Here is a 72,089-nt window from a genome sequence, read left to right as displayed (position 1 = left end):
TCAGACTCACCTCACCACTACTCACCAGTTAAGAGTGGGGTGGCTCAGAGTAGATGACAGAGTACAGCAACTTGCAATAGGCCTGGTGTACATGATACACTACACCCATCTACCTGGCAAAATACTTTAAAAACGTTAAGGATGTCCACAATTACAACACCGGAGGCAGCACCACAGATCATGTTCACCTCAAAGAAAGGGTCAAACTCGTTCTTCTGCTATACCACAAAAATGTCACCCTGGGCAAGATATAACTTCCGCTTGGTTCCAAGATTTCTAGCGGAAGCGCTGCATTTAACGGACGTTACGTCATGCAGTGCGGTCTTTTTACATTGCCCAGTTAAAAAAAAAATACAACTTCCGGGAAAATTCAGCCCCACCTCCTAGAACGGTCTCTGCCTCATATCTTGACCAGGCTTTTCTCTTCGCAGATGAGTAAGCCTGGCTACGCGAGGCTACAAAAATGTGGAATGCCTTACCGAAGGTCTTAAAGGAGTGTGGATCACTAGCATCCTTCAAAATTGCCCTGAAAAAAACACTTAAGGGCCGTTTATAGTTACGTATGCGTGATTTTGTGTACGTTTTTGGGTGAGAGAGTACGTACGGTAGATCCGCCGACATGCATAGTTCCTCTCTACGTTATTTACGTGCCAACCCGCTCTCCGCTCCAATTCTGCTCCCGTTTGGGCCACGCACCACATGGAGGTGTTTTTTTAGCCAAAATATGTAGAACCTCTTTCTTGACCCGACGACCGACGTGATGTTTGCTGTTATCGCGGTAAATGCAACTCCACGAGGGACCGAGGTACAGATTAACCACCCGGACTGAGTTATTATAACAAAACACAGTGCACTGCACCCATCTCGCTGTTGGAGGACAGGCGGTGTGAGTGTGTGCGTGCGCGCGTTTGTGTTATATGTTTTCTCATGCCAATAAAGCTGTTTGAGTCTGTGAGGAGTCCAGACGTCCTCTTCAGTGATCGCAATGACGTTCCTTTTTTCCCGTTTCTTGCTAAATTATATTTCTTGTTGGGACACAGTTTAAGAACCGCTGTCATAAGTAATTGTCCTCACTACTGCCACGGTTGACAAAAGTTCGCCACGGGTAGTTCAAGCATACGTACGTCTTTATCGGTTTTAATCCGTCAGGTTGAGTGTTGTCCGTAAGGTTACAGACAGAGACAATTACATACGGACCTACGGAGCAACCGGAATAAATTACTCTCCCCCTCCGTTTCTTGTGTATTCCTGCGGTCCTTATGTACTACTATGCACGGTACTTTACAGGCAGCAGCCGTTCACAACTGGTAAAAACAAACATAGCCCATAGCCCAGACCTACCCTCCCCTGCCTCTTCTTTGTATTTGGCTGCTGTATGTTTTTATACTTTTCTTTTTTTTCTTTTCTTTTTTTCCCCGACTATATCTACTGCATAGTACTGTGTTCTATCCGTCTGTCTTTCAATGTTATATGAGATACTTCAATGGTTTCCTATGGAAATAAGCTTAGTCTTTTCGAGGATCTCCTTTTAGTAGACCTTGTACCAGTGAACTGTACCGTCATGAAACTTTACCTTTTCCTATGTAAACTTCTAATAAAGTCTTCAATCAATCAATCAATCAATCAATCAATCAATCAATCAATATTTTTTACTACTAGGCAATGGTTAAGTTGTATTATTATTAGTGGCCAAGGCCACGAAGTGGCAAATGGCCACTTATTAGTGGCCAAGGCCACGAAGTGGCAATGCCTTGGCCACTCATTGTTATTGGACTTCATCACTATTATTATTATTATTCCGCCACTTTTTCTCTAGCGGCTAGACCGTGCAGTCGCTTTTTACGAAACTCGGCAGTATGGCAGAGGACTATGCCAAACGGCTAAAACGCGAAGCTCGCAACAATCGGCCAAAGGGTGGCGCTGTAGGAAGCCTTCGAAAGTGCAAACTTTGAACTGGTGTAGCTCATGCCCTGTTTCAGGTACAGCAATGAAACCTGTATACACTTATGCGTCTCCTCATGCCGAACAACTTTTACGCTCTGACTTTTGACCTCTGACCTTTACCTCTCCCACAATTTTGAATTATATGAAAAACAGTCAAAATCTATCTCCTCCTGGGATTTTCGCGTAACGTGCGCGAAACTTTTTTTACATGAACTTTGGACCAACACGGTCATCGCACAGCGGCCGGATTTTCTTTAAAGCGAAACATTATTTTTTAATAATTAACCGTATAATGCAGTTACATGCAAATTATTCTTCTGCCTCTAAATCATACATGCAAAGTGACACGTTCATGGCAGTATGGCAGAGGACTATGCCAAACGGCTAAAACGCGAAGCTCGCAACAATCGGCCAAAGGGTGGCGCTGTAGGAAGCCTTCGAAAGTGCAAACTTTGAACTGGTGTAGCTCATGCCCTGTTTCAGGTACAGCAATGAAACCTGTATACACGTATGCGTCTCCTCATGCCGAACAACTTTTACGCTCTGACTTTTGACCTCTGACCTTTACCTCTCCCACAATTTTGAATTATATGAAAAACAGTAAAAATGTATCTCCTCCTGGGATTTTCGCGTAACGTGCGCGAAACTTTTTTTACATGAACTTTGGACCAATACGGTCTGAGAACTTAGGCGGATTTTCTTTAAAGCGAAACATTATTTTTTAATAATTCACTCAATGTTGCAGTTTTATGCAAATTATTCTTCTGCCTCTAAATCATACATGCAAAGTGACACGTTCATGGCATTTGGCAAATATGTAGAGAGTTAGTCCAAATATCACTGAAAGCAATCTTACTCCAATTGGCCAAAGGGGGGCGCTATACGAAGCGTTTGAAAACTCAAACTTTAAAGGGGCATAAGTCATGCCTCGTTTCGTTTAAAGACATGCAACTTGGTTACACACGTGCCTTGACTCAAGCGGAAGCCATCCTTGTCTTTGTTAAGTAAGCTTCGTCCATAGATTTTCCGCCATTTTGAGCAGTTTGTAAAACACTTAAACCCGCTTTTATTCCGGAACTTTCGCGTCACGTGCACAGAACTTTTTTTACATGAACTTTGGACCAACATCTAAAGATCTGTCAGATCGGATTTTTTAAAAATTGAAACATGCATTTTTAATAATTTAATCAATATTGCAAGTTGTATGCAAATTATTCTTCTGCCTCTAAAACAAACATTTAAAGTAATATTTTCTCACTGTGCAGAGCTGTGCATAGCTCACCTGGTAAGGCCTTTGTCTATCATTCCAGAAGTCCCCTGTTCAAGCCTTACCTCATGCATTTAAAATACATTTTACAACATTTTGCCGTGAAAACCCTGGTACTGCAACTGAACATGGCAACCCGACCAAACATGGCAACCTTCTTAAGCAAGGGTATAAATAGTGGTTGAGTTGAGGCCACTCCCCCCCTCTCAGATTGTTGGAAGCCGCATGGTGCTGGTGGTTGCTGCTACTCACTGCTACATTATGCAGCAGCTGCAGGTCTGTACACTGTTCATTATTCCAACAACTATTCCAATTTCTAACAGTTTCATTCATTATACTTACCCATACTATAATTTGGCTTTTAGATTTACCTCACCTGACCATACCTACCTGATCCACTCGATACACTGGCTGTGTGTGATGGAGGAACAATGTGACTTGGTAAGCTAACCATGTGCTCTGAAATGTTATGTTGTTTTTGGTTTTGGGATCTAAATGTTAAACGATTTCTTTTGGAATGTAATGCTTGTATGTTAGCTGCAACGTTGATTATTGAATTGATGTATTTTGAGTTTAATGCCAATGCCTAGTTGGGCAGATTAATGGAATTATTTTGTTTCAAGCCTGTAGTGCAGCAGATTATTTGAATTTGTTGTTTTTCTATTCATTTGGCCTTTTTCTTTGATCCAGGCCAGGTTTATTGCCTAGAACTGAATCTGAAAGATGGCGAGCCTGCAGAAAGACTGACACAATCCTGTCTGACCTATAATATGGGTAGGAAAAAGCAGCCGCAGTGACACTCATTCCTAGTTTGATTTGATTTTGAAGTAATGACTTTGAGTTTCTTTATAAAGTAATGATGTTTGAGTGCATTCATTTATTCATTTATTGTTTCAAACCATGCAGGGGAAGCTCAGCCTCACACCTGAAGCCCATCTGACAATCAGCTGACAATCAGTACCAGCTCCCAGATTGCTTCATTGAAGCCAAAGAAAGGCAGTGTAAGTGGGTTCATTATTCTGAACTGTGTGGAACGGGCAGATTGAACACCTCTTCTCTACCTTGTGGCTCAACTGTAATTATTCTGAAGCTCACCTCATTTCTCTCTCCCTCCCCCACCTAGGCTGGCTGGGTTCCAACACCCCCCAATTGGAATCCATAGTCTGCTCTGCCCACAGGACAGCAGCCCCATGTGAGCCCCTAAAGTTCCAAGTTTTGACCCCCAGCCGCCTTCCCCTCAACGTTTTTCAATAAAAACAATTTAACTTTAGTTAAGTCTGACTCTGCTAGCCACTTACAGAAAATAATGCTGCTACAATATTTTGCAATTGCAAATCCTTTGTGTAAATAAACTCAAATTCATACTATTGCATGACTATTTCTTTATCATGTTTCACAAGCATCTGGGTCTACAATGCCAGTGGTGTAAAAGTAACTGAGTACATTTACTCAAATACTATCCTTAGTATAATTTTGAGGTATTTTATACTTCACTTGTATACTCTTACTTCTAGGCTACTCCAGTAAATGCTCATGCGTTGCATTGCATTGTGAGCTTGTAGATCTGCTATTTTAAAAAAATGTCAAGTTGATGCCAATACCTTTGTACTTTCATTCAGTATTATCTCTATATATTCATGTTATTCCTGGCACCGCCCCTGTTATCCTGTTCATATCCTGAAAGAGGCGGAGGCTGAAAAAGACGTACTGAAAAACATAATTTGGTTTCCTGTTGTCCTTGCATTAAAGTGTCAGTAGTTGGCGTTCTAGGCTCTGGGCTCTGAATGTACCTGGGTTGCCATGTATGCTTATAAGCAATTTGTGTCTATAAAAATACTATAGTTGCTTATTGGGCATTCTAATATTTTTAAACCAGTGTGTGAAGTTGGCTGATGGCCTAGGCTCTAAAGAACGGCTTAAGATTTTTTTAAGATTTTCATTTATCCAGCCGCCTCCATGCAATTTTGTAGCCTACAATGAAACCCAAAATTCAAAAATAGCAAAAATAAACTTTGACAAAAATAGAACTCAGGAACAAAAGGCAAAACTCAAGATAAAGGAAAAATAATAAACGCAGCCCATGGATAGGGCCTTGCAGCTCTCTCGCTGTGTGGCGTGCGTGCATGCGTGTGCGTGCAATATCTTTAAGCAGGGTGCATATGTCTATAGGGCACAGGCGGCTAGACCGAGCCTCCAATATGGCCTCCAATATGGGGTCACGTGCACAAGAAAATATGATCACTCGAAAATTTCAGAAATGCTCAGATTACATTTACTCAGATTGATTTCACCCCAAGCCTCCAAAATATGAAGAAAAAGAAAATCAATAAAATCAAGGCACTCAGCCTACATAGAACTTTTTTTTATATATTTTTTTAAAACAAACATGGTTAACAGATGCTGTGGCTGTCTAGTGTAGTGGTCAGGGCATGTGCCTTTCATGCAGAAGGACGTTGGATAGAATCCCGCTTGGGGTTGATATAAGCTTAAAATCATGACATTTGGTAGACTTTACAGTTATGGTCTTCATGGCTTGGCAAGGCTTACTATGTACATTAGCAAACTGGGTGAATAGTATCACAGTATTTTATGTCTGTTGCATATAGTATTTTGCATACATGTTGTGTAAAGGTCAATTTGTGCTTTTATCTATAACTCCCCCGATTAGTGTAAAACTTTGTATGCACACTTCCCAGAGGCCAAGGAAAAACCTGTGCCCTGCATTTTTCACATCTGCCACCAGAAGGCCGAAAACACATTCTTCGATATTACTCCTTCAGATTTTATCAGAAAATCCCACAAATCAGTACACACAGTATCTCTACAGTGATGTAATCATGACGGATTTGTCCGATATCATCTAATTGGCTAACATTGAATTCCAAGGTTTGCAGGATTGCTCCTTTTTGAACAAAATGTCTCAAATCATGAACGTAGCCTGCTATGCGTGTGAGATTTTGCACACACATTCCCACTAGGCCAAGGAACAGATGCCACCCTTCTCACATTGGCCTGTTATAGCGCCACCAGCGGGTCAACTTTAGCAAAACACATTTTTGGAACAAAATGCCTCCTGCATGCAACGTACGATTGCCGTGAAAGGCCCAAGAACGCATGGCACCCTTTTCACTTTGGCCTATTATAGAGTCACCACTAGGCCAAAAGAACCTACCTGACCTGCCGAAGTCCTGTTCGGAAGAACACTGCTTCTAGTTTTTCTTTGATGTCTTCTTTGCTTTCCCTTGATGCCTTTTTGCCTTCCTGCTATTTATGCCTTGGCCACTTTATCGCTGCTTGCAGCTATATTTGATATTGGACTTCAGCACTATTATTATTATTATTCCGCCACTTTTGCTCTAGCGGCTAGACCGTGCAGTCGCTTTTTACGAAACTCGGCAGTATGGCAGAGGACTATGCCAAACGGCTAAAACGCGAAGCTCGCAACAATCGGCCAAAGGGTGGCGCTGTAGGAAGCCTTTGAAAAATGCCAACTTTTAACTGGTGTAGCTCATGCCCTGTTTCAGGTACAGCAATGAAACCTGTATACACTTATGCGTCTCCTCATGCCGAACAACTTTTACGCTCTGACTTTTGACCTCTGACCTTTACTTCTCCCACAATTTTGAATTATATGAAAAACAGTCAAAATCTATCTCCTCCTGGGATTTTCGCGTAACGTGCGCGAAACTTTTTTTACATGAACTTTGGACCAATGCGGTCATCGCACAGCGGCCAGATTTCTTTTAAAGCGAAACATTATTTTTTTATAATTCACTGTATAATGCAGTTTTATGCAAATTATTCTTCTGCCTCTAAATCATACATGCAAAGTGACACGTTCATGGCATTTGGCAAATATGTAGAGGGTTAGTCCAAATATCACTGAAAGCAATCTTACTCCAATTGGCCAAAGGGGGGCGCTATACGAAGCGTTTGAAAACTCAAACTTTAAAGGGGCATAAGTCATGCCTCGTTTCGTTTGAAGACATGCAACTTGCTTACACGCGTGCCTTGACTCAAGCGGAAGACATCTGTGTCTTTGTTAAGTAAGCTCCGCCCTTAGATTTTCCGCCAATTTGAGCAGTTTGTAAAACACTTAAACCCGCTTTTATTCCGGAACTTTCGCGTCACGTGCACGGAACTTTTTTTACATGAACTTTGGACCAATATCTAAAGATCTGTCAGATCTGATTTTTTAAAAATTGAAACATGCTTTTTTAATAATTCAATCAACATTGCAAGTTTTATGCAAATTATTCTTCTGCCTCTAAAACATACATGCAAAGTAAAATTTTCATGATGAACTACTGTAGAGGGTGAGTCCAAATATCACTGAAACCAAAAAGAATCATATTTGAACTGGGGACCCCCCACCCTGACGTGAGTAGGGTTTTCCCATGATCTGGGCCTTAGGCTAGATGCAGAATAGAGCTGGGACGTTCGCGAACGAATCAAATCTTTTGAACGGCTCTTTGAAGTGAATGTTGGGATCCGGTTTGCGCAGTAGAGAGCCCAATTCAACATCTCCTTGCTACTCCACTGAGTACTGACTGAGTACAGTGAGTGAGTGAGAGAGAGAGAACAAGTGGAGGAGCGAGTTCATTGTTGCCTGCTTGTTTTTTTTGGTGTTTTATGAATAACAAAAGTCAAGGTAGCTTAATTTACACACACATTTTATGAAAAGGGTAAATACTAAATTGTGATCTCAACTGTCAGCAGAGGAATGTGGTGCCACCTTGTGGATTCATGTTTAAACAAATTCTTCTTAAAAATATATGAATATACAAGGAGCCAAATGAGCCAGTCTTTTGAACGGCTCTTTTTAGTGAGCCAGATCGATGGTACTGTCTCACTTCAAAGAGCCATAAATCCCACCTCTAATGCAGAATAGACCCAAACACAGCTGCCCAGCAATTTGCAATCAAACCACACCCAGTATAAAGTCAGTCTTTCTGCAGTAACTTGCTCAGTGTGGTCCACAACACTGGAGGTGTTACAGGCAGCAGGTATGTACTCTTTATTTATTTCAACAACTATTCCAAGTTCTGACAGTTTAATTCATTCATTATTTATACTTACCCATGCAATAATTTGACTTTTAGATACCATACCTACCTGATCCACTCGCTACACTGGCTGTGTGAATGAGGAACATTGTGACTTGGTGAGTGACCATGTGCTCTGTAATGTAATGTTTTTTGGGATTTAAATGTAAAAAATATTTATTTTTGAATGTAATGCTTGTATGTAAGCTGCTAAGTTGATTATTGAATTGATGTATTTTGAGTTTAAAGACGGCTTGTAGATCAGCAGATTAGCAGAATATTTTTTTTTAAGCTGGTAGATCGGCAGATTAACTGAATTTGTTATTTTGTATTCATTTTATTTTATATTCATTTTGCCTTTTTCTCTGTATCCAGTCCAGGTTTTTTGGCTAGGAACTGAACTGAATGATGGCAAGCCAGCCCTGTACAATCCCTGTATGATCCCAGTCCTGTTTCACCTATGGTCATGGGTAGGAAACTCAGCGGCAGCAACTCATACACAAACATTCCCCCCAGTTCTCTCAATCCCAATCTACACTTTGCCCTATGAACATTGAACACTCTGACTGACTTGACTACCAAGAACTTTGACCGGACTGATATTTGGGAATCAAATGTGAATATCAACTGTATGCATTCATGCTTTATTTTCCTTTTCCTTTTTCAATATAATCTCTCGCAATACAGTTTGGTCTCTTGAGTTTTATTTAATGTTTTCATCAATGTAATTCCTCCAACCAACACCTTCTGCAACAACAGGTGTAGCATATGCTTTGTAGAGGGAAAGTATAAATTGCTAGTGGACCAAACTACAAGCCAATGCATTTTAATGTTTATGCCTGCCAGTTTATTGAATGATTGGGGTGGTGGTTATAATGGGTGTGGCCACTTCTCCTGGGTCTCTCCTGGACTGCTGTGGGCTGTTTCTCAAGTAATAGGAACATGCCAAGTGCTGTGAAGGAGAAGGGGTTTCAGAGTAATTTGTTTATTTAAATTGTTAATGAGTTTCCACCCAAATTATATTTGTTTAATAGTAACGCATCTTTTTTGTGACATGTATGTGTCTAGCTGTAAAATTTAAAAAACAATAAAAACAATGTAATAATAATGCATCTTTAGTGTATAGGTTAATTTTAGGCAATGGGTTATTTTGGAAGTATTTAAGTATTGTTGCTAATTGGGGCTGTGTCCTGTGGTACAGTCCACTTCTATTTAAAGGAGGCCACAGGGACAGACAAGGTAGTTAGTTGGACCTGCACTGAAGTGAGTTATGGAAGAAAAAAAAGGTATTTGGCTGCAGACCCCATCTCAAAATATTTTGTTCCAGGGATCCCAAAAGTAAATAGGCCTATTTGTGTTAAAATATTCACTCTAGATGCCGAATAGATACACAAAGCTCAGATCCATTGACAAATGAAAACTTCAACTTTTTTCAATAAAAACAATTTAAGTTTAGTTTAATTTAAGTCTGACTCTGCTAGCCACTTACAGAAAAATAATGCTGCTATAATATTTTGCAATTGCAAATCTTTGTGTAAATAAACTGAAATTCATACTATTGCATGACCATTTCTTTTTCATGTTTCACAAGCATCTGGGTCTACAATGCCAGTGGTGTAAAAGTAACTGAGTACATTTACTCAAATACTATCCTTAGTATAATTTTGAGGTATTTTATACTTCACTTGTATACTCTTACTTCTAGGCTACTACAGTAAATGCGTTGCATTGCATTGTGAGCTTGTAGATCTGCTATTTTCAAAACATTTCAAGTTGATGCCAATACCTTTGTACTTTTATTCAGTATTTATCTCTATATATTCATGTTATTCCTGGCACCGCCCCCGTTATCCTGTTCATATCCTGAAAGAGGCGGAGGCTGATAAAGCTGTCCTGAAAAACATCATTTGGTTTCCTGTTGTCCTTGCATTAAAGTGTCAGTAGTTGGCGTTCTAGGCTCTGAATGTACCTGGGTTGCCATGTCTGCTTATAATAAGCAATTTGTGTCTCTAAAAATACTATAGTTGCTTATTGGGCATTCTAATATTTTTAAACCAGTGTGTGAAGTTGGCTGATGGCCTAGGCTCTAAAGAACGGCTTAAGAGGGGTGTTTTAAGATTTTCATTTATCCAGCCTCCTCCATGCAATTTTGTAGCCTACAATGAAACCCAAAATTCAAAAATAGCAAAAATAAACTTTGACAAAAATAGAACTCAGGAACAAAAGGCAAAACTCAAGATAAAGGAAAAATAATAAACACAGCCCATGGATAGGGCCTTGCAGCTCTCTCGCTGTGTGGCGTGCGTGCATGCGTGTGCGTGCAATATCTTTAAGCAGAGTGCATATGTCTATAGGGCACAGGCGGCTAGACCGAGCCTCCAATATGGGGTCACGTGCACAAGAAAATATGATCACTCGAAAATTTCAGAAATACTCAGATTACATTTACTCAGATTGATTTCACCCCAAGCCTCCAAAATATGAAGAAAAAGAAAATCAATAAAATCAAGGCACTCAGCCTACATAGAACTTTTTTTTTCTTTTTTTTTAAAACAAACATGTAAACAGATCCTGTGGCTGTCTAGTGTAGTGGTCAGGGCATGTTCCTTTCATGCAGAAGGACGTTGGATCGAATCCCGCTTGGGGTTGATATAAGCTTAAAATCATGACATTTGGTAGACTTTACAGTTTGGATCCTTGAACAATGTCTGATATGGAGCCTTCCCAATAATAATAATATCCGCCATTACTAAATAATGTAGTTTGCATCATAACTCCTGAACCAAGCATTATAATACAAACTGTGATGTCTACACCTATGTTGTGATGACCAAGGATTGCAATGATATCATGTACCAGCTCAGTGGTCTAGTGGTTTCAGTGTCTGCCCTGAGACTGGGAGATCCGGGTTCAAACCCGGGTCGTGTCATACCAAAGACTATACAAAATGGGACCCAGTGCCTCCTGCTTGGCACTCAGCATCAAGGGTTGGATTGGGGGTAAGTCCCTGCGACATACTAGTGTCATGTCCAGCGGGTGTACTTGTACATCAAGCTGCCTCATGCTACATAAACAGGAGATAGGCTCCTGCCCTGTGAGACTCATGGCTCGGCCGAGTCATATGGTCTTCATGGCTTGGCAAGGCTTACTATGTACAGTATCAAACTGGGTGAATAGTATCACAGTATTTTATGTCTGTTGCATATAGTATTTTGCATACATTTTGTGTAAAGGTCAATTTGTGCTTTTACCTATAACTCCCCCGATTAGTGTAAAACTTTGTATGCACACTTCCCAGAGGCCAAGGAAAAACCTGTGCCCTGCATTTTTCACATCTGCCACCAGAAGGCCGAAAACACATTCTTCGATATTACTCCTTCAGATTTTATCAGAAAATCACACAAATCAGTACACACAGTATCTCTACAGTGATGTAATCATGACGGATTTGTCCGATATCATATTCTATCTAATTGGCTAACATTGAATTCCAAGGTTTGCAGGATTGCTCCTTTTTGAACAAAATGTCTCAAATCATGAACGTAGCCTGCTATGCGTGTGAGATTTTGCACACACATTCACACTAGGCCAAGGAACAGATGCCACCCTTCTCACATTGGTCTGTTATAGCGCCACCAGCGGGTCAACTTTAGCAAAACACATTTTTGGAACAAAATGACTCAAATCCTGCATGCAGCGTACGATTGCCGTGAAAGGCCCAAGAACGCGTGGCACCCTTTTCACTTTGGCCTATTATAGAGTCACCACTAGGCCAAAAAAACCTACCTGACCTGCCGGAGTCCTGTTCGGAAGAACACTGCTTCTAGTTTTTCTTTGATGTCTTCTTTGCTTTCCCTTGATGCCTTTTTGCTTTCCTGCTTTTTATGCCTTGGCCACTTTATCGCTGCTTGCAGCTATATTTATTATTATTATTACCCTTATTATTATCTTACCTTATCTTAGTTTTTCTTATTATTATTGTCACCTCGACAACATTGCATTCTTGTCCCTGTAGAGTAGTGATAATAAAACCTTGCATTCTCTTTATTCTTAAATCTCACGTCAACAATTCATGACTCCCGGGTGCTCCACCCCCACCTCTCCGCCCTCGTTACTGTTGCTATGTATGACAAGCTTTGAAGCTGACTTCTGTCAGAGCCCGTCACTCAGTCATTCACTGTCAGCATGCAGGATGTATGTCAACACACTGCCCTTCGAAATCTCTTCCAAATCTGTCAACAAGGCCTGGCATGCATTGGGAAAAAAATATTAAACTATTTGACTATTTGACTATTAAAAGTAACAGCAGATAAGGAAATCGCTCTCTGGCTGCTGGACCTATAGAGCCGTTTTAACTGTCTCAGATCGATTTAAATATGAATACATGTTGGCTAAAATGCCCCAAGACTATAACACCCAACGTACCTTATATTTGTTATGTTAATCTGGCAAGCCATCGTCAAGGAAAAGTTTGTCGCTTATACTAGGCCCCTACTCTGTCTCGAGAGAATGAACAGCTACTGATTAAGCCTAACATCAGCCATAAGCATGCACTGCCAACATTATCACCATGGACTTCGATTCATGCCATTATAATGATTAGTGTTATTGACCTGGGCAGCATGTGAGTTTCATCAAGTCTTGTCATATGAACTGAGAAAATAAGTGTATGAACCATTTTATACCAACACATTCTACAGTATGTGTTTATCAAGAAGCACCAAGGAATAGGCTATTTTATCTAATATAAGCCAACTTTTATCACTGGACTGGACAGTTATGTCCTACCACAACACAAGGTAAGAAAGACAACAAATAGCAGCACTTAATGAATATAGGCCTACCTACGTGAAGTGAATTTAACGCCCAAACGGTGTGTTAATGTATTTATTTGATCTGTGATGATGGCGTGTTTAAACAGCCTATAGCAACAATACTCTCCATTAAACAACAACCAGAATAAACTGCTTCAAATGTAGGCTAGGCCTACATGTTTCTGATCATGCCGATTGCTTATAAATCTATAACATTTGATATCTCTGGCGTGAAATGGTCGTGATTCCAGAACAGTTTTAGCTACCGCGTAGCAGATGCAGCCAAGCGTGTCGTCGCACCAAATTCTGGGCCCTGGGTACAAGGATTCACTGCGGGCCCACATGAATGTTCTTCATCTGGAGATTTCAAAAATAGCAGATCTACAAGCTCGCAGCGCGGCACCTAGTGAGCTTATATATCTGCTATTTTTCAATAGCTAAAGTATAAAATAATTAAGGCCCTTCCACCTTGGGCCCTAATAACTCAGTCCCACTCCCCCCTCTTGTGACGCACCTGCACACAGCCTGCTATAAGGCAGAAATACAACACTTAGCGTTGTTCATTCATTAGGCTACTTTATCAGTAGCTATATTTAACATAACAAATAAGGTGTTTGTAGTCATGGGTCATGGCCAACAGAGATCAGAATCAACGGATCATCCACAGGGGGATGCACAGCTCATCAGCACGTTCCAGCTAGTAGTGGCTTTAGGGCACAGGCTAGCCCGCAGCAGGCCGTGGAACAGCAATGAGCCAAGCAAGAAAACGTTCAACCTACTGTATTTTTTTAATTTATTATTATTTAATTTTTAAATTGTTTTCCCCTTTTTTTTTCCTGATTATATCTACTGCATAGTACTGTGTTCTATCCGTCTGTCATTCAATGTTATATGAGATACTTCAATGGTTTCCTATGGAAATAAGCTTAGTCTTTTCTAGGATCTCCTTTTAGTAGACCTTGTACCAGTGAACTGTACCGTCATGAAACTGTACCTTTTCCTATGCAAACTTCTAATAAAGTCAATCAATCAATCAAAAGTATCGAAACGAGGTATAGTTAGTTTTTACGTGAACCGATACTCGATAGTATCGACGTCATGCGTTCGATACCATTAAAATGATCGATTTCGGTACCCAACCCTAGACGTCAGTCATCTCCATATTTGGGAAGATGTGGCCACTTCTTTCACATTTTGTCCAACTTGAAAAAAAAGAAAAAACGAACAAGGTCTGTACATTTTTGGGTCAAAATTAAATGATCCCATGACAAAGCACCAGCGCTTGCCCAGCAGTCTGCCGTCACCCAGGCGGATGTGTGCACACGCCCATGTGAACAACCTTGCCTTTTAGGTTGAGGTCGCTTCTTGCCCTTATAGGGTGTCTAAGGCCTGGAATTTCGTCATTTTAGGGGCAATGCCACTTGGCCTTTAGTGTTATCAAATTCTTGAGGGCACAAAGGCCAAGTGCCAGGGCAGGAAGGCCATCAATTAAAACAGTGATTTTAAGTCCACGCCTCGACGGTCATAATTCATTTTGCTTAAAGATTAAGTACAAACAAAAACTGTTGACATTTTAGACTAGTTTTAGTCATCATGACAATTATTTTACCCCTTTATTGGACAAAGATTGCCATGTAATCATAATTATTTCACACAACATTTCCTCATCCTTTTGATGAAAAAAACTATTTTAGGAATACAGTATAAGACAACACGGAACTAGACAGTCAGTCTAGTTCAACCAACTGATCTCAGTACATTACAGTAGTACACTACATACAGTACAGTAGACAACACCAGGCAGTAGACAATGTCCAGTTCATCCAACTGAACCCACAACCCAGTAGCCACATCCTATTACTAAACAACACCTGCAGAAGTTGCAGAACCACCAGTCCAGTATAGGTAAATAAGCATGTATCCCCCTGTGCCCCCCCCCCCCCCGCCCCCCCCCCCCCCCCCCCACACACACACACACAGAAACGCGAGCGTTGCGCGCAAACGAGTGGGCGAGCCTTTTGAGTTTGTGTGTTTGTTGTTGCTACTTACAACAGTAGACCTACATGGATTTAAATGTTTTTTATGGATTCTTTTTTTTTGGGCTAATGCTAGAGTTCAGGTACGTGTACACAGCCGTTCACACACATTCTCTCTCAGTCTCCACTCTCCACACATCTGGGCGGGGGGATTATTTCCATCACATCATCATCAGCTGGTTCCCTGTTCTAGCCTTAATATTCCTTTATTTTGTCGCGTGTTGGACGTATGGCTTGATAACGTTGGAGGAACATGTTGCAAACATGCTCCATGCCTCCATGCAGGCGAGTAGGGAGCGGTAGGCGAACGAGGCGCCCGCCTACTAACTGAGATCTGATCTCGCCCAAAAAAGAAAAGAAAAAAAGGCTCTATTTCCATTGTGTAAAGGCCTGACTTGGCAGTATAATGTGGAGAGGACCTGCAGGCTTGAAACCCATGTTTCCTATAAAATGTCGCTCAGCCAGTTCCATTCATTGACTGGTAGGCGGCCTATAGACCATATTCACACCGCGGCCATCTTGGATCACATGACTTCCTGGAGTAGCAGCCTGCATTACAAACCATTGTGAACAATGGAGCGATGGTCCCAAAATATGAGTTCTATTCAACCAATTTCTTTTTACCAAATTGACAAATGGGCAGATGACAACATCAACATCACCAAAAGGATTAAATAGAAGGGTATATTCACAATAGTCATGGTAGTTATGTTGCAGTGTTACTCTGTACAAAGACTTGCTACAGTATGCAGACTAGTGCTTGCTCTGCCATCATATAGTTAATAATACTGTATCGTGATTTTTGCATATTAATCAGAAACAAAGCACTGCACAGATTCTTTTTTTTTTTTTTTTTTTTTGCACATAAAAAAACACATTTGAAACAAAATATTGACTTGGGTTGTGCAGGTGAGATTTAAACAATCTAGTTGGGTTTATAAAGTAATCTCACCTCATTTAACAGTATAGTACAAAATAATCATAGAAATAAAATAGCAAAGTCTTTGTACACAGTAAGGTTGCAACCTAACTACCATGAATATTGTGGATGTACCCTTTAATTCTTTTGAGGATGTTGATGTTGTCATCTGCCCATTTGTCAATTTGGTAAAAAGAAATTGGTTGAATAGAACTCATATTTTGGGACCATCGCTCCATTGTTCACAATGGTTTGTAATGCAGGCTGCTACTCCAGGAAGTCATGTGATCCAAGATGGCCGCGGTGTGAATATGGTCTATACAGATGTACATTTTGGCGGCCGGGCCATTACTTTTGCTATTGTTTTCAAGCAGGGGGGTTTGGGCAATTACCTTTCTTTACCTGCCTTTTACTGTATAAAAGGGGGTCTACACAGCATGATGCTCTGGTCCTGTGAACATTAGTAGGCCTAAGTAGCAGCCAGTCTACTTTAAGTGGCAGCCTATGAATACAGATGGTGCTGATTACCTTTGCAATGTAAGGATATATTCCATAATCCTGTGTCAATGTCGTCTCAAAAAAGAAGGAAAAAGAAAAGCATGTCACATGCTTTCCTCCTGCCTCCTATAAATGTCCCTTTATTTTAGCCAGTTTCAAAGGAAAATCACCTCACGTGTATCTGTTGTTGAAACTAGACCAGGTCACCTGGTTGTGCCAGACCCGCAATGAAAACTAGTATGGCACTGAACTAACACATGAACACACAGGATTTTATAGTCTCAGCAACAAAGCGTAGTGAGCTTGTAGATCGGCTGTTTTCACTAGTATGGCACTGAACTAACACATGAACACACAGGATTTTATAGTCTCAGCAACAAAGCGTAGTGAGCTTGTAGATCGGCTGTTTTGACTAGTATGGCACTGAACTAACACATGAACACACAGGATTTTATAGGCTGAGCAGCTGGAAATGTTTGTGAGCTTGTAGATGGGCTGTTTTCACTAGTATGGCTGTGGGGCAAATGTTTTGCAGCACTGAACTAACACATGAACACACAGGAATTTATAGTCTCAGCAGCTCGTCAGCCAACTCAACTCAGCTGGTCCCGTACAGGTGACGGCACTCAAGGCAATCAGCCGAGCAAGGGAAGGGAGGGGCAGATGAGCAGTCAGAGGCAAACACAGGCACACTGAGGAAAAGAGGGACACTGAGGAAAAGAGGGACCGACCGACCGACCGACAGACCGACAGACCGACAAAGCCTTATGTAGGCCGACCCCCTGGGTCTGGCAAAAATCAGTTCACTTTGCGTGGTGTTGCACGCTTAATGCATATCAGGTGAAGCCTGTTAAAGGTTGTTAGTCTCCTCCGATAGTTTCACTAAGTAGCCTACATTAAGCAACAGAAATGTATTATGTAACATTTTCCCTTACAGAGGTTTTACAAGCCAAAACAACAGGAGCATGAGATAATATTTTGCCCTTAAATATTTGAAAGGAATAGAGTAGAGTCAGACTACTGTGACACAAGGTACATTTCTCACCTTGAAAACAATGAAATGCAACCTTATTTATTTTAGCTTTAAAGACAATTGTTTTGCAAGATAAGATTTTGCTTGTTAAAAAATATGTATTCAATAATAATATTATTAATACTATTTGAAATAAATGATCTCAATATGTACTCATAATTTTAAAATAAAGGTTTTGCCATAATCATGCAGCTCTAATAGTGACACAGACATGACAGCAATGGCACAACAATTAAAACATATATAGCCTACAGTAAAATGTATTTTTAACTTTAGGCCTTTCAGTGAATGATCAGCTGGCTTCAATATTATATCATATTAGACTGGATATTGTCTGCAGAGATGGGCGAACATACATTGAAAAGTATTTTGATACAAAATACAAATACTGGGTCAAAAGATGTATCAACATACAAAATTTAAATACAGGCCTGAGAACGTATTTTGTATTTTGAATATAAATTTGTATTTATAAAAATTGATGCAATGATAGTAATTTTATAGATTGATGGCCAAGTAATAAATTAAATGCCTTCTATGGTGTTTGTCTTTGGAGCAGGCAGCCTAAATGTACAGTTTAAACCTTTGTGAATGTTTAAAATATGTCCATTTGAGAATAAAATGACATTGAAAAAGGATTTTGTATTCATACTAGACCTGGAAGTATTTTGATTTTGATTACATCCAATTTTTTCCATCCCAGCCAAATACAAATTACAAAATACAAAAAAGTATTTCAAATACGTATTTCAAATACATGTATTTCAAATACTGCCCATCTCTGATTGTCTGTGATTTTGGATATTGTACTATTGTGTGATTGATTTGGCATTAGTGTTCTTCTAGCTTATTGGTACTCAAATTGAAGTATATCTTGTAGGTCTACTTGGCGATTTGGCTGGCATTCAGCTGGCATTTCACCTACCAAAATGTCATTCTACGCCACTGCCTCCATGCCTCTGTGACAGATAAACATTGTCGCTTAGTAGTTTTCTAACTTTGACTGCTGTGAGTGTGACTGTGTGAGAGCAGCAACATGTCCATTCAACTCTCTCTCTCTCTCTGCGTGTGTGTGCGCGCGCGCGCTGCTGGCTGCTGCTCTGCCACTGCAGGTCAGAAATCAGCAGGTGTTTGACCGTAATGTACATCACAGCCCAGTCTTTATTTTGTAGTTCTACTTTTTCGTCTCCTCTTTATTCCTCAATAAAATTGTGAACTGCTGTGGGCGCTAGTTGGGGCACTGGGGCACCACGGCCACTGTGGCCGTTTGAGCATGTCATTTTTCGAGGGGCACACGGCCAAAGAGAGGGGCAACGACGTCGTGGCCGCCGTGAAATTCCTGCCCTATACTGGTATTGTGATAAAATAGTATTTCAGAGTCAAGTGATGCAGTTTCCTAAATCATAATTGAATCTGATCTCTTTCAAAGTCCACTTGCAAAAGCATAATGATACTCACTCACCTCTCATATGATGTCCCTTCTGACATTGTCTGGCCACAGCAAAAACAAATCATATATTGTTTTATTTTCTTGATCGTGTCCGAGGTCTATGTACCACTTCAGGCTGTCAAATTGAGAAGTGATTCTTTCACATGCCTCTAGTCTGATCTGTAAGACTCCTCCCTGTTACTGCCTGCCTGCCACGATAGAACCCACTGAGCATGCCGTCTAAAAGTGGTCTAATAGGGTAATTCGTCTAATAGTGGTATAGATTTGTCTAAACTTAGACTAGTCAAAAAATCCTATAGGATTCTGATCCTATATTCTGAAAACCCTTTAGAAAATCCCATTAAGAATCCTATAAGAATCCTTTACAGTTTTGGAACAGATCCTATTGGATATTTTCTTATAGGATAATAATCCTTTAGAACATCCCATTAAGAATCCTATAATCCTTTACAGTTTTGGAACAGATCCTATTGGATATTTTCTTATAGGATAATAATCCTTTAGAAAATCCCATTAAGAATCCTATAAGAATCCTTTACAGTTTTGGAACAGATCCTATAGGATTCTCGATCAGAATCCTAAAGGATATTTTGGCCAAGGATCATACATTTGTATGGTACTGTAATGCCTCAGGTGCCTGAGTCCTGTTCTGATGCTCTTCGCCATGGGTGTTTAGACATACAGTATCAGATTGTTACATTATCATTGACGTTGTGAGTGAGATTTGAACTCACTACCTCCGGTGCTTGAATCCTGCCCTGATCCTCTGCACCAGGGTTTTTGGTCCTATTTGACATTTTATAGGATCCAATGGGATTTCCCCTACACAAATCCTATTGGATTTTTTCTTATAGGATTATTATCCTATAAGAAAAAATCCAATAGGATCTGTTCCAAAACTGTAAAGATTCTTATCGGATTCTTAATGGGATTTTCGAAAGGATTCTTTCTATCAGAATCCTAAAGGATATTATCCAATAGGATCTGTTCCAAAACTGTAAAGGATTCTTATAGGATTCTTAATGGGATTTTCTAAAGGATTTTTCTATCAGAATCCTAAAGGATATTTTATATCCAATAGGATCTGTTCCAAAACTGTAAAGGATTCTTATAGGATTCTTAATGGGATTTTCTAAAGGATTTTTCTATCAGAATCAGACAGACATACATAAACCTATTTTCTAGGGTTATTACTTGAATGGGCTACCTAATATCTATTTATTACCTTATTATGTTAATCCTACAGGACCTTATACAGGACCAAAAATTATCTGATAGAGGTGAACATTATATGAACTTTAGAATCCTATTAAAAAGATTCTATTGGTACACTCGTAAATTATATCAGATTCTTAAAGGAATTAGTTGAATCTTCAAAGTTCCAATATAATCCTATAAGGTTCTGTTGGAATCTTTGACATTTCTACAGGGTATATTGGAACTTTTAAAAAATCCTACAGTTCCAATACAATCCTATTGGAACTTTGAAAAATCCTATTGGATTTCCAAAGTTAGATATAACCCTATAGGATCCTATTGGAACTTTGCAAAATCCTATCGGATTTTCGAAAGTGCCGATAGAATCCTATAGGACTGTATTGGAAATTTGTAAAAACCAATATGATCCTATAGGATTTTCAAAATCCAATAGAATCCTATTGGAAATTTCAAAGATCCTATAGGATTTTTGACTAGGGCTAGACGACTAATAGACGTCTAATAGTCGTCTAAATATAGACGGTCTACATTTAGACGACTATTAGACGTCTATTAGTCGTCTAGTCTAAGTTTAGACGACTAAAAAACTTTGAAATCTATACCACTATTAGACCACTTTTAGACAGCATGCTCAGTGGGAACAGTTTGGGCAGTTTGGATTTTGGAAAATGACTGGGCCAAAAGTAAAGCATAAAAACAAATGCAAGCAATGACAATATATGAAAATAATACCATTTTGAAAACCCCTCAATATATTTCCTTAATAACTGGTTACTTGTTAATGCAATACTTGTACTGTACTGTATTGCTTTGTAATGTCCTGTGGTTTTGTATATTCATATGATTTTACTCCCAAGGGAAAACAAATGATCTAATAAAATGTGTGGTCTATACAGTGGCAAAATGGCAAACTATAAAATCAAACAACAAAACTTATGACTTAGTTCATCTATTCTCACCCACTGCAAGTCACTGCAAAGTAATAACAGTACAGTATCACTGTCATAAATTAGCATTTAGTGACACCTAGTGGTCACTTTTAGCTTAAGTCTTAAGTGTATTTCAAAGAAGCACTTTAGAAAATACACTGATAGATTAGACAGGCCGGTAGACTGAGCATGTGGGGCAAATGAAGATTCATTCAATCTAAAGATTAGACCACTGTAAGGCTATAGGGGTCCCCAGCTATAACTCTATGGTCCCCAGGTGTATAGAAAATGGACTCTCTCCTTCCCAGTCTCCATAAGCACGTCCAGCCAACACCAGTTTAAAAGCCACAAAACTTGGATTTATTATTAGATTGAAAGTATTGACATTAAATGGACACCATCAAATTAAACACCACTCTCCCACTCGCCAGTTTGCGGGTCGGTTTATTGGCTGGGGCTACAACAGCATTGGTGTGGTTGGTGGCTGGCAAGGAGGAAGACACCTTAGAGCTGGTGCCAGCCAGGTTCATAGCAGAGCCCTATGAGCCTCCCGTTCACTTCATGGGGCCAGGTCTTCTACGCACACATCTATTGGCGTATAGTGACAAACGGCGAACCGGAATTTTACAAAATGCATTGAAGTCTATGAGGTGTAAAGTGACAATGAACCACGTGACCAGCGCTGTTTCTGACCCCGCAGTGGCAGGACTCTCTGATTAGAAGGCTCTGGTTCATAGATCAGCCTGGTCCAGGAGCCAATCAGCAGATGAGTACCAATCAGCGGTACTCATCACTCAATCAGCTCCACTCAATCACCCATGCACCAATGAGGGAAAGAACATGTAAACACAGAAAATACATGATTCAATGTTATATGAGATACTTAATGGTTTCCTGTGGAAATATTGTGTGAAATATGCTTAGTCTTTTCTAGGATCTCCTTTTAGTAGACCTTGCCAGTGAACTGTACCGTCATGAAACTGTACCTTTTCCTATGGAAACTTCTGATAAAGTCTTCAATCAATCAAAACCCGCCATATAACCACCTTCAACAAACACATCAACAGTGGGCATCAAAGCATTGTGGGCACTCGCACTTGGTAAATCTGTGGGTGCTGGAAACACTTGGTAAATCTGTGGGTGCTGGAAACATTATTATTAGGAAAGGTTGGTGCTACACACATAAACACGCACACGCAAATGTCCTCTCTGCAGAGGTGGAATATATAAAGGTACACACATTTTGTACTAAAGTAAAAGTATCAATACTGCAATCTAGATGTACTACGTTACAAGTAAATGTCCAGAATTCAAAATGTACTTGAGTACAAGTATGAAAGTATTGTCACCAAAATGTACTAAAAGTACAAAAGTAAAAGTACAAAATGTTTGAATAGCCTAAGTATAAAATAGGGCTAAAGTGGTCCATGCATGTTTTATAATATTATATTTTATATCTGCAAAGTAATTAGTAACTAAAGTTTTCAAAAGATTGTAGTGGAGTAAAAGTTAAATATTTGGATCCAAGATGTAGTGCATGGAGTAGAAGTAAAAGTATTGGAAATTGGAAACTCTCAAGTTAAGTAGAAATAGCTCAAAAGTCGCTGCGTATGGTATTTACCATGAACATGTAATTAGGCGGAACCAAATAGGCGGAACCACTATGCAGTCTTCATCAAGTCAGCCGGACGTGTGGGGAGTGTTGCACATTCCGGAAGTTGTCTTCTATGCTTGAGTCACATTGAAAACTAGCCCACCGGGTCACTCTGATATCAGGTAACGTTACATTATTTATACAATCTGATAATCAGTCATTGTTTTAGATCGTTAAATCACAACATGAATACAAATATGTTCAGTCCCTTTCATCACGTTATGTGACTGAAATACGCATCAAGGGCACAAAGCAACGCACTATAGCTAGCCAAAATCTTAGCTTTAGCTCAAAGATCGAGCCACCATGGGTACATGAACGTAATTATTAAATGCCGACAATAACAAATTGTCTTTTCATTAATTATCTGATGGTATTGTGTTATTCTAACTTGGTCATAGAAAGCTTAGATGATTGTTGACTGTCAACGTTTTTGTCTTGCCGTGGATCTTATGCTTAGTACTGTGTTCTAGTTCAATGTTATATGTGATACTTAAAGGGTTCCTGTGTAAATAAGCCGAAAAGCTTACTAAGATCTCCTTTTAGTTGCCCTTGTACCAGTGAACTGTACTGTCATGAGACTGTACCTTTGTCTGTACAACCTTCTAAAGGCTTCGCCTTCAAGGCGACAAATTGGTTACAATTTAAAGTGACATTCAAGATTCAAACGTTTTATTTGTCACATGCTCTCATGTGTGCTCCTGTAGTGACATCTTGGTACTTAACAAACTCTACCAGACTGCACCAATTATGTACAGCTACAGTATATTGTACAATAGATATTATGAGAGTAGATACTTATAAAGATATACAAGTTTTGTAAACCTAGCTTATGCATCAGCATCCAGGCATATGTGAAGTGACCAACCATAGACTAACTATTAATAATATACAGTACAAATTAGAATGGCACCATCTCTGAGTTACGGAGGTAGGATGTACTGTATATCTATTTAGCTTTTATATGATGTGTATATTGGGTTGATATTTCATACATTGTATACAATCCATGAACATAATACAGCATACAGAGCTATAGAACACTGAAGGGATTTATCTCTGAAGCATTTAATTTATTTACTCGCCGTGTGCTGTGTACTACTACTATCCCAATAATGATTTAGGACCACGACAAAAACAAGCCCGCAGGGCCTTTTATTTGATCCTTTTAGCGTATAACTACTACAGTTATATTACCGTATAACTGTAGTACTCAAAATGTTAATAAAATATGTATCCAATCAATCAATCAATCAATAAAAATTACTGCGTCTGGCTCTTCAAGTCCTATAGTTTCATATCCATTTGAAGGTTCTGCCACAAAATGTGTATTTATTAAAATGCACCAAGTGATCTCTGTGTGTATGTACAGGTATATGGAATGCATGTGTTGGAATATCAGCAGTGGTGTGTTCTAGACTTTTTTTTTTTTAGGACATACTATAATCTATGATCTGCGGCTATTCGTGTGGCCAGAGCATACGACAGTGCATAATGCCTATCAAATGCGCTACTTTGAAAGGTTCACGAGGGCAGACGCTATTCATATTTTTATTTCCGACAGCAGACGCCGTATACGTGTATTACAGGTGTTATAGTAATTTTCAGGTCATACTATTGTATATAATATAGACATTGAATTTCCACAAGGTAGAGTGTCAATGAATACAATATATTTATTAGCAACAAAGTTAAGAGCTCTGAGGTACTGAGGTGCATAGTGATCCCCCGTTCTCTCAGGCCAGTCTCCTCTTATAGAAAACTGTATTACAAGAATAGCTGAAGGGGTGTCTACTAAACAGTGTCTAAAGATACAATTCGGTTGTGAAGAGTCTTCCGTATATGGACCGGTGACGTAGGAGCCAGTCAGCATTTGGCTTCTGTTCGTATCACAGCTGCTGTCGAGTTAGTCTTATGTGACTCATCTAATATTGCATACAGTAAGTTTGGGAAATACACAATATTACATATTGACAGTCGTATAAATAATTTCTACTACACAGGTAGAACACAGCACTGAATATCAGCCATTCTCGAATTAGAACTAACAGCATATTTATTGTCCCCACAGGACAGGTGACCATCCAACTCAGTCCCGATGACGTTTGTATTGATGTGATCAGAGGCTAGATGATGTTTATTTCAAAGCTTGGGCCTCCACTCCGTCTGCTCTGCAGATCCACTGGTAAGATGGACAGAACATCCGCCTTGGTGCTTGATTTAACCACTTAAACCTGCAATGAATGTATGAATGAAACTGTATTCTAAGCAATCTGTATGTGCATATTGTAGAATGAGGTAGACATTGGCAGAGGCAGTGGTTTTAGTTGGGTATATTTACGGTTCTATGACACCAACTGGTTGATGAGTGGCATTTTGCCAAAATGCAATTTTTATTAGGCTTAGCTCATCAGTTGACAATGTTGGCACTTACGTTGCGTTGGCACTGGGTTGGGACATGGAAGTTACGGATTGCAGCATTAAGCCCTATAAAATGATTCATTTCAAAGAAATGTAATAGACAAATAGACAAGCTCGCAGCACGTTTGCTACTTGTGTTCACAATTAATTTTCACCTAGGGCTGTCACAATTATTACATAATCGTCTAATCGCAATTATTTGACATAACCGCGATTATTTTTCATAATCGGCATAATCGTTTCCATGTAGAAACATTTTCATATATATTTTTTTAAAGTAAAAAATAGTGGAAATAGCAGATATAGCAGCTTGTCGATTGGCTATTTCCACTATCAATGTTCTTTTTTAAGTGTAAAGTTGTCAAATATGTCAGTAATTTATTTGTATATTTAGGTTATGTGTCATATCTACCATGTGCAACTTCAAAGCCTAAGAGCCAAACAGAAATGTAATTGTCAACGACAAAAACACAATTAAATCGTTAATCGCAATTATTTGAGTGACAATTAATCGTCATGTAAAATTTCACAATCGTGACAGCCCTATTTTCACCTACAATGACATGCCAAACATAGGAACGCAACGGATTGAAAACGGTCAAAACGAAAAACACCCTTTCTTTCTAGTTTCACCCAGAGCGGTGTAAGGAGAGTGACGACACTTCCGTCGACTCCCATAGTAAGCGTGGAAAGCCTGTTTACTCTATGGTGGGAAGCTAACTTAGCCTGCACGCATGGAGCCTGTTCTCATTCCTAACTAGCCTCTGCTGCTCTTCAGCCCCGTCCGCCCCCATTATAACCGAAGCATTTTCACTCGCTGGTAAGTAGACTAAATCATGTCTTTTTCACCCTTTTAATAATATTATCTACTTTAGAGAGGCCCGTGAATGCGTTAAAATGGTGAAAAATATGTGATTTAGTCTACTTACCATCGAGTGAATATACCTCGGCTAGAATGGGGGCGGACGGGGCAAAAGAGGAGCAGAGGCTCGCTAAGAATGAGAACAGGCTCCATGCGACGCCACTTCCGGTCTGCGGCGAGATCAAAGCATGTTGTCACTCTCCTTACACCGCACTGGTTTCACCGCTTCAGGGGATAAATGGCATTATTCTTTTTTTTTTTTTTCTCATTTCTAGGTGGTCGTCAACCTCCTCTGCTGCATATCCTGAGTGGATCTGCGCCTCTCACATGCTGCTCCTCTTTAAACGCGACACGACACAGCCAATACTCCACGGCGGCGGACAACGCCCCGCCTCCTAGATGGGTGCAACTCGAGCCGGAGCTGGACGAGGCCCTGGTGCCTCGCAAGATGTCCGTGAGTCCCCTGGAGAGCTGGCTGTCCCTCCGCTACTCGCTCCCTCCCCTGCTGGAGGCGCCGCAGCATCCTCCCCAGGAGGTAGGGCATTCACCAAATATTCAAATATCAAAGTCACTATTCGACGTTGTCCACCAAAGTCGAATATTCGCTTGATTGAATTTTTTTCATTGTTTTCTCTTTGAAAAAATATATCGTTTTTAAAGCTTGGCTAGATAGGAAGTCATAAGAATGTGCTGTCAATGCCCCCTGGTGGATGAATTTGTTAATGCTCTATACCAGGGGTTCTCAAACCTTTTTAGGCCGTGACCCCCCAAAATAAACATATTTGAAGTGGGGACCCCCACCCTGACAAGCACTTGGAATTGTAGGTATTACATTTAATGTGACTCGGTTCGGCATATAAATATTGTGAAAATAGCCGATCTACATGCTCACAACGCGTTGTGAGCATGTAGATCGGCTATTTTCACAACGTTCGCCTCTTGCTGACTTAATATTTGACAGTTTGGCCAGTCCTGTCGAATATTTGACTATTCGAATACTTTGAGGTCGAATAAATCGAATACTAAAAATCACTATTCGTGAATGCCCTACCAGGAGCCCGGTGGCAGGCTGCTGGACGAGAACATGTTGCCGCCGTTCTCCGTCCCCGTGCTGGAGGACGGCGGCGGGGAGATCCGCGGCGTCACAACGCCGATCAGCTGCAAGAATGTGCTGGAGATTCGGCGGCGGAAGATGAACCGGCACAAGTACAAGAAACTGATGAAGAGAATGAAGTTCGTGCGGAGGAGAGTGCTGCTCGGCCGGGGGAAGAAGAAACAGGTGACAGGTTTTTTAGATTTGGGGCTTTTAGCACAGGGGTTCCCAAACTGTTTTGTCTTTGGCACCCCATGAATATTTTTTTAATCCGAGGCACCCTCACATTATAATTCTCACTCAATTTTCACACCTTATATTTATAGCATATTATCGTCGTTGTCGGGTGGAAACCCTGTATGTCTAAAACCGTTCGTTTTGTATTTATCATCTATAAAATGTACTAAACTAGTGAAAACAGCAGATCTACAAGCACACAACCCCTCGCGATGTGCTTGTAGATCGGCTGTTTTCACTAGTTTTTTGTGACAGTCTTGTATGATGAAGCAGGGCTTTGCTTTACCAAAAGACGTACACATTTGAAACTTGGAGATACGAGGTTTCTGCCCGACAGTGACGATATTTTAGTGATTATGTTGCGAGGAAAACGTTGAGATAATAGCCATTTTGGTTAGAACTGACTGAAAATAACTTTGTACTTCAAGTTTAAAATGATACTAAATATTTTTTCATGTGTCCAAATAAATTCCAAATATTATCAAATTATCGAGGTAAAACATCAAATGTATAGAAATGGTCCTCTAGGACAGTGGTTCTCAGACATTTTTGTCTCGGGGCACCCCTGTAAAATAACATTTTCATCCAAGGCACCCCAGAATTGCATTATTACTTGACAGTACCTTACATTTATGTCAAATATGTAATTCTTTCCCCCGAAGCTACAGTATGTCACGACTCGAGGTAAACTTGAAAGAATATTAGGATTGTAACTTAACTTTTATACTTGGCATTTAACACTTAAACCCCAGCATTCCTTTCCTGGGGGAGAATATTCCCCACGAAACTTGTTGCGCCACGTTGCCACGTTGAGCTTGTAGATCTGCTATGTTTGGCGAAGAGACTTGGTGTACTTTAGGGTTAGGGTTAGGTTACTTCTGAAAAAGAAGAACAGTGCAATTCAGGTCCGTTTTACAAGTACAAGTGGTTAAAGCAGCAGTGTAATGAGAGTGACGACACGCTTTGAACTCGCCGCAGACCGGAAGTGGCTTCGCATGGAGTCCTAGCAAGCCTCTGCCCCGTCCGCCCCCATTCTAGCCGAATCATTAATTCGCTGGTAAGTAGACCAAATCACGTCTTTTTCACCATTTTAACGCATTCACGGGCCTCTCTAAGGTAGATAACATTATTAAAAGGGTGAAAAAGACGTGATTTAGTCTACTTACCAGTGAGTGAAAATGAATGGGGGCGGACGGGGCAGAGGCTTGCTAGGAATGAGACAGGCTCCATGCGTGCATGTGTGCGCATGCGTAAGCTAGGCTAAGTTAGCTTCCCACCATAGAGTAAATAGGCTTTCCACGTTTACTATGGGAGTCGACGGAAGTGTCGCCACTCTCCTTACACTGCTCTGGTTAAACTGAAGTGATATCTATCTATCTATAAATTAGCCAACTATGTATGTCTGTGTGCGTCTGTGTTTACGTCATCCAATTGGAAAACCCTTGAAAAAACAAGAGGTGACGTCATCCAAAGGAAAAACCCAGTGGTGTCATCAACTGAGTGATGATGTCACCATCGTCACCGTCATAAGATCGTCACCATCAACAGCCAATGAGGGATCGGCATTCATGGTGACGTCAACATCAAGTGCGGCCTGATATCAATTACAAGGCAGGCTCTCCTGGTGCACAAGTGGGTCATGCTGCAGACTGTGACCTTTCCGTCTCCAACGCTGACATATTTCAAACATTCCCTTACTAAAATGTCCATTTTCGTAAAATATGGCAGCGCCCGGTGGTCAGTCACACTTACAATATTTACTACATCTTGCTCAAGATAATCTTGCCTTCAGGTTACCAGAAATCAGGGCTCTCCTTTCACTCAGAGGAAAACTGTTTAATCCCGGGGAAGACGTCAATGAGAAGTCTCCTTTCTGGTGTCTGGATGGCGTATCTGAACAAGATGTCCACAGCGTCATGGCCAGATCTGTCTGTGCAAAGTCTGCTTTCGAATTGTGGGGTCGTGGACGAACACACGGTGAACTCAGAGAATCCCTCTTGAAGTATCCATCAGAGAACATGGCACCGTTCATACAGAAAGACTCCACTTACAAAATCAATGTCTACACGTTCAACAAGACTCTGGCGCTAACTGACCGAATGACAAAGATCGAAGCCCTGAAATACCTTTCGTTTGAGGGCTCAGTCAGCCTAAAGGCTCCTCAGCACGTTTTCTGTTTGTTAGAGGACTACGGCACCGACCCCAACGACATCCCTGAGGATCCTTTCCGTGTTTACTTTGGCCGATGGATAGCGGACGGGCAGCGTGAGCTCATTCGCTCCCACAGCGTCAAGAGTAGACACTTCATCGGCAACACCAGCATGGATGCTGGCCTCTCGTTCATCATGGCAAACCATGCCAAGGTTAAAAAACACGACCTCGTCTTTGACCCATTCGTCGGCACCGGCAGCTTGTTGGTCGCATGCTCTCATTTCGGAGCCTACGTCTGTGGAACAGATATCGACTACAACACCATTCACGGGAAAGGGAGATCCAGCCGGAGCAACCACAAGTGGCGAGGTCCTGACGAGAACATCAGAGCCAACCTGCGTCAGTACGGGACAGAGAAGTCCTACATAGACGTCATGGTGTGCGATGCATCCAAACGCGTTTGGAGGGAGGGCGTGCTGTTCGATGCCATCGTCACTGACCCTCCATATGGTATTCGTGAGTCCACAAGGAGAACGGGATCCAACAAGGGCACGACTAGACCGTCGGATGAATGCTTTGGAGAGAGCCACGTTAGTGTCTCTATGGCGTACCATCTGAGCGATATCTTTTCAGATCTGCTAAGCTTCTCGGCCCGCCACCTGGTCATGGGTGGAAGGTTGGTCTATTGGCTGCCTGTCTACAGGCCAGAGTACCGTGAGGAGACGGTCCCCCTCCATCCCTGCCTCAGGCTGATCAGTAACTGTGAGCAGACACTCTCCGGTCAAACCTCCCGACGCCTCATCACCATGGAGAAGATCAAGATGCCTGAGGAGGCAGATGCTCTGGTCCACCTGTCAGACCCCGGCTTCCACCCTTATCGGGGACACAATGCCTTCAGAGAGAAGTACTTTAGTGGACTCAACAAGAAGAATGCTAAGGAGTAGGGCTGTCACGATCATGACATTTTACATGATGAATTGTCACTCAAATAATTGCGATTATCGATTTAATTGTGTGTTTGTTGACAATTACATTTCTGTTTGGCTTTTAGGCTTTGAAGTTGCACATGGCAATCACAACACATAACTTAAATATACAAATAAATTACTGACATATTTGACAAGTTTATACTTAAAAAAGAACATTGATAGTGGAAATAGCCGATCTATACGCTCACAACGCGTCGCATCGTGCCACGTTGAGCTTGTAGATCTGCTATTTCCACTACTTTTTGAAAGTGTTTGTAACTATATTAATATTTCTCAACTTGGAAACGATTATGACGATAATAACTAATTGCGGTTACCTCAGATAATTGCGATTAGACGATTATTATGTAATAATTGTGACAGCCCTACTAAGGAGGACAAAATGCATGTCAATGGAGAGTGTAGTTTCAAATAGACTTTGAGGGGATGTAATCTTGAAGTCAAAGGCTGACTAAACATGTCTGATTTTATTTGTCTTATAGCTTCTGGCGTTTTAAGCTATTTGTTCACAAATACTTTTCAGTGATGGGATGTAAATTTTAACCTTTGCATAAGCCTGCAAAGTCTTTTTAGGAGAGAAGTGCAAATGTGAAGCTTTTCCTAGTCACTGGTCGCGTCTGAATGATTAAGCATGTCACAATGGGCAATCATTCTCTGCGCAAATAGCAGATCTACAGTCTCTTGTAGATATTGAGCTTGTTGTAGATCTACTTGTGTGGAGCAGTGCTTCTCAAAGTGGGGTCCGGGGACACCCAGAGGTCCTCGGGGGGAGTTCAAGGGGGTCCCAGCACAATGTCTTTTATACATCATCACAATCATTTGAACGACTTTATCCATATTGTATATACGTTGGCTGTTAAAAAATGTCAGATACGCAAGCTCACAAACGTGTCACTTTGTGCTGCGCTGTGAGCTTCTACATCTGCTATTTTTGAACATTTCAGAAAAATCTTGAAAGTGTTTTGGGTGGGGAGTCTACACAAATCTTCTCTTATGGGTGTCCCTGGCACAAAACATTTTCAGATGGGGGTCCGTGGCCAAACACATATCCATTTGGGGGTCCTTGACATGAAAATGTTGATGAACCACTGGTGTAGAGAGGGTTGAAAGGGACCAAGTATAGACATCCAGAGGACTCCAGACAACAAGGTTTATGGGTTTTAAAGGAGTAGTTCACCCCCAAAATGACTTTTTTTCTATTGATTAGTCACGCCATGGAGACTAGAGTTCGATAATATTTGTAGTTTTTTGTCGCAAGACAAAAATGTGATGACAATAAATGTACCCCCATCCGGAATCAATGGGGGTAAATTTACTCGAATAATATTTTTGTCTTAGGAATGTGAGAAAAACCAAAAAATATTATTGAACTCTAGTCTCCATGGCGTGACTAATCAATAGAAAAAAAAGTCATTTGGGGGGTGAACTACTCCTTTAAGTCTATATAAGTATTATGTGTAATTTATGCTCCATCATATGACGGTGTTGCTTGCCAAAAAGACGGGCGAAAAGCGTCCTCACCCTAAATGGCATTCATTTGAAAGTGTGATTCGAGTTGCGGTTGGTTGTGTAAGTTGGAAAATGTGGACAAAATATTTTCCCAAACATGGATATGACTGACATCATTGGTGTCTTGTTATAGACCACATGAGACTGACACAAATTATGTCCACATATGGGCATTCCTATGGAATATGATGTCACAACAATGTGATGTCATAGGTCAGCTATAGATATTGAGGTTGACGTTACTGACAAGATCTGACGGTTTTCATAGTTAACTGCGACCTACGGTCACGATAAAAAACTACTCTAATCACTAAGGGTGTAACGATATAGTAACTGTATCGAAATATCCTTTTTAACTTAAAAAATCAATGTTTATTGACATGAAAACGGCTAAAATGTAATCCCATCGTTTTATTTTGTATCGTATCGAATCGGCAGTGCAAATAATTAATTGTATCAATACTACCTACTTGTCCATTGTATTTAGCATTTTTAAGAAGAAAATATTTAAAGCGGGGGTTTAATTACTTTTCCTTTCCATATAGCTACACTGGTCTATCTATAAATGTGTGTAATCTCTGGGTTCATGTCAAGGTGCAGGTTTGTCCATGTGTGTTCAAATATAATGTCCATGTATTTGGCAGATAATCACTGTGTTTACTTATTTATATCCATAATAATACATGTTTCCCTTAAAGATCTGCACTATCCACACAGATTTAATTTCTTTGCTATATAGTTACTATATCGATTTTAAATCATTGAATCGAATCGTATCGTATCGCCATGAATGAATCAATATCGTCCATGTATCGTATCGTCAACCATGTATCGTGATATGTATTGAATCGCTATCAAAATGTATCGTTACACCCCTACTAATCACGGTACCTCTGTTACAGAAGCGATTTGAGAAAGACCTGGAGAGGATTTGGACCCGGGCCGGACTGAAGAAGGCTCCAGAGGGATACACTGCACCTAAGATCTTCCTCAGAGGGCATGGAAACAGAAGGGACTGAGTCAAACCTCATTCACTGTCTTTTTAGTGTGGCGCGTCACTTGTCCACGAGAGCTGATTCTCAACCTGAGAACCCTGTGTGCACTGATGAATCTAGCTTTGGTCCATAGCGTTAGTGGAGTTCTCCCTAACGCTATGTTCCTCTACCTCCGTATTCCTTGGCAAAACCGGAAAACAACAAATCCAAAATAACAAAAACTGTTTCGCCCCTCACCAAACCAAAGGTATCAGTGGACAGTTGAAAGCTTACTCTACTTAGTGGACGTGGTCTGAGCCCCCCACCACACGATTAAAATACATTTCAAGGGCGTAGTGAAAAATGTCACTGTTTCGTAAAAACGGTCTTCAACCAGGAAAGGTGTCTCCGTCAGGTGAAAACGGCGAAACAGTTTTTGTTATTTTCGCACCAGACGACTGGGTTTTCTGGTTTTGCCAAGGAATACGGAGGGAGGTAGAGGAACATAGCGTTAGGGAGAACAGAACTCCACTAACGCTATGGACCAGAGCTATGATGAATCTTCGTCACAAGACAAAGTATATTTCTCCGTGGAGCTAGGAGAAATGTCTTCCACGTTAAGGGACCAGTCTGCATGCCAACCATGACTGTGCGTTGTTATCACCACCCGGAATACCTGGGTTCAAAGACCTAGGACCGCTTCCAGATGAGGATCCACGAGTGGCTGATATCATAGAACAGGGTTCCCCAATTAGTTTTCCCCAAGGTCCAAATTATGTCTAGGGTACTAAGCCGAGGGCCACAACATTGCAGGGGGTGACTGTGGCGTTTCCGCTACTCCAGCGACAGTTCAGATATCGTCACTGTCGGGCAAAAACCTTGTATCTCCAAGTTTCAAATGTGTACGTTTTTTGGTAAAGCAAAGCCCTGCTTCATCCTACAAGATCGTCGCACAAAACTAGTGAAAACAGCAGATCTACAAGCACGTGTGCTTGTAGATCGTCTGTTTTCACTAGTTTAGTACATTTTTTATATGATAAATACAAAACGAACGGTTTTGGACACACAAGGTTTCCACCCGACAACGAGGATATACTGGTGTTGTTGCTGCTCTTATACCACCATTATTTCTGGGGTTGGTTGCAAATGGCCCACGGGCCGCCGATTGGGGAACCCTGTCATAGAACCTGCATCCGCATCAAGCCTGGTGTGGAGGTTTGAGGTCATAAACCATCCAATGACCACACCTCTACAAAGCGACGCACTAGCTTGAAAATCAGTTCTTGTTGGCAAGTGGCACATCCCAATAGGCCTACCGAGTATCCATTTTGGTTAACCCATTTAGGTCCGAGGGTGTTTCTAAAAAATGCCTTCTGAATCCTGAGTCTGAAAAACAAATATTTATTCAAAATCTACCCAAAAGAAAAGAAATGTATGTTGCTCTATACTGTAAATGGCAACAACTACCTAAAGGGGGTTCCACCTTTACTGTCTTGAAAGGTAAAACTCCCAGAAAAGGGCTTCCCGTCCTAAATGGGTTAAACAACTATAACACCTGACAACTGACCCGACGCCATACAGACGGTGTTCTTGTCACACTCTGCAAATACTTACAGGGGAGAACCACCCATTTTCAACCTTGAACTACGTCATTAATATACCTTTGAGATATGTGGAAATAAATAGAAGAAAGCCCCCCCACCCCTTCTATGTCTAGAACTGGAGGATTATTAATAATCATCTGTATTCCATTTATCCACAAGTTTCCAACGTCCCATCATGCATTGCGCAGAAGGTGTGCGGCAGTTCCGGGCGTTGCGGCCGAGAGTGATCTACAAGCTCACAACGGTTGCATCTGCGACGCGGCGTGAGCTTGTATGTCTGCTGTTCTCCCGATGTGTCCCACACATAATTCAAACGCACATCGTTTCGACAACGGAGGTTAGGGTTATGGTTAGGTTTGGTTGTAGAAATAGCGACACGCTTCCACATTGTAATATTGGTTTAGGTTGGAGAGCAATTTCTCGATATCCTCAAAGGAAGTGTGAGAACCAATGTTGATGTGCAGATTTTGAGGACGGATAGATGGCAGATTCCGTAGGAAATGAATCGGATCCTCAGTGTGAAAACGTTGGTCCAGCTCTGCATCGTTCCGCTTCAATGTTTCAATCAGATTCTCCAGCCTCCCCTCAAGCTACAGTAAATCCTCATGGAAACGGGTGGATAATAAACGTAGTTGTATTTAATAGTGCAAAGTACAAAAATATCAGAGAACATACACAGTTTTTGTCGTTTTGTATTGACTTGTTTTCTGAAGCATATACTGTATCTTGTGCTGGGCGATGAGAAGCTGAACAGGCCTCACTTGAACTGAAGTATATTCAGAACGGGTACACAGTATTGTGTATTATTATTTTATGCTTTAACTATTGAAAAATAGCAGATATACAAGCTCACAGCGCGGCACCGAGTGCCGCGCTGCGAGCTTGTACATCTGCTATTTTAGAAAAATCGTGAAAATTTGAATTTTGACCCGATTCTATAAGTGTCTTTTGATGATGTTTCTATGTCAGCAATCTGGCTAGCCATCGTCAAAGAAAAGGTCCTTTTCACTTAACTGGAGCTCAGTTGGTCTGTTCTTGAGAGACTACTATGTCAACCTTTTCATGTGAAGGACCCCCAAAATGATATTTATTTGGCCAGGGACCCCCATCTCAAAATATTTAGTTCCAGGGACCACCCTGAAGTAAAATTTGAGTTACAAACGTTGGCTTTGAAAATGCATATATTCAAAGATTTTCACAACTTTTTCAAAAATGGCAGATCTACAAGCTCGCAGCGCACCACTCGGTGCCGCGCTGTGAGCTTGTATATCTGCTATTTTTCACTGGTTAAAGCATTCAATAATTCTAGGCCTAAATGGGTTAATGACATAGTTCAATGTTGAAAATGGGTGGTTCTCCCCTTTAAGCGGGTATCATTGAAGTGGGCATATTGTATATCGTTGCTGTTGGGCAGAAACGTTTTGTCTCCATATTCTAACTCTGTTTTTTCGCCCTAAATTAAGGCCACAAGCTCGAAACTTGGCTCCTTTGAGCTTGTTAATCTGCTACTTTTGCCAAAATCCCGAAAAGTAACAGTTTTGGACATACGAGGTCTCCACCCGACAGACGATATCAATGTTTTTTTTAACCAAATGTAAAATATACAATAAAGTTTTACCTGTCATGCTGAATGTTTGCGTTATCCTTTTCATCCATGTACTGTAGTATGTCTGTTTTCAATCAAACCAGGATTAAGAGGAATACATTTTCATGTTTCCACCTATTGATGGCAGTATGTGCAGTGTGTAAGAATGTAGTATTTACATTTTTTTTTAAATGCGTTAGTTGCTGCAAACCTGAACTGATTCAAATATGAAACAAACTACTGTAAGTGAAACATTTTTTACAGAGGATTTGGAACGAAAGCCGAAACACTGACTATATCTGCTGAGTGCTGATTATGCTATTTAGGGACACATTTGGAAGTAAACTCATAGCTGCTTCTAACTGATGGATTTGCATCTTCAAGGTTAAATGTGGGTATTTTAGTCACGATTCAAGGTCAGGTAGACCTCCAATTTGCAAAGTTCAGCAGGCTATTTGTCAAGTTTCAAGAAGTGAATATGCAACAATTTGATAGAAATCTTGTTTACTGTACATGGGGTCCCAAACTAGTTGGGATTTCACAGGAAGGCTTTATGCCTACTTTATTACATGCTCCATCGCGCTATACGGCTTGCTTTACACGATCAATGCGACGCGTTGTCAGCTTGTAGATCTGTTCTTGTCAGTAGTGTAAAGTAGGCTATTTACTTGAGTACAGTTTTGAGATATTTGTACTTTACTTGAGTATTTCCAAAACCTTTTATTCTACTCTTAACTCCACTACATCTCAGATTCAAATATTGTACCTTTTCTCCACTACACATTTCAAAACTTGAGTTATATAGGCTACCTTATTGATAATTATTAAAACACTTAAGCCATAGCCTATATCAATTTTTGAAAATTGCCAATATAAGATGCATTGTGACTGAGCTTGTATATCTGCTATTTTCAAAAGATTGTTATACATTTTAAAACTTTAAACGGGTCACTGACCCTCTTAAACTGGTCACACTTTTGGTACTTTTTGATAGCAATACTTTTGTACTTTTATACTCAAGTAAAAATTGCAGTATTGATACTTTTACAAGTACTTTTTCCACCACTGGTCAAGCGACACTGTCGTCTTTTAGTCCAGTCAATCTGAGGTTTGACCCAAAAGAAATTGCAATAGTAATCATTCAGGGGTTTTTATGATCCTTGTTTTGTTTCCTTTATAGTAAGTGAAGGGACCCAAACTTGAACCCCCTGAATTTACCTTGATCCACTAAGAATATTTTGGAAGATTTTTAATATGTGTTTTGGATGGCCCTATAAGGATCATAAAAAACCCTGAATGATTACTATTGCAATTTCTTTTGGGTCATGCCCCTTTTTAGCTTGGATTGACTGGCCTATTTACCACGCAGGGAATCTGAAGGCATGAGGCGGAGCGTCTGCGCCATCCATGCAGTGCGGTCTGAGTGTGGAGTGTGGACTGCAGTATTGTTGCTGGATCAGTTCTCGTATCCCTCAGGGAGGATTGTTTTGTGACCCACTGACTGAACAGAAACGCGCACATCCAACAGGCGTTATTACGCGCAGGACGCACGACGACATCATGGCTTTATTATATCACAGTAAGTTTGATTTGTTGTCTTGATTGCAAAACTTTTTTGTACTCATCTATTCTTCCTAATTGGATCCAGAGTTGACTTTTCTTCGAAACGACCATATATTGGGGGCTTTTCTCCTGCTGAGCTGGGCTGGGGGGGAGGAGGTTTTTCCAAAATAAATGTAGTAGCCTAGGCCTATGTCATTATAGAGTTGGTTTCTCTTTTGGAGATTCCATATCTGTGCTGTTGTGTTCGGTGTCCATTGTCCATCCTTCAACAGAAAATGTATGTTTTCGCAATATTTCTTTGAGACATTTTTGCACGAATTCGATTTCTAGCTAGCATGTGAAAAAAAACTTAAGTTTTAAAGGAACTTACGTTTTAAAGGGGACTTAAAACCTTTGCCTAGATGGAATTATTTATGCTTTTGTAATTTTTTTTTTTTTTTTTTTAGTTTGATATTATAGTTTGTATTATAGCATTATAGTTGGGTATCTTACCATTGATGTGAATTGTATTCATTTTGTCAGGCTACCTACCTTTCTTTACTTTTTTATGCCATTTGAGATTTGTGTCAAGTAAGTGCATTAGAAATATAGGCTATGTATTGGTATTATTATTAAGGGTAATAATAATAATAATAACAGTAATAATAGGCGTTGAAGTTTGTTCTGCTTTTTGAGCTGAGCATCATCATGGGAATTGAACAATACAGTAACTTTATGGATGCAACACGTTTAGCCTGCTGGCATGTTTGTGGGCTTTTGTTTCCCCGGGGCAAATGTGTTTCTAGTTAACTGTGTGGTCAGAGTAGGGGAGTCAGCACAATCCTACCACTAGTCATTATATGTGTCAGTAATGACTGTTTCAGCATGAGTGGGCTTTAGAGGGAGCCAGGGAGGAGGGGGGTTTTGGTTTTACCCTTCGTCCATGTTGAGTATGGTTTCTGTCTTCATTTACAATCACCCGTGATTCACCTTGATATTATGAAGTAGGCCTAGTATTTGGAGGGACAAGAGACAAAGCACTTCCCATTGGTGGTGAGTCAAGTTCAAGTTCAAGATGTATTGACTTTAACCCTGACTGGACCCCCTATTTCATGGCTAGTCACTAAACAAATTGTGAGTGATAGCCTATTGCAGGGGTCTTCAACGTTTTCAGGCCAAGGACCCCTTATAGTTGAGAGACAGATGAAGCAGGGACCCCCCTCAACGTGTTCATAGATTCCATATAGTTTCATCGTTTGGCAGCACAATCATCTGTGTATTTGGATTCATGTCAGTTTGTGTTTTCAGATATTTAACCACTTGAACCGTCACTATTTAATAAACTTGACCTTTCATACTGTACTTAGTCTGCTCTTTTTCCCCTCTACACCAAACCTCTTTGCCAAAAATAGCAGATCTACAAGCTCACAACGCCTAACGGAATATGGATATAAAACTATATAATGTAAAAAAGGAGAAAAAACTTTCTATCCCTCAAAGATGTGGTTGACACCCTGTATGTAGTAACTCTGAGGACCCCCTAGGGGTCCCGGGCCCCCTGTTGAAGACCCATGGCCCATTGACTTGCCCATTGCGGTGCCTTAAATTGGGCACAATTTGCACACAAAAAAAAAAAAAAAAAAAAAAAAAACGTTTGAAACCCATTGCTGTAATTAACCGATTACATTTCAAAGTAATCTGACCCAACCCTGGTGACCTTTGTAAATCACAGCCTGCAGTAGCCATAAATCATAACACCTGTAGAGGTCGCTAATATTTGGACGTTACGCACAATCATCAGTGTATTTTTTCTCCGAGACTCGCGTTTCCTCGTCGGAATGCTTCCGCCTTCGCATACAAAAACGTCATGTCCTAGTATGAGCGAATAGCGACGGCGATCAACGTCACGTGATATGTTCGGCCATTTTTACCCAAGAAGTTCAAGAACAAGGAAAGTGATGAGAGTCTGAGAAGTTTGAGTAAACATTAATTTATTGGAAACATATGGACTAACACATGCCGACGAGTGGGCTCATCGGTACAGTAGATAGAAAGCTGTTTCGACGATGCGGTGAGCACCTTATTGATTTGAACATGTTTTGAGCCGAATATGGACGTTGGAGCTCAACCAGCGAGAGCCCTCTGACTCCCCCTTATAACTCCTGTAGAGACGTAACATCCGAATATTAGCGACCTCTACAGGTGTTGTGATTTATGGCTAAGCCTGCAGGTGATGATGTCACCCTAGAGGAGTCAATATTATGTTCCTCCTGAGCAATGGTGTAAATTAACTAAGTACATTTACTCAGGCACTGTACTTACTGTACTATATTTTGAGGTATATTTACTTCACTAAAGTATTTCCAGTACTTTTACTTCTACTCCACTGCATCTCAGAGGCAAATATTGTACTTTTACTCCGCTACAATTATTTGAAAACTTTAGTTACTACGGTAGTTACTTTGTTGATATTGATTATTATTAGGCTATTACAAAACATTCAGTTTTTTAAATGTGATAATTTACTGAAGTAAAACATTTGAGTACTGTGTTTTTTCCACCACTGCTAAAGAGCCTCTCTGAATGCATGTGAATGTGCAGCACGGCATTTTTTGTGTCCAATCCTATTTTGGAGAGTTCTAGACCACACCAATGAAATCAATTAGAAAAAAATGTTTTATTTGTTTGAAATTTCTATTTGAGAATATTTTATTATAATTAAAATAAATTAAGTATACATTTTAAACTTGATATAGCCCAAAATAGGGTCGCCAGTTTGAAAGTCGTTACAAATTGGGACACATTGGCTGCATTGTCAATACCGATTTCTACCACTTTTTCTAGTCACATGTTCAAATACTGTATTCTGATTGGTTTAAAACAGTGGTAAATAGGCCAACAACCTTGAGTTGGCTCATGGACCCCGCCCACTGAAACAATTAATGATTGTAACTAAAGATCCTTGCAAGTTACAACTGTGTTTTCTTTCATTTATATGGAAAAAGTGGTAGAAAAGCAATTTACCATTCAAGGTCGTGGGTTGTTGGCTGATTTAACACTGTTTCAGGGTTGTTTGCCACTTGCCTGCGGCTCGTGGCACAACCCTGAAACAGTGGTAAATCAGCCAACAACCCACGACCTCGAATGGTAAATGGCTTACTTTCACACATCGTCAAGAATCACAGAAACGTTGCTTTTTTAAAATCATCATCATCATCTTATCCCTGGCATAGCCAAACTGTCAATCATAGTATCACTGTTGATATAGTTATGGTGTTCTCTGTATCAGAGTAATTAAGGGATATGCAGAATTGCATAGGCACATGGTCAGGGTTTTTGGTGGTTACACTGTCTAGCAATCATGCCATCTACAGCAGAGGTTCCCAAACCTTTTTCTGCATGGGCACACTTTTCATGTCCCAAGAATCCATGGGCACACCAACATAATGCGGAGGTGTAAATATCGTCACTGTCGGGAAGAAACCTTGTATCTCCAAGTTTCAAATGTGTACGTTTCTTCGCAAAGCAAAGGTCCCCAGGCACAGTGGTTGAGAAACACTGATCTACAGCATGGGAGCCTATTCTTTTTTGGAGCTGTGTGAAGCACAGGCTCCCTATACGTGGCCGTGTGGGTCTGTCTGTGTGTCTGTGTGTCTGTATGTAGCCTGAACTTCCTAAACTTCGGCACGCTACTAGTCCCACAGTTTTGCCACCACACACTCGCGCCATATGTCAAATCGACCGGCTTACTCGGGAATGGTGGGCTAGTAACTTGCTAAGAGAAAGGTTCAATAGTTTAATTGATATTAATTTATTAGTGAATTAATTTTTCCCATTGACTTATAATGGGAATCGCAAAAACTCACATTCAATGATTTGTCTCTCGCAAACCATAGGGGCTACAGTTTCAAGACTTGGAGAGGAGGTTCATAATGATTTCAAGGATTAAATAAAAAATAATTGTGTCATTTGGCCTCATGGTGGCGCTATAACAGCCCAGTTTACGTTTTGGCCTATAACTGTTGAACCGTAGGTCGGAAAATTAAAATTATTTTTACCCTGGATTCCCTGGGTCAAGACGCATCTCCCGATATAGGCCACGCCCATTTGCGCCAGGATAGATTTTCCGCCATTTTGAATTTTCTCCAAAACACACTTTTTGTTCCTTTTCCTACATATTTTCTTCAAATGTCTTAAAAACCGGTACACATGATCTATGAACCTATGCAATGAACATACTCAAGGGATATTGCGATAGTCCATTCCGTTCGTTCGTAACGGGCTTCCAAAGTTAGCGGGAGGGGCCCGTTTTGCAAACAATAGCCATAAATCACAAACAAAAGGTCCAGTCAACACTGAATTTCAACCACAGGTCGGGGGTGGCATACTCAACGAATCCCCAAAAGCATTTCCACTCTGCCTCATGGTGGCGCTATAACGGCCTACTTGTCTCGTAACTCTTGAACCGTAGGTCGAAAAATTAAAATTATTTTTTCCCTGGATTCCTTGGGTCAAGACGCATCTCCCCATATAGGCCACGCCCATTTGCGTCAGGATAGATTTTCCGCCATCTTGAATTTTCTCCAAAACACACTTTTTGCTCCTTTTCCTACATATTTTCGTCAAATGTCACAAAAATCGGTACACATGATCCTGGGTGACCAGAGAGGTGCCGTTGAGTCTAGCCTGCCCTGAGCATCAACTGCAATACACACACACACACACACACACACACACACACACACACACACAGCTCCACTTCACACGGGTGTGATTTTTCTATTCTGGGGCCAAGATTCTGAGAAAATAGACGATCTACAAGCCCACTTGTCGCAAGACACTGTGTGCTTGTAGATCTCTTTTCAGCAAAGGGATTTGTCGTAGAAGGGGAAAAAGGAGCGTACTCATAGATAGAGCCCTGGGCAGTGTTGTTTTTGACAGTCATAGTCTTTTGAATAAAATATCATTTAGTTTTAGTCATAATTTAGTCACCTGAAAAGTATTAGTTTTAGTCTGATTTTAGGCGACTAAATCTACAGTTGATTTAGTCAACTGAAATGTATTTTGGCAGGCCTTGATGGCATCGTAATGACTGATTTTACACTTGATTGTGTGCTGAAAATAGCAGATCTACAAGCTCACAACGCGTCTGCTATTTTCAGCACGCAACACCTGAGAGCAACCAAACATAAAATGACTTTCTTCTCCACTAACGTTTTAGTCTAGTTTTTATTTTGTTGACGAAATTGTCAATATATTTAGTCTTAGCTTAGTTTTTATTTTGTTTTTATTCCGTTTTCGTCAGTGAAAAAAACACAGTCGACAATTCAACAAAATCAACACCGGCCCTGGGGGACCCTGGTCAACTAAGTATAGGGTCGGTGTTTGTAGTGGTTAAGGTAAAACAAAAGTGTGCAGTTAGCCACGATACGTTTGAATCTGGGGCTTCTTTTAAGAGCCTGTTTGGGGTACAAGCAACAATAGCCATGTGGCAGCAGGTCATCTGGAAAATGTCTGTCATTACTTCTTGTGTTTGAGTGGTGGGTTGTTAAAGTCCTAAGTGTTAAATCGGCCTCCTGAGTCATCTGCTACTGTGGCGTGTATCAAAACAACATCCCGCTTCCAGCAGTGGGAGCTTGTGATTGGCTGAACCGGAGGTAGGGAGCGCTCCGTTGTGTTCGCCTGGACCGCGCGGAGGTGCCGAGAGCTCACTCGTGTATAGGTTATAGGTAATATAATAGGCCTACATGCGATGTTTCATAACATATAACACAAGAAATAATCATAACACATTATAAACATTATATATTTATAAGGTCAATTATTCTACTTAATAATTGGGACTTACAAGAACCATTACCATAGTTATAATAGACCTACATTTACAGTAGTTTAAGCATTTTGGTTTGATAAGGTTGTGGGCAGAACGATTTGTCCTTGTTATTTGACTATTTTTGCTTTATTAATTATAAGTAAAGACACTTCATAGTGAATTAGTTATTATAATAAATAGCTAGATCAGATTGTGTTTATAATATAACTGTGTTCTATCCGTCTGTCATTCAATGTTATATGAGATACTTCAATGGTTTCCTATGGAAATAAGCTTAGTCTTTTCTAGGATCTCCTTTTAGTAGACCTGGCTTGTACCAGTGAACTGTACCGTCATGAAACTGTACTTTTTCCTATGCAAACTTATAATAAAGTCTTCAATCAATCAATCAAAGTCGGCGCGCCTCCGTCATCTCCACCGAAAACAAGCGCTCCGCCCTTGTGCCATTGTTGGAACCGGGATGTTGTTTTGATACACGCGCTACTGTGCCTGCAGAGGAGCAGCCATGGAGAAAATGACAGGGTTTCAGGATACGTTGTGTTCGCTCTCTGTAGGATACCACTGTAACCCTCAATTCAAGATCCCACCAAAGATTTACAGCGAAACGTTCGGCATTCAAAGATTCCATGTGTCACATGCTCATACATGTAGTGTGTGAAGTGAAAGGTTGCTGTGGCATAGTGTGCTAGCATTCCAATGTCCAGTATTTTGCAAGGTAAATGAATACAGTACAAGTAAAGTAATACAAAGTTCACATAGTTGTTACATTTATACAAGTAATTCACTAAGTGGTAATAAGTAATTCAATGTCCGGTAACGTGTAGAACAAATAAGTAACCTGATACTGTAGGTCAACATCAATATAAACAGACACAGTGTTGAGAATAGCCATATAATACATATACTATAGTTTGGAGTTACACCTTCCCTGGTCTACTGAGGTTGGTTATTATGTTGCAACCAAAAATAAAATAGACCAAATATAAATAGATGAATAAATGTGTAACCAAAGATGTACAGCAGGGTTCCCCAAATAGTTTTCCCCAAGGTCCGAAATATGTCTAGGGTACCAAGCAGAGGGCCACAACATTGCAGGGGGCGACGGTGGCGTTTCCGCTACTCCAGCAATATCGTCACTGTCGGGCAGAAACCTCGTATCTCCACGTTTCAAATGTGTACGTAAGCAACGTACACATTTACGTAAGCAACGCATGTATGTAAGCAACGCCTCGAGGCGGTGTGTGCTTGTAGATCGGCTGTTTTCACAATTTTTTAGATGATAAATACAAAACCAACGGTTTTGGACATACAAGGTTTCCACCCAACAATGACGATATACTAGTGTTGTTGCTGTTCTTATACCACCATTATTACTGGGGTTGGTGGGGGCCAGACAGTAGCCCCCCGCGGGCCGCAAATGGTCGCGGGCCGCCAACATGGACACGATTATGACGATTATGAAAAATAATCGCGATTATGGCAAATAATTGCGATTAGACGATTATGTAATAATTGTGGCAGCCCTAATTGGTGCTGCTATAACAGCTGAATTTCTAATCAATAAAGGTCTAATCAATCGATTTATCGGGGAGCTCAGCTGATCGCTGTGCAGCCAGGACACCTCTACTGTCCTCCTCACCACCACCACCAACACCACCAAAAAAATCTGAGAAAAATGACCTGAGACGAATAGAAAAACATCTTTCACATTCTTCCTCTTATTACTCTTGGATATATGGCTTATAACCTGAACTATCGTGAACGCGGCGGGGTGAAGACGTGCCCCTACGCCCTTCTCTTCTTGCGTTACGGTATTTGATGACATCAATAAAACATTAACGTCACCTTGAGTTTAAATACCAGAGGTGTGCAGCTGGGATTCTTCAACGCGCTACAGTGGCGTCAGTTCAGAAAAAGCTAAGGTATGGCAACATGACTGGTGTCTTGCACGAGGCACCAGTCATGTTGCCATACCTTAGCAACAGGCATGATACATTTATTTTAATTTCCCCCCCCCCCCCATTTCTACAGTTTCTTGGGCTGGATATGGCAGCCTGGAACGGTTGTTCAAGTGCAGCTAAACTTGGCATGTTAGTAAACGTCGTGCCACAATTAACAATAATGAATTGCACCTGTGCAACTGACCTGCGGAACCTGTGAATATAGGCTACCATTTTGTCAAGATGGGGAGAATACAAGTGTGGAGAATATAATTATAGTACCTTGTTAAAGTGACCAGTTTGTTAAATTTTGCATTTGTAGTTATTTTACTGTAATTTAACAACATAATAACCAGAACAGATAGAAAAAGAGAGTAACTTTTATTTCCCCCCCTGGACCCAGGGTATGGCAGCTGCATACCCCTGCCATACCCAATTGACACCCCTGACGCACTGATGAAGTGTGGGCTTTCAGCTGTATGGCCACATGTGGCCTTGAATGGAGGCTCTATGTGTTCTGGCTGCTGCATACATCTGCCACTGGCTCTTCTTAGGTAAACAGCACATGGAATAGCACTCTGGGGGGGAAAAAAGAAAAACACAGGCCAGAAATAGCAAACGTGCAGCAGGGAAAATTCCCATACCAATAGCGGGAAGATAATTGTATGCAGAAATATATTTATTTCTATCTTGTTGTCCTGTGCGTGAGACGTTAAACAATTTAAACCCTATTTTATTGGCCACAGACAGGGGCGTCACAAGGGGTGGGTGGGAGTGGGACTGAGTTACTAGGGCCCAAGGTGGAGTAGCTTTAGCTATTGAAAAATAGCAGATATACAAGCACTCTGTGCCGCACTGTGAGCGTGTAGATCTGCTATTTTTGAAAAGTCCTGAAAATGTTTGCAAAATCTTTGAATAGCCTATATGTGTTTTTTTGCGAAAATGTGTAACTCAAATTTTGCTTTTGGGGGGTCCCTGGAACTGAATATTTTGAGATGGGGGTCCGTGGCCAAATACATCATTTTGGGGGTCCGTGACATGAAAATGTTTGAGCACCACTGACATAGAAACATAGGTTTTCAAAAGAAACGATTAAAAAAAAATAGCAGATCTACAAGCTCGCAGCGTGGCACTCGGTCGTCTCGGTGCCGCGTTGTGAGCTTGTATATCTGCTATTTTTCAGTAGTTAAAGCACACAATGTGAGTGAATGCTTGTACCCATGTTGGTGCGACACCCCTGGCCACAGAGATAGTCACAACAATGTCTTCCCACTTTAAACATGCTGCCGTTTCTTTATTTCCTTTTCTCTGTTTCTTTAAGAAGTCCTCTCACGAAAAGTTTGGTGACTCATCTGCTCTGAGTAGCCTGACTTGTGGGTCAAGTTCGGGATAGAGCCAATTTGCTGACTCCTCTCCTTTTGCACGGATGATTCAACATAAACACAAGATTCTTATTCGGTGATTTAGCGCGGAGGTCTTTGGGAGAGAGCGTGCGAGCCAGCCGTAGGCCTATAAGAAGAGCAGCCCCTGTGATTAAAGCAAAGCCTTCGAGAGAATGACTCTAAACATCAATTTTGTGTTGTCTGTTTCAGTTCTTGCTGTCCTCTTCATGCCTGCCGGTAAGCCCGAAGATCTACTCTCACGTATCAAATTGTACTCTTTTCTCTGTACTCTCATTTAAAAGTCTACTTTTAACTTCTTCTTGATGTTTATACTGTAGCTATGTGTATCTCTTCCAAGTGACAGACATTTGTCGGCATGCCGTTCATGACCGTTGTTTTGACTTAATGTCTTGTGTACTGTAAAAGGATGAATCGCACCTTTAGAGCAGTGGTTCTCAACCTGTGGGTCTGTAAGTAACTGAAGTATCTGGGTCATCATCTGGGGGGGGGGGGGGGGGGGGGGTCCCCAGATGATTAACTTAATGTGCAATGTTGTTTTCTCACTCAGCAATAAAAAAGGGTATCACACATTTCTAAAGTGACAATTTAAGGACTTTTTAATACAGTACCTCCAAAATGACAAATTAAACATTGGCCAAATATTAGAGGCAGAAATTGTGAAAATAGCCGATCTACATGCTCACAGTGCCTCACAACATGAGGCGTTGGGAGCATGTAGATTTTTTTCACAATAGAACCGTGTTATACAAAAATGTAATGCCTCAACTCTTAGTGCTCATCAGGGTGGGGGGCTCCCCAATTCTGGGGGTCGCGGACTGAAAAGGTTGAGAACCACTGCTTTAGAGCATTGGTTACCAAAGAGGGTTTAGGGGACCCCCATTGGTACTTGGGCGAGTTTCAAGGTGTCCACACTACAGCGAGATTTGAAATCACTGTAACCACTTTAACCACAGTTTATTCTTTGGCTATTCTAAAATAGCTGATCTGCTCACAATGCATCACACCGCAAGCTTGTGCGTTTGTAGATCTGAGTACTTGCAAAATCTTGGAAAATTCTGAAGGTTTTGGAATAATCTTGAAAATGTTCAACAGCACAAATCTTATTGGAGTTCCTCCCTGGCACACAATATGTTCATATCGTGGTCCGTGTGGTCAAATACATATCAATTTGGGGGTCCTTGACGATATTTGAGAACCACTGGTTTACAGTGTGATTGTCTATTTATTTGTCTGATGGTTTACAGTGTGATTGTCTACTTATTTGTCCTGTCATGTCAGCCTGGGCACAGAGCAGCAGCAGGCTCGGCGTGGTCGTGGAGGCCAAGAACATCACCCTCCCGGCGGGCACCAGGGCCGCCCTGCCCTGCCACAGCCCCCGCATGGTGTGGACCCAGGACCGCCTGAAGGTACCATGAAACACACAATGGTCCATTGAGGAGGACTACCTTCCTAACCTAGGATGACGGAACTATAGTTGTACTGACTCTGACCTCTAAGGACCTTCCAGGGAGGGTGCTCATGTGCGTCGGGCTGTGACACCCTTTCTAGTTTCTTTTTCCTTTTGATTTTTTTTTTTCTTTTTTTTTCGCACTGACTTTTTTGACACTGCACTATTAGGTTGTGTTAGTAGTTTTGGGTATTTTTGCTTGCGTTTGACATGACAGTGAGATACTTGTTGCACTAACTAGCATTGACTGCTATGGTCACTTTTGTTTTGGACACTGTACTATTTTGATAGTTGTGCTTAAGGACACTTTATGTATATATATATATATTTATATATTATTTGTTCCCTCTCTTGATGTACCTTGCTCTTTACTGTACTCTGTTGTTGTTTTTCTTTTATCTTTTTCTTACTTCTCTGTAACTTTCTAAATAACCTTATACTGCTGTGCTGCCTCTGGGCAACTGATTTCCCCCCTTGGGATAATAAAGGTATCTATCTATCTATCTATCTATCTATCTAAGGACCGGCAGAGGGTGGTCCACTGGGACGTGGTCCGCACCAGTCCAGAGTACTCCGTGGAACGCATCCTGGACATGTCCCCCGGCGCCAACCAGAGGGTCTACAACGGCTTCAACAAGGGACGCATCTACGTCCCCAACTCTGCCTTCAGCGACGGCAACTTCTCCCTCGTTTTCAACAGTGAGACTCAATGTTGACTGATGTTCTAGTGCAGGGGTCTTCAACAGGGGGTCCGGGACAGAGTTACTACAGGGGGTCCTCCAATTCTTTGAATGATAGAAAGTTTTTTTTCTCCTTTTTTTATATTAACCACTTGAACTCTAGTGTCCATATTCCGAGAACTTTAGCCAAAAATAGCAGATCTACAAGCTCACAAAAAAAGAGCACACTAAGTACAGAGTGCAAGGTCAAGTTTATTAAGAATTGGCGGTTCAAGTGGTTACATATCTGATAACGCAAATTGACATAATTCCAAAATACACTGATGATTTTGGTGTCAAACGATGAAACTATATGGAATCTGGGGGTCCCTGCTTCATGTCTTTCTCAGCTAAGGGGTCCTTGGCCTGAAAACGTTGAAGACCCCTGTTCTAGTGGAAACCATTTGTCTATTTTTTGCTGTCTTTGCGTGACACTCTCATGACACTGTCATACGATGATTAAATAGGGCAAGTTTGTGAAAGAATCACACCTAGTGTGAAGTGAGCGGTGCTATTTATGAGTTAATTATATTAAGCGTCCCGTGAAGCTTGGCCAATGTGACCCTGGGCGTACAAGAAACTTGGGGCTCTTGTAGGCCAGGTGTAGGCCACGCTTCGGGACACCAGATGTTGGAGCTTAGCTCAAGATGAAATATAGAGGTTTTTGCCCAACGACGACAGTATATTGTATAATGCAGGGGTGGGCAACTTTGATGATGATGAGGGCCACTATATTTCCACCTTCACTCCAGAGGGCCACAATGTATATTGCCAAGTCCTACTTTCTCATTCTAGTATCTCATGAAAAAGAAGCAAAAATAGCAGATCTATAAGCTCAAAACGCATTTGCTTCTTTTGAATTGGAATCCTGATTTTTTATTTTATTTTTTTTTAATCCTGAAATGTAACATTTTGATTTTATTTCAAACACGTTTAATTATATACTCATGTTAACTTTATGAACTTGAATACAAATACATTGGACATAAAAAATATATATATTTTTAGTACTATTATACTAGTCATTAAGCTACTAATATAGACTGAAGGAATTAAAGCAGGTCATGTTTGGAATTATAACAGCTGAAATCAATAATACATCAGTATTCCAGTATTAACCTGAGGGCCGCATTAAGTGAAGGTGGGGGCCGTGTATGGTATATTGTACATGAAAACAGTTTACAGTTTAGGCATTTAGCAGACTCTATTAATCCAAAGCGACTTACAATAAGCAGGTAATATACATCAATATAATAAGCAAGATAATATGTCAATACATCAACAACAATACAACAAATGCATTGGAATATCAATCAGAAAAAATAATAATATAGGTAGACCATGCACCTAATCAGTAAAAAAAGCTTTCTAAAACCTAAAAATGCTATCTAGCTTCATGTGTGGACATCGAGGGAAGGGGAGTGTTATCGGTAAATACTGTCTGATATGTATATTATATAAGCAATATTGTTTCATTCATTTCATATTGTTGTATGTATGCTGCTTCTTCCAGATGTGGTAGCATCTGACCGCGGCGTTTACACCTGCAATCTGCACCATCACTACTGTCAGATTCACCAGTCCATCCAGATCCAGCTCAACGTCACAAAGTCAGGTGAGGAGGCTCTTTGAGCAGTCTGGAACCCAAAGCCTGTAACTCCTCCCTAGCATTGTGATGAACAACCAAACAATTTATCTCTGCTGTCGGGCCGAAACCTCCTAACTCCAAAATGTAAATTTTCTGGAAAACGAGCTCAAGTGGAGTTAGGAGGTTTTGACCGAAGGACTTTTTACTACTTTTCATTGGTTCAATATTATTTTAACCAACACACAGACGTAAAGGGTGTTCAATAGCACATATTTATGAAATAAAGAGGGGGCCAATCGGGTGGAGTTTGCTGGTTTGGCAGAAAGTGTGGAGTTAGGAGGTTTTGTCCCAAGCACTTTTTACTACTTTCCTTTTTTTTTTTTTTTAAGATTTGTTTTTGGGCTTTATATGCCTTTATTTGATAGGATAGTAGACTGACAGGAAATGGGGAGAGAGATGGGGAATGACATGTGGAAAAGGTCATCCGGATCAGGAATCGAACCGGCGACGCCAGCAGGCATCATAGCCTAGTATGTGGTATGTGCCCTGACCACTAGGCCAGCGGGCGCCCTCACATTTTACTACTTTCCATTGCTTCAATATTATTTTAACCAACACTCAGATGTAAAGGGTGTTCAATAGCCCTGATTTATGCCAAAAACATAAAAAACCTCAAAAATGAAGTTGAGAGGTTTTGGCCAGACAATGACGATATGTACGTAAATACTGCACATAATCTGTTCTTTCAGTCCGCAAAGAGAAGCGCTTCTGGGACGGCGAGAAGACGGTGTTCGTGGTGTTGCTGGGCAGCTCCGTGGCGCTGCCTTGCGTCAACCGGCGGTCCCTGTGGAGAGACGGTCTTCAGGAGGACCAGCAACAGGTGGCCCACTGGGACTTCCAGGTAGGGGTTGGGCGATATGGTGATAAATATCGTTGAGACGATACAATGACTCCACGACATGCCTTTTCAGAGATATCGTATATATCGTGATACAATGAGGGAGCCTTGTAAAAAATCCTGTTGAATTGTTAATACAGAGATCCATTGCAGAATTAATTTAAAGCTATACTATGGAAGTTGCTCAACTACTGGTCAGTAGCGGTATTGCTTTTTACGGACGCTTTTCGCCCGGGGGCGCCGCGGACCACCGGAGCGGGGTCGCAACACCGCGACCGCCTTCACCTCGCCGATACGCATCTTTAGAGGGGTCTCACGTTCCTCTGCGACCAGGCATTGGGGAGTAACAGGCAAGACTCCAACACACTGTTGCTGAGGCAAGCTACTTCCTGAAGAGACGGCAAGACACGCTGTGATTGGCCGGTAGTGTATGATCCGCGCTGTGATTGGCCAACGTATATACAACGTATACGGAAAGATGCAGATGGCGTAATTTTGCAGCAAAATGCTGCCTCTGTCACAGCTCAGTAGAAAACATATAAAAAGAAGGCTTTAGGGGCTGAAATTAACGGAGTGGGTGTTCTAAACTTTAGCGATTTAATAGTTAGGACAATTTTAAGATTAGTTCTATTGGAAAAGTTACAGAGTATAGCTTTAAAACGGCATTTTTTCACAAACTTTAAAATAACTCTTGACATTATACAAATGAAACCAAATGGACCCTTATGGGTCCATTTGGTTTTATTTTTATACTGTCAGAGTTACATACCTGTAAGGATCAATTTAGACCTCCCAAAAGGAACCTAGAGAGTCCCTGGACCCCACATTGAGGACCATTGGTCTGTTACTCCTTTCTTACCGTGTACTGTAGGTGGTTGCACTGTTAAGTAACTCGAAAAATGACCATAAAAAAACAACATGAAAAGGAATCGTGATAAGATTGTGCAGGCTTGCCCACCTGCCCCCGGCAGGTAAATAAAACTTTCAGACAGGTGAAGTTTGCTTTCAGGTTGCCCGACCGGGCAAGATCTCATTTGAGAGGAGACGCAACCGTCTATAAACATGATACGAGATATCTGTCTAAACACTTGAACGTGGCCAGCATGCTGTCTTCTGGTCTGTGGAATGTAAAATTAGAGCACTGTTGACCTATAATGTGCTTTTTTAATGTGCGTTTTTACTGTTGCTCAAAAATATAAAATAAATAACAAGTGTGAAACCATAGACATATCCAATCATAGCTATGTAGGTATTTGGTATTTGGATTTGGAGGTATTGAGGTATGACATTTTTTATCACACAGCCCCAGAATGTAAAGAAAAAATGTTAAATTGAGGGGTAATTAAAATCGTACCTATCATTTTATAATGGACAATTTACTTTTCGGGCAAGTGGGCATGACCTTTGGGCAAGTAGAACATGACCTGTACTTGCCCGACGGGCAATTGCCTCTGATACCTTAGTGTCAACCCCTGATTGTGTGTTGTGACTCGTGATACAGCTTGGGAATATATCGTGATATCGTATTTTCCCCCATATCGCCCCCCACCCCTTACGTTCCAGGCCCCCGGCGTGCGTCCCGACAAGGCCGACCGCCTGGTGGACCTCTACGCCTCCGGGGAGCGGCGGGAGTACGGCCCGCTGTTCCTCCGCAACAAGATGAGCGTGGAGGAGGACGCCTTCTCCCTGGGGGACTTCTCGCTGACATTTGCTGACCTGGCGCCCGCGGACAGGGGCCTGTACATCTGCCACCTGCACCACCACTACTGTGGTCTGCACGAGAGACGCATCTTCAGGCTGACCGTGGGGCCCCCGCTTCCTCCCCGCGAGGACGTTGACGACGACGGCCTCACCGAAGCCCCCCTGGCGCTCCCCAACGACACGCCGATAACACGTATGAGATGTTACTTCCTAGAACATACATGTACTGGAATACTGGAATACTGTATATATTACTGATTTCAGCTGTTACAATTCTAAACATGACCTGCTTTAATTCCGTCAGTCTATATTAGTAGCTTAACACATTAAACGCCCACGTGGTGCCCACGCGCCAATCTCTTTGATGTTTACGAGTGCCCAACAATGCGTTGACGTGTTGTACAGTAAACTATACTGTAGCTACTGTACTTGGCTACCACGGTGATGAAACAAACTCCATTTCCCAACATGCAGCGTGAAATTACGTCACCCGGACGTGCTGTCTGTCTCGTTGACTTCCTGTTTAGCGGCTGCACAAAAATGCTGTTTTCTCCGGATTCTTTTCCTTTTTTCTTTTTTTCCTCAAAAACACAAACGCTGTGGCTTAGAATTGATAAAAAACGGTCCTGACTGAAAGAAAAGATTTTCGCAAAATAAACAGGACATGCTTGGATTACATTTACTCGGATTACTTTTCTCGCCAGTACTTCAAAGGTAGGTAAAATGGCGGGTTGCCATGGGCACCAGCAAATTAAAAGTTGAATAATTCTGGGCACCCGCTGTGTTAATCACTAGTATACTGTAGTAGTATTACATTTTTTTTTGTACAATGTCCAATGTATTTGTAGTTATGTTCATAAAGTTAACATGACTATATAACTAAATGTGTTTGAAATTAAATCAAAATGTTACATTTCAGGATTCCAATTAAGAAATAACAAAATATTATTCAGCATTCCAATTCAAAAGAAGCAAAAATAGCCGATCTACAAGCTCATAACGCATCGCAGCGCGATGCGTTTTGAGCTTGTATATATTTGTATATATTTGACCGGTATATATATATTTTCTTATATGATCTAGTGGTGCGAATGTTAATCGGACAAATCGATTTAATAAACAGATCATAGATAGCAGCAGATCACAACATGTCGCAATGTGGTGCATTGCGTGATTGTAGATCGGCTATTATCTGCGTGACACCATTGTACAACAAAGTATAAAATAGTTTGTAGTGGTTAGTCGATAGCAAAGAAATTCTAAATCATTAACGTGTTAAAAAATGTATAATTATATATTATCCAAATAATTTGCTTCTCAATGACTTGATTAATTTAAAAAAAAGTAATCGATAGAATAATCGCTAGCCAGGGAACTAATCCATATTTGCAGTTCCATTAACCCATTCAGAACGGGTACACTATATTGTGTATCGTTATTTTATGCTTTAACTAATGAAAAATAGCAGATATACAAGCTCACAGCGCGGTGCCGCGCTGCGAGCTTGCAGATCTGCTATTTTTGAAAAATCGTGAAAATTAGAATTTTGACCCGATTCTATAAGTGTCTTTTGAATCCTTCTAAGATTTTTTGAAAAACCCTATGTTTGGTTTGTCAGCAATCTGGCCAGCCATCGTCAAAGAAAGTGTCCTTTTCACTTAACTGGAGAGATCAGTTGGTCTGTTCTTTAGAGACTACTATGTCAGTGGTTCTCAAACTTTTTCATGTGAAGGACCCCCAAACTGATATTTATTTGGCCACGGACCCCCATCTCAAAATATCTAGTTCCAGGGAACTAGATATTTGAAGCCAAATTTGAGTTACAAACGTTCGCTTTAAAAATACATATATTCAAAGATTTGCACACATTTTCACAACTTTTTCACAAATAGCAGTAGTTAAAGCATTCAATAACTCTAGGCCTAAATGTTAATGAGCTCGGAGCCAAAAAGTGACTGGGCTTTGAGAGTCTCTTAGGGCTGGTGAGCACAGAGTGAGAACATTGTTCCTGGACACTTCCATGTGGGTTGCATTAGATTTATAAGCATATTTGCTCGGTAAAGTCAGTTCCTCCTCTTGCCAATGCCTGTTCTCAAACCTTCCTGCTTTTGTGTTTGGACCGAAGAAGGAAGAGACAGCAGGAATGAATGCACAAACCAGAAGTTGAAAGAAAGCAAGACAAAGAAAGAGAAAGAAATAGAGAAAGAAGCATTGTGAGTTGCAGAGCAGGGGTTTGCACAGACTGACTGCAGGCTTTGCTCCGGTCTAAGAAGCTCTTTAAATAACCACTAATTGGCTAGAAACGGAAGTGGTCCCATTTCCATCGGAGACATTTCTCATTTTTCCTCAGTTAAACGGTGGTTTAAGTTTACAACAGCAGACAGTTCTACTCTGCAGAAGAGAAGCAGTAGGATATCACAGCCCGAGCCGTAGGGAGTGGAGCTGTAAGCTCTACCACTTCTTTTTCCTCAGTTTGACCCCATTTTTCCAAACTCCCCACACCATCCAGGCACCCAGGCACGTGCACACGTAGCCATCAAAGGGGGCTTGAGCCCCTGCCCTTTTATCCGTCTGTAAAAAAGTGCCCTCTCTAGACCATGAATGCAGTTTTTACTATGGTGAAATAAATGCAAATGCCCCCTTTCCATGCCCATGACGGCTCTCCATTCCGACATGTCGCCACTCAGACATTGACTTCTTATTGTCGGAGTGGCAACACTTCCATAGAGGTTAAGTTTAGGGTTTGGGTAAGAGATAGGGTTAGTGTCGGAAAGGAGACATGAGACATGTAACCTTCCATGCCATAGCCGAAGGCAGCATTCAAGAGAATTGCCTTGTCCAAATTCTCCTGAACTTGAATGCAGCATCTTATGTCAAAAGAAATGCCCTCACTGTCCAGAAATCCACACCACATCTCCAGTATTGCCTTTTTTATGCTTATAGTTTAGTGTGTTATGAAGTAACGAAAATCGCCGACCTCCTAGCTCACAACGCGTTGTGAGTTTGGAGGTCGTCTATTTTCAATATTTTCACCAAAAGGCCCTTTTCAGAAATGTCAGCCCCTGCCTCTCTAATGTTCTCCGCACTTCCCTTTCTAGACCGCTCGCTCTGCACCGCCAGGTTTGTTTATCCTCCTTCTTCTCCCCGTTCCGTGTCTGTTCCTGAGCCGATGTGCAGGGGCGTCACAGGGGGGGTTGGGGGGAAGTGGGACTGAGTTACTAGGGCCCAAGGTGGAGGGACCTGGAATTATTTTATACTTTAGCTATTTTTGAAAAGTCGTGAAAATGTGTGCAAATCTTTGAATAAATGTATTTTTTTAAGCGAACATTTGTAACTCAAATTCTGCTTCTGGGTGGTCCCTGGAACTAAATATTTTGAGATGGGGGTCCGTGGCCAAATACAAATAATTTTGGGGGTCCTTCACATGAAAAAGTTTGAGCACCGCTGACATAGAAACATAGTTTTTTTTTAAAAACTTAAATATTCAAAGACTTGCACAAATGTTCACGATTTTTCAAAAATAGCAGATCTACAAGCTTGCAGCGCGGCACTCGGTGCCGCGCTGTGAGCTTGTATATCTGCTATTTTTCAATAGTTAAGGCACAAAATAATGCGTAATAATGAGTTCCCAGTTCATGGGGGGCCCGCAGTGAATCCTTGCACCCAGGGCCCAGAATTTGGTGCGACACCCCTGCCGATGTGTATCAGCCTCGGCCTGGTCCGGGCTTGTTTATCAGCAGCCGGAGGAAGTCTGCTACATCTGTTCCACATCTGGACCAGCTGTGTGGACATGAAAGAGCCGAGCGAGAGGAGGGGGGCTAAAGTTATGTGTCAGATTATGAAGCCTCCTTCCCCTTTTAAAGCAACGCTGGCCCGCGTTTAATGGTTCTGCGCGAGGGGGACGCTGTGCGAGACATGTTGCACGTGGATCGATGCCTTCCCGTCTGGCTCCTTTGAAGTCATCTCGGCGAGGCATCGCGGTGGAACGTGTGCACTGCACACACTGGTGCTCTTTTTGTTCGTCAGATGAATGCCCAAGAGGCCCTGCTGCAGTCTCTCCAAGCAATCAAACGCAATTACAAATGTCATTACAGCCTTTTACTTTAACTCTCAAATACCTGGAACGCGCCCGAGTAGATTTGATTGAACCACCTTAACCATTATTTTATGCTTTAACTATTGAAAAATAGCAGATATACAAGCTCACTGCGCGGCACCGAGTGCCGCGCTGCGAGCTTGTAGATCTGCTATTTTTGAAAAATCTTGAAAATGTGTGCAAATCTTTGAATATCTTTGACCCGATCTTTGATCCGAAGTCTAAATCCTTCCTCTAAATCAGCTGTTTTCAAACTTTTTCATGTCAAGGACCCCCAAAATTAAAAGATTTTGGCCGCAGACCCCCATCTCAAAATATGTTGTTCCAGGGATCCCCCAGAAGCAGAGATTTGAGTTACAAAAGTTTGCTTTTAAAAAAATATATTGAAAACTGTACACACATTTGTACGATTTTTCGAGTGCCGCGCTGTGAACTTGTATATCTATGCTATTATAATAGTTAAAGCATTCAATATTTCTAGGCCTAAATGGCTTAATGCTGTAATCATTTACGGCAAGACAAGAGCAGAACGCTATGCCTTTATTGTGATCACAGAGGAAGCAGTGAGAGTGCTGTCGAGAAATGAACACGAATCCCCACGTCTGATTCAGAAAATGAAGATGCTTTCTTTCTGTTGGTTCATTGACTTGCAAATGATTCCCCGTCCAACAGGGACGGCCGCCTCCTCCACAAAGTTCAACCTCTGTGCAGCATGTTCGTCGTTGTCGGGCAGAAACCTCGTATCTCCAAGTTTCAATTTTTTTATGTTTTTTCGTAAAGTAAAGCCCTGCTTCATCATACAAGGCTGTCGCACAAAAGTAGTGAAAACAGCAGATCTACAAGCACAGAACGCCTCGCACTGCGAGGCGTTGTGTGCTTGTAGATCGGCTGTTTTCACTAGTTTAGTTCAACGAACAGTTTTGGACATGCAAGGTTTTCACCCGACACAACGCCTCGCGGTGCGAGGCGTTGTGTGCTTGTAGATGGGCTGTTTTCACTAGTTTAGTTCATTTCTTTTCCGGTGATAATTACTACTAACCTCGCTCCTCACTTACAGTACAGGCCGCAATAATAAGTCTGGCTCAGTTAGACCGGCATAGCCCGATTGGAGATGGAATATTTCACATCTGCTCTTTTTGATGAACTACAGTAGCATCCAGAGCGGTCTATGGAGAGTGTCGTCACGCTTTGATCTCGCCGCAGACCGGAAGTGGCGTCGCTGGAGCCTGGTGACATTCCTACAGCTCTTCAGCCCCGTCCACCTCCATTGTATTTCACTTGCTGGTAAGTAGACTAAATCAGGTCTTTTTCCACCCTTTTAACGCATTCACAGGCCTCTCCAAGGTAGGCAACATTATTATTTCACATAATCGGCTCTAGTTAATGTTTGATGTAAGAAATTTGACTTTGTTGACTTTTAAATTATTTACTTTATTGACTTAAAATTCACTTAAATTAACTTGGAGAGGCCTGTGAATGCGTTAAAAGGGGGGAAAGACGTGATTTAGTCTACTTACCAGCGAGTGAAAATGCCTCGGTTATAATGGAGTTGGACGAGGCTGAAGAGCAGCAGGAATATCATCAGACTCCAGTACGCTAAATAGTGACGTCACGTCCGCTTTCCACGCTTACAATGGGAGTCGACGTAAGTGTCATAACTATCTCTTTCTAGGGGTCTGGTAGCATCTAGTTGACCGATTTACTTACAGGTAGGATATCTTTCTCAATGAAACAAGGCTTATGTGGTGTCATCATGAAAAACTATTCTTCGACGGAGATGGTGTATTTTGAGCACCGCCAATCAAATGTCATTGAGCCCTGTTGTATTGGGGCGACAGTTAATCGATAATGGCAGAAAAGCACATTATCTTGTCTTGATGTTGTGTTCTATTTTTGGTGATATTGGTGATTTTGGAAGCCTGCTTGATAAGAAAGAAGAACAATGACATAGGTGCCTTCATCTTCTCTGTGTCATCATAACATTTCAGCAGCATCTGTGTGATTTGGGCGGCAGTAAGCTTGGTGTCAGGTGGAATTTCATATGCACAGAGAGACCTGGTTTTTGCAAAGTAATAACAGTGTTTCACTTTGACTGGTGTGGGAACATGTATGATTAACCACTTAATAGTCTCCTAGCGTGGCCAGACTGTTGACTCCGCGATTTGGAAATGCTCCCGTCGTCTGGAATAACGTAAGAAGAACGATGAGTATCCGGTTAAAGCGGAAGTGAAGCCTCCTCCTCACTTCCGTTTCCGTCTCACGTCGCGCACATGTATCATTATATAAATACAAATCATCTAAGCGTGTTTAGCTTGCTGCTTAGCAGAAATGACATTTTAAAATATATTTTCGTGAATGGAAATGCCAGCTGCCATTACTCGCCGTTCAGGAGCTGTAGTTCCAGACTCTATATAGCAGTGGTTCTCAAAGTGGATTCCAGGGACTTTGTGGGTTCCTTTGTGGGGGTCTAAATTGACCCATACAAGTCTGTAACTCTAACAGTGTACAAATGGAAACAAATGGACCTGTTAGGGTCCATTTGGTTCCATTTGTATACTGTCAGAGTTAAGGGGAGACCTTGAAATATAAAGGTTTCAGAAACACTGCTATAGCATTCGGAGATTGTGGAATCGTTGTCTGGCTACGCGAGACTAACCACTTAACCACTTATACTTGGTCATATGACAAATAGAGAAAATAGAAGATCTACAAGCTTAATAAGGTAGATCGTACAGTAGATCTGCTATTTGTTGGGAAAATGTTTTGACAATATAAGGTATGCCCAAAATACATTATATAGCCAGGTTAGAAATGGGTGGTTAACAGCAGAGATGGGACTGAAGGCTTCTACAACAGCAGTTGTTATTGCTCGTTGGACTGTACAGTATATGCAACAGGCAGTAGTCAAAGTGGAAAATATGGCATCCTCGACATGAGTGGTACAGAATGAAACTCTGCCATTGCCACTATTTTCTCTCGGTTGTCATTCTTCCATAGCGATTCAGTTCAAAGCCTTTCAGTAATTGTTTAGAAACGGACCCGTGCAGTTAGCAAGTTGTGTGTTTAGACTGGCTTGTCACGCCGTTAAGAGTTTACTCATAAAGGAGGTGTCAGTTATTTGTTTTCCGTGACACGAAACTAGACTTCTGTGTGTTTATAAGAAGGACAAAATAACTGGAAAAGTAATTCAGACGGACAGACACACCACATAACCGAATTCCTGCCTCCCCTGCCTCCCCCTCCTCTTCTCTGGTTAGCCTGTTTTTCTGTGCAGGAAAAGCAGCTGCATGACATCAGGCCTGGTAGTCATTACTGCTGAAAAGCATTTTGACATTTAAGTCCAGCTCACTCCCTCCACAGTGGCGTCAGTTCAGGAAAAAGCTAAGGTATGGCAACATGACTGGTGTCTTGCACGCGCGCCTTCGCGCGCGTTCAAGACACCAGTCATGTTGCCATACCGTACCAACAGGCATGATACTATATTTATTTTAAGAAGTACATTCTATTTTTTTCCCCCCGTTTCTACGGTTTCTTGGGCTGGATATGGCAGCCTGGAACGGTTGTTCAAGTACAGCTAAACTTGGAATGTTAGTAAACGTGTCACAATTAACAATAATGAATTGCACCTGTGCAGCTGACCTGCGGAACCTGGGAATATACCATTTTGTCAAGACAGGGAGAATATAAGTGTGGAGAATATAAGTATAATAACTTGTTAAAGTGACCATTTTGTAAAATGTTGCATTTGTAGTTATTTTACTGTAATTTAACAACATAATAACCAGCACAGATAGACACAGAGACATTCATGGATTTATATTTAAAAGTAACTTTTATTTTCCCCTCTGGACCCAGGGTATGGCAGCTGCATACCCCTGCCATACCCAATTGACGCCCCTGCTCGCTCCCTCCCTCCCTCCCTCCACCCTCTCTCTCTCTCTCTCTCGCTCTTGCAAAGTAAATTAAATAAGCCTCCAGGGTAATAATATTTTGAGTTGTATAGAAACGGTTTTCAATTCAGTCCTTGTGTATTGCCATTCACACTAATGCACTAAACAAATCCAATCCAAAAGCGATTCAGTTTGATATTTCCGCCAGTAACAGCTGCCATAGCTGTCTTATTCTTTTTTTTTTTAATAACCTCTACTATAGAAAGCTTTCTGTTTAGAGCTGAAACAGACTGAATAGGTGTAGTATTTGCCATAACTTTTACATTTGAGGCTAACTTTGGAAATCCCAGAAAAACTACAATTCCCATCCATGACCAATGTGACAGTGACACACCTCCGTACATCCACATTGTAAACACCCAGTTGCAGCTGCATTTCCATCTTGGCAGAGCTTTGTATTTATATAGTTCATCTGGTTTGCTTCCAGTTTAAGGCTGAAAAAGACCTTGGATGCACTCGGATATGTAGTATTTATTTACTAGCGCCCAACCGATGCCAGATTTTCAGGTCCGATGTAATGTTCTAATCAATTTGAAAGAATTGAAGAACATCTGACTTATAAGCAAACCCATAAACAATGAACTATATATGAAAATAACATAACTTTAGACAATGAACAAGCAAACAAGCTATTAATTAGCATACACTGAACTCTACAAACTGACAACATATTGCAACACACACACACACACACACACACACACACACACACACACACACACACACACACACACACACACAACCTCATGTGTATAAGTACGGTATGAGACTAACACAATACATTTAGTGCTCCGGAGAAGCCGTTTGATTCCATGTATACACTGTGCATATGTGTTCTTGTCCTTCAGGCACAGACGAGGCGGACAGGCCTCGCGTGGTCAACGTCATCCTGCCTGAGCCTCGAGGTCACTTCACCCTGCAGCTGGGCTACATCCTGGCCACCTTCTGTCTGCTGGCGTTCATCGTAGCCGCTGTGGTTCTGCTGACGCGCCGACGCAGGAAGAGAGGTAGCGTGTGTGAGTGTCCTCTGTGTGCTCTCCTCTCCTCGTCACCTCGGCTCTTACCGTCAACCCATTAAAGGAGTAGTTCACCCCCAAAATGACGATAAGGGGAAAAAAAGAAAAAAAATCTCTCTCTCTCTCTCTCTCTCTCTCTCTCTCTCTCTCTCTCTCTATATATATATATATATATATATATATATATATATATATATATATATATTATTATTATTTTTTTTTTTTTTAACACAATGTTTTAATGTGTTGTGCTGTTGTGTACTGGTAATTGAGATCAATCTAATTTTCAGGGATGGAGTATGAACTGCGCAGATCTGAACGGTAAGAACTAAGAACTGAAAAGCATTACAGTACACTACTTATACATGCTGTAGAGTCGTTCCCATGGCAACTTGTCACTCATTCCTATGCAGGGGTCATGTGTTCAATGAGGATGACATCCCATTGGACAGCACGGAGCTGAAGGCCTGCAACCTGGAACCCCTGAATTCAGGTAAGCCTCTTCCGCATAGATAAAACCATATTAGCTCTGCTGTCAGATTAACCCTTGCTCGATAACAATATCATGTGGCTGGTTTGTACCTTCCGTAGACTTCAAAAACAACCTATTGAAGGCAAGAGACATGTCCAAAGACTGCAATAAAGGTAAGAACAAATATGTTTCTGTATGAATCTGTAAATGTTATGTGTATGTCTGTCTCCCCCTCCTGATGGGGGAAGGTAATGTCAACAATGTCCCAAACTACAAGGGCTTGGAGCAAGTGACCTTCTCAAATATTTTACAGGACAGCTTTCCATTGATTGTAATTAGCTCAGTCGGTAGAGCTCTCGCCTTTGAACCGCAAGGTCATGGGTTCGATTCCGGGCACCGCCAACTCAGCGTATGAGTAGCACGGCTTGGCAAGTCGTGCGGCAAGTACTGGGAGCTGATGGTAGGTGTGGCGCTCCACCTCAGCAGTCCATCTCCCAGGGGTCTAGCGCATTGTAACGGGGACAGACTCCCACGTGTTACCGGCTGATACCGACAATAAGCCACTCCCGACCTACTTTATTTAATTGAAAGCTATATGTTTAAGTAATCTATACTTTAATACAGATTAGGCTTCAATGAATATATTTTAAAATACTATTTTAATGTTTTTAATTACCGTAAAGTATTACAATCAATGGAAAGCTTTCCTGTAAAATATTTGAGAATGTCACTTATGTAGTGTCTTGTTTCAAATAACTTCATTGACATTGTCAACCAGTACAGTAGATATCCTACCTGACCGACACTGGGGTCTAAATTCCTCAATGGAAGAGTAGGGAGACCACTTCCAACCACTGCAGATCCAATAGTTATATTGTATTTACTGTGATGGAAAAAGTCTTTCTTAAAGGGATATTTCACTTTCAACAAAAGCTTTTGGTCACTTATTGTCTACTCAGGCTTTTATTAACACCCAGGACAAATTTTAATTTGCTTGATTCAATATTTAGATATTTGATGTAAATGTTATCTGGTCATCCCTGTCAAGGGCCCCTCCCCATACACACCCATTGTAACTTCAAACTCTATTTTAACCATGATAGATTCATCAAAAACACCCATTATTTTTTCTGGTGACCCATAATACCCTCCTTAATCGTGAGGAGGCAGTTTTATTTATGACATTTATCCAATTAAGTGAAAAAGGTTGTCAAAAGAAACGGCCAGTATGAGTTACCAGAAAGAATCATGGGTGTTTTTGATGAATCTATCATGGTTAAAATGGAGTTTGAAGTTACAATGGGTGTGTATGGGGAGGTGTCCTGCAGGAGGAGGGCCTGGTAACATTTACATCAAATATCTAAATATTGAATCAAGCAAATTAAAAACTGTCCACTGTCCAGGGTGTTCATAAAAGCCTGATTAGAAGATAAAATGACCAAAAGTTTTTTGAAAGTAAAAGTATCAATACTGCAATATAGAAATACTTTGTATTCAAGTAAAAGTCCGTAATTCAAAATGTACTGGAGTAAAAGTATGAAAGTGTTTCGTTTTAAAATAAAAGAGAGAGAGAGAGATTCCATTTCAGGGGTTAACACTAAGGTCTCAGAGGCACTTGCACGACATGTCATGTTCTACTTGCCCAAAGGTCATGCCCACTCGCCCAAAAAGTAAATCGTCCATTATAAAATGTTATTACTGTTCAATTTAAAACTTATTTTATTTTACTTTCTGGGGCTGTGCGATACAAATGTCACATGTAAATTTGTATCCAAATACCTACCATACAGTACATAGCTATGATTGAATATGACTATGGGTTCACACCCATTATATTTTTAAGCGTAGCAACAGTGAAAACAGCACATTGTAGCTAAACAGTGCTCTTATTTTACATTCCACAGACCAGAAGAAAGAGTGCTCTGGCCACGTTCAGGTGTTTAGACAGATATCTCGTGTGCATCCACTATAAAAAACGAGCACTTGCCCAGTCGGGCAACCTGAAAGCAAACTCCACCTGCCCGAAAGTGGGCAAGCCATGAGTGTCAAATGCCTGCATTTCATTAACGTCTACTTTAACCTCTTGTCTTCTATGGCCTCGTTCAGACTTTGACGGGAAGCTGTGGATGTGAAGATTGATTTGCTACGATGCTGCTGGCGGGTCCAGAGCAGACAGACAGGCAGACAGACAGACAGGAAGAGGATTGGGAGACGAAGCGCTGCTCTGATTGGCTCACTAAGCTTCTTCTTCTAAGGCAGTGTTTCTCAACCTTTCCAGGCCGTGACCTCCAAAATAATCATATTTTGGGACCCCCCCCCCCCCCCCCACCCTGACGAGCACTAAGAGTTGAGGAATTACATTTTATATAAGACGGTTCTATTGTGAAAATAGCAGATCTACATGCTCACAACGCCTCGCGTTGCGAGGCGTTGTGAGCATGTAGATCGGCTATTTTCACAATTTCCACCTCTAATATTTAACAATTTGGACAATGCGACCCCCAAAAGAATCATATTTTAACTGGGGACCCCCCTATCCTGACGAGCACTAAGAGTTGAGGCATTGCATTTTGTATAACACAGTTCTATCGTGAAAATAGCAGATCTACATGCTCACAACGCCTCGCAATGCGAGGCGTTGTGAGTATGTAGATCGGCTATTTTCATAATTTATGCCTCTAATTTCTGATCATTTGGCAAAATGTTTAATTTGTCATTTTAGAAGTATTAAAATGTCCTTAAATTGTCACTTTAGAAATGTGCATAATATGCTCTATACACTTAAACTTTATGTTGGTTTCTTTACTGTTGAGTGAGAAAACAATGTTGCACATTAGGTTAATCATCTGGGGACCCGCCAAAATAATGTGGGGACCCCCCTGGGGGTCCCGACCCACAGGTTGAGAACCACTGTTCTAAGGCACCATTCAGTGCTTTTTTCCCCCTCTCCCCCTATTTTTTTATCAACCCTATTCTGATTGGACGATACTGCAACGTGATTAAAGATCATTTTGATTGGTACTCGTCATGTTTTAGCTATTTCAAGTAACGTTCTTTTGTTTCGTTTTTTTCTGAATCTTAAACCAGAATGCATGCTACGTAAAACGTCCGATGTAAACTTTGACTATTGAATTCTGAACTTTTTATAAATTTGCACAAGTAGGATGTACTGTAGTTCATAATAAATGCTCATTGTGTATAAAAATGGTCCATATCGTCGTTGTCGGGTGAAAACCTTGTATGTCCAAAACCATTCGTTTTGCCTTTAATATCATTTTAAAAATGATTTAAACTAGTGAAAACAGCCGATCTACAAGCACACAGCGCCTCGCACAGCGAGGCGTTGTGAGCTTGTAGATCTGCTGTTTTCCCTATTTTTGTGCGACGGCCTTGTATGATGAAGCAGGGCGTTACTTTGCGAAAGAACATACAAATTTGAAACTTGGAGATACGAGGTTTCTGCCCGACGACGATATACTGTATTTACAGAGTTTTTTTAAAATAATTTAGTTTCAATGAGGTATCAACCAATTGAGAATGATGTTAAGTGGTATTGTTTTTTATCAAACAATAACTCCTTTTTACCTTTATAAAGGGAAATCCTGATTTGCAATCATTGTTATATTTCTACATTTGTACAAAAGAACTAAAGAAAAAAAAAGTTCATAATTGATATTTTGACATTTTGGGTAATGAAAGCCAAGGATTGGAACAGAAATATAGTTGTTTGGAATACACATCATGATGTCATTGTAGATCCATTGATTAAAGGCTCTATGTGCCACAACTCAGGAAACACAACCTTGACGTGACTTTTGTTTTTTTGTTTTTGTCAGACAGAGTCTGTCTTCATCAAGTAATGTCTAATATATCCTGCTCTGTAAAAAGAAAAGTGTTTTCCCCCTGCTGATTTGTTATACCTGCTGTTTTAACACAACTGTTTTAAGCACTCTTGCCTAGCTTCATCCATCTAACGGGGTCTTCAACGCTTTCAGGCTCTTAGTTGAGAGAGATGAAGCAGGGACCCCCACAACCTTTTCATAGATTCCATATAGTTTCAATGTTTGACACAATCATCAGTGTATTTTGGATTCATGTCAATTTGTGTTTCCAGATATTTAACCACTTGAACCATCAATACTTAATAAACTTGACCTTTTACTCTGTACTCAGTCTGCTCTTTTCCCCCTCTAAACCAATTAAACCTCTTTGCCAAAATAGCCGATCTACAAGCTCACAACGCCTCGCAGCACGAGGCGTTGTGAGCTTGTAGATCTGCTATTCTTGGCTACAGTTCTCAGAATATGGACACTAGGGTTCAAGTTGTTAATATAAAAAGAATTGGAAGATTTGGAGGACCCCCCGTAGTAACTCTGACTCCCGGACTCCCTGTTGAAGACCCCTGATCTAACGTATACTTACTATAGCAGTTTAACTGTTGCATAAAAGACAAGCGGCATGGTCGTATGACTTCAGTAAGTATACATTTGGTGAGTCGCAAATGGTCACTGAATTCACTGTATTCTGTACACGCACGCACGCGCACACAAACACACACACGCACGCACGCACGCACGCACACACACACACACACACACACACACACACACACACACACACACACAAGTTACTTTAATAAAAGATTCCCTTCATTAAAGATTGATGACAGCGGTCAAGAGTCACGCATTTCTATTTGTCATTACAGGAGTGTCATTCACAGTACTGTAACTAGACGCTAACCCTTATATTAAATATGAATATTATACATCTTTTCTCAATGGGTTTTAAATCGATGACCTCGGAAACGGGCCAAAAATAACTTAAGCACACGTAGCCTACTGGAGATGGAAATACTGTACAGTATGTGATGTTTCTACCTCGCGTGATGAGAACTGCAGATTACTTTATTCTCTTAACCACTTGAACCCTAGCATCCCTATTCTGCTGGTGAAGAGATTTGGTGCAGATGGGAAAAAGTCCAGTTTTACTTTAAATTATAGAGGATTTAAGTGGTTAATTGTTATACAATGTTTTTTTTTTTCGTTTTTTTTTCGTTTTTTTTTACAGTCTATGTATCACGTCAACACATGAGTCAAATGCAGTCCAAGATCTCCCCCTACTGTCTTGTCAAGTGTTCTCCTTAAAATCCCAGCTTGTGGAGATATATGAAATATAATGTGAACCTTCAACGTTTTCAGGTCAAGGACCCCTTAGCTGAGAGAGAGATGAAGCAGGGACCCCCACTACCTATTGTATAAAATCGTGTGGCAGATTAACATTTTCATAGATTCGTGAGACAGCTTAGACTTGTTTGACAACAATATCATCAGTGTACAGTGTACAGTATGAATGAATGAATGAATGAATGAATGAATGAAAATGTTATTTCCGTGTCATGCCACAATTTGGCCCATCCCATATGGGATTATGACACATTGAACATCAAAGTGAACTTACATTAGTAGTCCTTCCAGCGTTTACACTACGCCCATGTTATACATTAACAAATTCATAACCATGAGAACAATACATCAGAAACAAAATTATCTTAAATAAAACAAACAATGCAATCCTTCTAATTGACCAAGCTTTCTCCAGAAATGAAGCAAAAGAAAAAATATCATATTGAAACAGTCGTCTCAGCTTCTCTGAGTCATCACACCACACAAATTCATAATTTGGATCTACCTTATTAAAAAGTCTCTGCCTAATAGAGTTGTAGAATGGGCAATAGAAAACAAAATTCATTTCATTTTCAATTTCATTAAGCTCACACAAACCACATAACCTATCCTCCTCAGCTGTGCCTACGATCTACCCGTCTCAATATGAAGACCAAGTATACCAGCCCTGATTTGAGCACATAAAGATCGTTTCTTTTTTGAAAGGTTATACAATACATAGTTTTCTGGACCATAGACATGTTTTATCTCACAATATGTGCAGCGCTTTGGTTTACACCATATATCTAGTTCCCATTTGTCCTTTACGTTTTGAAAAATAATGTATTTTATTACCATACTCTGTATGTTTTCTTTATTATTATAATGGTCTTCATACCCAGCTCTCAACAGAATATCATACATGTCCATAGCCCATGCATCCTTAGTCGAGATGTCCCACTCAAAAATCTTCCTTACAATTCTATTAGAATTTAGACCTAGTATTCTACAGTCAGTAGGTTGTTGGTTTAATGTGTATTTTTAGACACGACTTGAACCGTCAATACTTGGTCTGCTTTTCTTTTCACTATACACAAAACCTCTTTGCCAAGAATAGCGAGGCGTTGTGAGCTTGTAGATCGGCTGTTCTTGGCTAATGTTCCAAACAGAATAAGGATACCAGGGTTCAAGCAGGAAGAAACCTTGTATCTCCAAGTTTCAAATGTGTACGTTTCTTCGCAAAGTAAAGCCCTGCTTCATCATACAAGGCTGTCGCACAACAGTAGCAGATCTACAAGCACACAACGCCTCAGCGAGGCGTTGTGTGCTTGTAGATCGGCTGTTTTCACAAGTTTAAATCTTTTTTTAAATGATAAATACAATACTGGCTTTCAAGTAGTTTCAAGGGGCACACTTGACCCTTCTCAGGGGCACACGAAAGGTCCCCAGGCACAGTGGTTGAGAAACACTGCCCTAGGGGGTCCCGGACCCCCTGCTGAAGACCGCTGATTTAGGCTGTCTCTTTTGAGAGAGAGGCATAATGTTGTTTTGGTGGGATCATAAAAAATCAATGTTTGGCTTGGACTCTGTTGTTGAGTTTTAATACTGGTTCTCTCAACAGGGAGGCAAAGAGCACATAAATTACCCTGCGCCTATGCTCTGTGGTGGAAGAAGTAGGCCTATTCACTTTTTTCTTTTTTGCTACTAAAGTAAAACGTGCAAAACCACAGCATAGATCAGGCCTGGCATTTCGTCTTTTTAGGGGCAAGGCCACTTGTCCTTTGGTGTTGTCCATTTTTCTTTTAACACATTTTTTTATCCCACGGTTTTTGCAACCCATTTATTCACCCAGTGCCAACTACCTAACCTGTAGTCCTGGTTTCTGCTCTCCCCCTGCCACGCCAGGGGAATTGGGAAGCACCTGGCTGGCTAGGGGGAGGTAGTATAGAAACCAGGACTACTGCATGTTTTGTTGTGAGGGCATCTACCCTTGGAGACAAGGGGAGAACATGCAAACTCCACACAGAAAGGCCCTATCGCCAACCCCACCTAGGGTGTGGGTGCTGATGATGCGGAGGGAGGAACACGCCCCCAGCGCCCACAGCATCCCCCGGCAGGAATCGAACCCAGGACCTTCTAGCTGTGAGGCGAAGTGCTAACCACTGCGCTACCGTGCCCTGGTGTTGTCCATTTTTTTGAGGGCACAAAAGCCAATTGCCAGGACAGGAAGGCCATCAAACAAGACAAGATTTTAGTCCATTGAAAGAATGTGTTGAATTTAAGGGTTTTGGGATGGTAACCTAATCTGCAGTGAAATAGATAAATGATGGTATTTACAATCTGATCCATGCTCAGCCCTGCACCAATCAAAGTCACTGGATTGGTTTAAAGATGGGGACTCAACAAAATAATCTTGTTGAGTCCCAACAAAAGAATCTGAAGGATCTTAACAAAAGACACTTGTGTCTACATGACAAGAAAGAGACACCGGTGTCTACTGTCTATATATCGACAAGAAAGAGACAGAGAAGAAAGTGGTACAGTCAGCTGGGGCATTAAGGCCACTGTGGCCTCAGGGCATGCCATTTCTTGGAGTGGCACAAGGCCAAACTGAGGGGCAACGGCAGCCAAGGCCTTCATGGCCTCCATGAAATTCCTGCCCTGGTGTAGATACTCTGTTACATTAAACATCCTGTATTTAAAATAAAGTATTGGTATTTGGTAGCAAGTTAGCAACACATTAGCCGACCAAATGCATTATGCAGAATGCTCCATTTCACAATCATATTATTGGATAGTAGTTAGTGGACTAATAACCTTAGTAATACATTAACGTGTCACTTTAATATTGCAGCTTGTAGGCCTAAAGGTTGGTCTCTTTTTTAATTACTTTATGTGCTGCTGGTTTGCTTAATAATACTTGGGTTAGGGTTATGTATGTTTTCTATTACTAATTTAAATCTGTAAAGTAACTAGCTTGGAAACCAGACAAATCTAGCTAACTCTCCAGCTAAATTATTTACATTTAGGAACCATATTGACCCTTACAGGTCTGTTAGGCTAACTTAGGGCGGCCATAATAACTGAATGTGTAGCCTGTATGTATGTGTACATGTGTCAACATATAGGCAGCCTGATTGATTGATTGATTGATTGATTGATTGATTGATTGATTGATCGATTGATTGATTGATTGATTGAATACTTTATTAGAAATTTGCAAAGGAAAAGCACAGCACAAGACAGTACAGTTCAGATACAAGGTCCACTAATAGGATTTAAACCCAAGAAAGCACAGTGGCTTGGTTTGTTTACATTGAGTTTACATAATTATTATGTGTTGAAATGTCCCTGAGCAAGAAAGACACTTTAATATCTCCCCTGAGAGAGGACCTGTAGGAGCTAAAAGGATTGGTTAGTCTAATTGTATTTGTACACTTGATTGGATAATGTGCATAATTGCTTTGCTTTAAGGTGAAGAGACATTGGCATGTGGGTGGTGGGATGGATGGAGTGTAACTTTGTCACTGTGGGGTTAGCACTGAAGCAGAGCTTTCTGTGGGTGTTCTCCAGATCACGTGTTTCTCAACCTTTTCAGTTTGCGACCCCCAAAAGAATCATATTTTAACTGGGGACCCCCCTATCCTGACGAGCACTAAGAGTTGAGGCATTGCATTTTGTGTAACACAGTTCTATTGTGAAAATAGCAGATCTACATGCTCACAACGCCTCGCAATGCGAGGCGTTGTGAGCATGTAGATCGGCTATTCTCACAATTTCTGCCTCTAATATCTGATCATTTGGCCAATGTTTAATTTGTCATTTTAGAAGTATTAAAATGTCCTTAAATTGTCACTTTAGAAATGTGCATAATATGCTCTATACACTTAAACTTTATGTTGGTTTCTTTACTGTTGAGTGAGAAAACAATGTTGCACCTTAAGCTGAGAGTGATAACTTTTGTTGGTCGCATCTTTGGGGAAGTGGCGAAAAGTTAATTGTTGTTTGTGTTTCTTTAGTTCTTTGCACAGACAGATATGTACGATGTAATGCAACGGAAAGTCTGTTTATGATATTGAAATTAAAGAGG

The 72,089-nt window shown here is 41.0% G+C and overlaps 3 protein-coding genes across 4 annotated transcripts; all 3 read left to right on the top strand.

The window, feature by feature from the left end:
* The first annotated feature begins 22,870 nt into the window (after positions 1–22,870).
* Positions 22,871–36,278, top strand: aurkaip1 (aurora kinase A interacting protein 1). 2 transcript variants are annotated; one of them, XM_080733819.1, is made up of 5 exons: positions 22,871–22,929; positions 24,879–24,992; positions 26,366–26,625; positions 27,145–27,369; positions 32,972–36,278. In XM_080733819.1, the coding sequence occupies exons 2-5, from the start codon at positions 24,938–24,940 to the stop codon at positions 33,086–33,088; spliced, it is 657 nt and encodes a 218-aa protein (XP_080589945.1). In that variant the 5' UTR covers positions 22,871–22,929; positions 24,879–24,937; the 3' UTR covers positions 33,089–36,278. The 2 variants fall into 2 exon arrangements, with proteins under 2 accessions (XP_080589945.1, XP_080589946.1); XM_080733820.1 differs by having other exon boundaries at positions 22,886–22,929; positions 24,884–24,992.
* Positions 29,142–30,515, top strand: LOC308291704 (tRNA (guanine(10)-N(2))-methyltransferase homolog; the record flags this gene model as incomplete). The annotated part of the gene is made up of 1 exon (XM_080733818.1): positions 29,142–30,515. One exon carries the CDS (start codon positions 29,142–29,144, stop codon positions 30,513–30,515), a length of 1,374 nt encoding a protein of 457 aa, XP_080589944.1.
* Positions 36,279–47,102: 10,824 nt separating the features above from the next.
* On the top strand, positions 47,103–64,969 carry LOC308291031 (matrix remodeling-associated protein 8-like; the record flags this gene model as incomplete). The annotated part of the gene is made up of 11 exons (XM_080732946.1): positions 47,103–47,166; positions 48,229–48,356; positions 48,919–49,096; positions 50,630–50,731; positions 51,454–51,605; positions 53,166–53,496; positions 62,198–62,356; positions 62,656–62,686; positions 62,779–62,858; positions 62,957–63,010; positions 64,944–64,969. The coding sequence occupies 11 exons, from the start codon at positions 47,103–47,105 to the stop codon at positions 64,967–64,969; spliced, it is 1,305 nt and encodes a 434-aa protein (XP_080589072.1).
* Positions 64,970–72,089: the final 7,120 nt, after the last annotated feature.

The sequence above is a fragment of the Nannobrachium achirus genome (genome assembly GCF_963921795.1).
Source record: "Nannobrachium achirus genome assembly, chromosome: 9".
Classification (NCBI taxonomy): domain Eukaryota; kingdom Metazoa; phylum Chordata; class Actinopteri; order Myctophiformes; family Myctophidae; genus Nannobrachium; species Nannobrachium achirus.
Note: the sequence above shows the minus strand (reverse complement) of the source record. Positions and strands in the feature narration are given on the sequence as shown.

Coding starts and splice junctions, on each gene's coding strand:
- aurkaip1 (XM_080733819.1), top strand. CDS start 24,938: ATGATGTTTATTTCAAAGCTTGGGCCTCCACTCCGTCTGCTCTGCAGA. Junction 26,626..27,144: donor CGCAGCATCCTCCCCAGGAG/GTAGGGCATTCA, acceptor ATGCCCTACCAG/GAGCCCGGTGGCAGGCTGCT. Junction 27,370..32,971: donor GCCGGGGGAAGAAGAAACAG/GTGACAGGTTTT, acceptor CCTCTGTTACAG/AAGCGATTTGAGAAAGACCT.